Below are 65,669 nucleotides of genomic sequence, written 5' to 3' on the forward strand. Positions count from 1 at the left end.
ACAGGTGTGAGTCAAAAATGTTTGCTGGACCTGCTGAAACCTCTAATCTCTAGGCTTTTATCAATAACTGTGCCCAGGAAATTCACCCCTACGGTGCTACCTCCTCAGCCTCCACCAATATCTAGGGCGCACTCGATGCTTTCCCCTAGCGTTTTCCTTCCCCGTATTCATGCCAGGGCTGGCTCAGCGTTGGACCCACAGCTGTTTCCGGTATCTCAGCATCTAGGTGCCCTGGTCGCTCAGACACTACAGGTGGGCAGTGCGTGACCCCGCCCCCAACCTCCGGAAATGGGCGCGCTCTGGGGCCGAGTTTCTATAGCAACCACACCAGCCAATGGGCCCTCCCCCGGACAGTTTCTCCTGGGAGGACCGGGACTTGGGTTCCCGCGTTCGTCTCTATGGTTTCGACAGCCTAGAAGGACCAAAGCGGTACTTCCGGGAAGGCGGCGGCTCACCCGTCAGACCGGCACATGCTTCCGCCGGGAGGTCCCGCGGTGACGGTAAGGGGCTGCGGTCCCCCGAGGGGCGCCAGTTGGAGCCCGGGCCCTCCAGAGCAGTGTCATCCAAGTAAAACCGCGGCGGAGGCGGAGGCGGAGGGGGCTGGGATTTAGACCTCAGAGGAAGGAGGCCCAGGGGAAAGGTAGCCGGCTCTCAGATCCGCTGTAGAGAGAGGCCCAGGACCACTAATCCAGAAAACCGGGTTGGCTGGAGAGGAGACAGTGCCTGAAAGTGTGCTCACAGCCTTCCCAAGGACCGGCGCACAGCCTGCGACCTAGTCGCCTCCGTCCACAGGTGCCCATGGTAAGCCACAGCAATCCCCACCTGTGCCATTCATTCAGTTCAACAAATGGCTGAATGCGTTCTCAGGTCCTGGCGCGGCACGAAGGGCACCGAGGCTGGGGGATAAAGCCCGGCTCAGACTGCGGGGCGTTTTGTTTCGAACGACCGCGACAAGGGACCGGCAGTGGTAATGCTGCAGAAACCACAGAGAGCTGTAGGAGACTGAGGAATGTGGTCATTAACGCTGGCCCTGGAATGCCCTGGACCCTGGACCCAGTACATGCCAGTTATTTGATTTGGGCAAGTAATTAATCTTCGCAGTGCTATTTCTTCGTTTGCGGATTACAGAAATACAATGCCCTAAAAGGGTTGTTGGGAGGATTAAATGAGATAATTAATCTGTGTTAAGCAATTAGCAACAGGCTGTCATAGAGTAAATGCCTAAGTATTATTATTACTGAAATTTGGGATCTGATAGGTCATAGATAACTTCTGAGAAGAAGCAGAGTTTTGAGGTGGCCTTAAAGACTTCAGAGTTTGAATTTTACTTTGACAGTATTAAGAAGCATGATAGGGCCATTTCTTCACTCATGCTTTTCTTTTATATATATATTTTTATTTTTTTTTAAATATATTTTATTGATTTTGTACAGAGAGGAAGGGAGAGAGAGAGCTAGAAACATCGATGAGAGAGAGTCATTGATCAGCTGCCTCTTGCACATCCCCTACTGGGGATGTGCCTGCAACCAAGGTAACATGCCCTTGACCGGAATCGAACCCGGGTCCCTTCAGTCCCCAAGCCGACGCTCTATCCGTTGAGCCAAACCGGTCTCGGCTTTTTAAAATATATTTTTATTGATTTCAGAGAGGGAGAGAATCATTAATTGGTTGCCTCCTACAAGCCCCCTACTGGGGATTGAGCCTGCAATCCCGGCATGAGCCGTGACCGGAATCGAACATGAGACCCTTCTATCTGCAGGCCAACACTCTATCCAGAGCCAAACTGGCTAGAGCTTCACGCAGTGCTTTTCTGTCGGGACTGTCAAGGTATTTGCTAGGTTTACAGGTAATTGTTCTTCACAGTAGAAATGTGAACAGAAATGTGAGTCACTCTGAATCTGCTATTTTCAAACCTAACCAGACTGGTCATGATTTTTTTAAAATGTTTTTATTGATTTTATAGAGAGAAGAAGGGGGGTGGGAGATAGAATTGGCTATGCCCTGCATGCCCTCTACTGGGGATCGAGCCCACAACCCTGGGCATATGCCCTGACCTGGAATTGAACTGGTGACTTCTTGGTTCATGGACGACACTCAAACCAACTGAGCCACAGTGGCTGGGCTTGTCATCATTCTTAAGTCTAATATATAATGTTTAGGAGGGGTGACTTAATGATGTACCTCAGCACGGCTGGTGTGGCTTCCTACATGCACCCAATCAGGGCCAGGAATCAAGTCTTGACCAGACTAGAACCCGGGATCCTTTAGTCCACAGGCGGATGCTCTATCCACTGAGCCAAACTGGCTAGGGCAATAACAATTTTTTAAATAGAATATTATAATTAAAAAGTTAAATTAGTTGGGATGTGATAGAAAGAGGGCCACTTTAGAGTCAGGCAAGCTAGGCTCATATTCCAGCTCCATCTCTTACTAGCTGTGTAATCCCAGGCAAGAAACACAGGTTTTATTTTCCTCGTTTGTAAAGTCATGATAATACCTAACAGGACTGTCAGGATTAAATGAAACTAGAGGGGGGTCGAGGGTTGGCTCCCTCCTCCTTGTTCAAAATAATAATAAAAATAAAAATAAATAAATGAAACTAGAATATAGGTAATCCACCTGTTGTGCATTAAGTGCTCAGTAAGAGTGTCCTTCCTGAGCTGGACAATTTCAAGAGGAGTGCTTGAACAAGACGGAAAAGGGCAGTGGGGAAGAGGTGTGTGGCGCCCCCACTGAAAGGCAGTGTAAATGCTAGGGCACAGGTATAGGATACGGGCTCTATTAAGCACTGTTATAACTCAGGTAACGAGCGTCTCAGCGCTTGGTTCTTACATGGGAGGAGTGTTCATGTTCTGGCAGAGTGGTGACTGCACACAAGCTGCCTGGGTTTGAGTTTTACACACAATTAGCTGTGTGACCTTGAGCAAGTCATCTAACCTCTTTATTTATTTTTAAAAGGAAATTTTCAAATTTATTTATTTTTTTAAATATATTTTATTGATTTTGTACAGAGAGGAAGGGAGAGAGATAGAGAGTTAGAAACATCGATGAGAGAGTGTCATCGATCAGCCGCCTCTTGCACACCCCCCACTGGGGATATGCCCGCAACCGGGACCCTTCAGTCCCCAAGCCGACGCTCTATCCATTGAGCCAAACCGGTTTCGGCTCATCTAACCTCTTTAAACTTCAGTTTCCTCACTTTTAAAATAGAGATAATCATACTTTTCTGGAGGTAAAGTTTAGAAAATCTTCCTGGGGTGGGAAGATTAAGTGACATGATTCATGTAAGACCTTAGCACAGCCTGGCATGCGGTGAGCTCTCCCTAAGTGTAGGTATTACTTTGTGTGTGTGTGTGTGTGTATTTTTAACATGTTGGCATTGACCTCTCTGTGGTTAGACAAGGAACTCCTTGAGGACCAGGGCTCCTTCCTCTGTCTCTGCCTCAGTTTCAGGAAAGAATTCTCGTAAGAGCAATCAGGATAGATGTGATGTATGGTGGCTCTCTCCTTTCTTCTTAAAGGGATGATAAATGACCTCTTCTCTGGTGAGCACCTGAGGACAGGGACTCTTTTCTCAACATGAAGGCCACCCCGGAGGTTAGGAGTCATGGGATGAAGTTTGCTGAGCAGCAGCTGCTAAAGCATGGATGGACTCCAGGTGATCCCCATGGGTACCTTCCACATGGCCCCAATTCCCTGCCTACCCTCTGCCCAAGGGAGAGGCATCATCCTGGATTAACCCTATGCAGTCCACTCAATTGGAGGAGGAAAACTAGCTTATGGGGAAATTTGCAGAAAATTTCTGACTTTTCCCAAAAAGGGGAGAAGAGGAAGAAATTTGACAGTGGGCATGAAGAAGTGGTTGGGAGCCTGGGGCAGAGGGGAAGAAACACGACTCTCTCCTGAAAGAATTATCGAGGAAAAGCTCGGGCTCAGGTAACAGCAGGGGGCCTGAGTGGAGAGGTGTCAGAAAGAATGGAACTCGGAGGGCTTCCGAGAGGGATAGAGCTTGCCCAGTGCTACAGGTGGCATGTGTTGGGGTGCCTTGTGAGAGCCTGGGGCAGGCAGAGTAAGCTCAGTCACTCACTGTCTTCTGCAGGCAAAGGCCTGGGCCGGAAGGAGAATGGCATCACCCAGGCCCTCAGGGTGACGCTAAAGCAGGACACTCACGGGGTAAGACTGGGCAGGCTGAGGGGGGTATGGATGGGGGAGAGCGGGAACTGTTAGGACAGGGAAGCAGGTTCAGAGTTCATGCTTCTTTCTCCGGCAGGTGGGACACGACCCTGCCAAGGAGTTCACAAACCACTGGTGGAATGAGCTCTTCAACCAAACGGCAGCCAACTTGGTAGTGGAAACTAAGCAGGTATGACGTCTAACAGGTGGCATGGGAAACATGAGGGCCTGGGACATGTGGAGGTGCGGGAGCAGGAGTCCGTCACCCACTCACTGAAACTCCCCCGCAGGATGGAGTACAGATAAGGCGCCTTTCTAAGGAGACCACCCGCCATAATCACCCCAAGCCCAACATGCTATATCAGAAGTTTGTGAAGGTATTGGAGGCTGTGGGTTCATTCTTTTCTTTCCTTCCTGGGGAGGCTTCCGGGAGGGGAAGGGATAGCAGTGGTGTGTTGTAGGCCTTGTCCACCTCATGACTCCTCCTAGACTGCCACACTGACCTCAGATGGGGAGAAGCCAGACAAGGACGTGGAAAGCTGCAGTGATGACGACAACCAGGAGCCCCAGCCTCCAAAAATGTGAGACTTCCTTTCAGCGCCAGGGCAAGTGGGAGGAGATGCTGCAGATCTCAAGAGAAAGGCCCAGGTCTAATAATGCTTGAAGGGGGCTTCTTCGGCGCGAACTGTGTTGTACTAATCCTCGTATCTCCTGCACCTGGCAAAGCGCCAGGTCCTGAACAGCGTAGAAGGAATGTTTCAGAGGGGAGGAGAGGTCAAGCGTTTCCACCAGATCGGTTTGTAATCTCTCATCTCTCCGCCCCAACCCTCCACAGTCTGACTGATGAGATGCTGCTCCAAGCCTGTGAGGGTCGAACAGCGCACAAGTAAGTAGTTACTCGTTAGCTCCTGGGTCTCCGTTTTCTCCCTGTCACAAGCCTGTCCCTGAGGATGGCCTATACCACTTCTTGACGTTTTCGCCCCAGGAACGTGATTCATACTATCTGCCCCTATCTGAAGCTGCTTTAAGATAGCTCCTCCCCTACCAGTTTCCCATACCGTCTCAAGAATTGGGCTTTTTCCTGATGCCCACCCTCTGACTTTGGCCCTATTTCAGGGCTGCCCGTCACGGAATTACAATGAAGGCTAAGCTTGCTCGTTTGGAGGCCCAGGAACAGGCCTTCCTGGCTCGGCTCAAAGGCCAGGACCCTGGAACCCCTCAACTGAAGACTGAGAGCAAGGCCCTTAAAATAAAGAAAAAGAAACAGAAAGAGGAAGAAGGAGCTACAGCAACTGAAAGGAATGCAGACAAGGAGTATCCAGAATACACTGACCAGAGCATCAGGAAAAGCAAGAAGAAAAGACAACCTCAAGATAAGAAAGAGGGGACACCTGTAGAGGAGGAAGAGGTCGCAGAAACAAAAGGGCTTGGGGAACTAAAGAGCAGAGAACAAACTGACTCATCCCCCAGGAAAAGGAAGAAAAAGAAGAGGCAGCACCATGAAGAGGAGACGCGGGGGGTCTTAAGTAAGGGAGGAGGTAAGAAGGATGTAGGTGGCATCAGAACAGGGAAGGTAGAGAGCCGAGCACACACTGACTCACGTAGCAGAAGCAAGAGGCAGCAGTGCGAGGAGGAGGAAGACTTGGACATAGAGGATGAGGAAGCTGGGGAGGCTGCTGCAGATGGTGGGACCAGGGAAGCAGAGAGCAGAGCGTGCGGTGGTAAGAAAAGCAGAAGCAAGAAAAGACATCGGCATCAGGATGTCTTGGACATAAGCGATGGACATGAGGATGGTGGGACTAGGGAAGCAGAGGGCAGAGCACACCCTGGCTCAAGCAGCGGAGGTCAGAAGAGGAGGCAGCAGCAAGCAGAGGAGGAAAGAGCCACAGGCAGCACGGACCAGAGAGCAAAAAAGAAGAAGCGGAAGAAGAGAGACTGAAGGTCAGGTGCGGTGTCCTCGATCAGTTTCTCTCCAGGAGTAGTTGAGGCCTCAGAGATCTGGGTTGGTAGGTCTCCTGCACCCTCCCAGTGAGGAGTCCTTCCGGAGGAGGACCAGCTCTGGACACCAGCATGCTGAGGAGAGCGGTTCACCTGCCTTAGCTGAGGGAATGGGCTTCCTCCCCTTTGCAGCTCCTAACCCAGAGATCATGAACTCAGATGCCCATCGGAGCCAAGCAGCCCAGGGACAAGGAGTGCTAGGAGCTGTGGGAGTAGGAATGCAGGTCCCTTTGAGGGGGCATCCTTGCTGAAAGAAACTAAACATGCTGACTTATGTGATGTGTCCTGATTCTTAAATATTGTGACGCTAAGGAAAACACAAATCTTGTTCTGTGAGCTGCTTTCTAACACTCTGCCAAATGAGGCAATAAACATCAGCTTGGGCTCCTAGCCTGTCCATCAGTCCTGACCAGCATCTCCATTCCCAGCCTGGGAAGGTCCTAAATAAAAATTAAGTTTCCTTGGTCCTTTGAAGAAATTCTTTCTGTTAACCTGGGGTCTTGCTACGTAGTTGAATGGAAGGGGAAAGCTAAGAGAACCTCATCCAGTGTCCTGTGTCCCTAAGGGGTAAGAATTATGTGTGTATAAAGGACAAGCATTGCGAGACTTCCAGCATCTGAAAGTCAGTATTTAGTGCCCCAAATGCCACAGCAGCTTCTCTTGCTTGTTCTTCCCCAAAGAGGACACCATATCTCCAGTGTTGCAGGCCACCCGTTAACCTTTACTGCCAGGAGAGCTTTCAGGTTTCCACCGTTCTGAGAGAGAGAGAGAGGCACTGAGTCTTTATTGGGAAGAACAAACGTCTGCCCCCCCTCACTGCAGACGGTATACACACTCAGTGTCGGGGTACGCTGGCAGATTCAGCTGGTACTTCTTTTCCAGAGCACGTGGTACGAAACGGCCCCCCAGGTAGTGGTAGCGACCAGTGAAGTGGGTGGCAGACTTTTTAGGTGCAGTCAGGGAGATGAGCAAGTCTGGCTGGATCCCTCCAGGATTTCCCTTCTCCACATCCCATCCTGAAAAGAGGGCTGTATTCAGGAAGAGCAGAAGAGGCCAGATGTCTGTCTAGTCTTCCAAACTTACTCTACCCTAGTCCTAAAGAAACGGGGAGCCCCACGTAGGACTGCATCCTCACCTGAGGAATTGGCATCCCTGGAGCTCCACGTATCCCTAGGCTTTGGTCTCTTGGAGCCAACATGCAAAGGGTACTCCTGAACTCTGCTCCCAGCTTTATTCTGCGTCTCTACACTCATTTTAGACTTGGTTCGAGCCTTGGGTCAAGAATCAGGATTCCTAGGTACCTACCTCAAACAGGGCAGGGCCCCTATCCCAACCTCCTTGAACCCAGCACCTGAGGGAATGTCGATGCTGGCAATGGGCACAGTGAGTCCACTCAGGACACTCAGGATGCTGCGGAAAGGCTCCCGAACATCTCCCTTGAAGCTGAAGCCAAAGATGGCATCCACCACCAGCTCATAAAGCTCATCGATCACACTGGCCTGTGGGGGAGCAGGAAAAGTAAAGGATGTCAGAGCCAGCAGCTGTACAGAGTTAACAGGAGAGGGCTGTCCTCTGTACCCACAATTTTGTCTCATTCACATGATATTCTGAGAATTAAGTGCAAGTTAGTCCCTGATTCAGGTCAAGTTGAGTCCAGACACCGAGTTCTGCCTGCCTGTCATTGGGGATGCTACAGTACTGGAGAGCCTGAGACGAAGTCAGGGGGGTCAGGTTCTGGTCTCAGCTTTGCCATGATCTGGTCTGTGACTTTGGCCAAACCACTTTCATCCCTAAAATGTGTTCAAATGTTTAAAAGCCCATCGAGCTCTCAAGTTTCCCACCCCCTAAATCCATGCATCTGCAGAAAGGGTTTCGGCATTGACTTCGGCTCCTAAGATAAAGTGTTGACTGCATCCTAGGGGAAGAGGAATGACTACAGAGCAAGAGTGACCAGGGGAGATGAAGGGGAAAGGAAGCTTTATTTCTTTTTAAAATACGTTTTTATTGATTTTAGAGATAGAGTGAGGGAGAGAGAAACATCAATCGACTGCCTCCTGCATGCCCCCTACTGGTGATCAAGGCAGCAGTGCAGGCTTGTGCCCTAACCAGGAACCCAGTGATTTTGGTGCATGGGAGAGAGTTCCAACATCTGAGCCACACCGGCCAGGGCAAGGGGAAAGGAAGCTTTAGAAGTGGTGATGGGAACTCAGAGCACACCTTATGGAGGAGAAGGCTCTTACACTGCTTCTATTCAGATAACATACTTTAGGCACCTTGTGTGCCAGGCACTATTCCTACCCTCCAAGAATTCAACATCTAGAGGAAGATAACTGCAGATGAGCTCAGCCTAGAAACCTGAGGGCAGCAGAATACAATGGTTATTTTGGAGGAGAGCACTGAACTGGAGCCACCTACCTCCCGAGGCATTTCTTCAAGGAAAGGGATGTGCATTTTCTGACACTGGGTCACCAGGGCAGTGAAGAGTGGCTTGTTAGGTCTTTTGGGGTAATAGATGGTTGGCTGGTAGCCCTAGGAGGAGAGGAAAGGGGTAATTCATGCTCAGGCCCTAGAAACCTTACAGCCTCCCCACAGCCCTCCACATACTCACAAAGAGTTTGAGGTGTCGAGCACAGACCAGGCCATCTCCTCCGTTATTCCCAGGGCCACAGATGATCAGGACAGTAGGGGGGCTCCTGGACATTGACGTGGGAGGATATGCCTGAAAGGCAGAACCAGAGGGGATTCAGAGTAGGTTTGCGCCAAACAGCCCAAGCTCACCCCAACTGTCCCACTCCGTTGGGTTCAGGCCAGGGAGCCAGGGGGAAGAGTTGCACCACCGACCTTGGCAATGGCTGTAGCACAGCTCAGCCCAGCCAGCTCCATGAGTTGGTCCACGCTGAACTGGTACTCCTTAAACAGCTCCTCGTCCACGGCCTGAGCCTCCTCCTGGCTGAGCAAACCCCTCTGCTCAAGGGCCCGGTCTCGCGGGCGGCACAGCGCCCCAAGCCCCGCACCGTGGGGAGAGCCCTCCGCCCGCACGCCCGGCCGGAGCCCCGCCCGCCTACCTCAAGTACTTCACCGGCGCGCTCGCCATGACCTCCGGGTCCCCGCGGCCACGCGAGATCAGCCGCTGCGGCCCCCACCAGGGGAGTCCCGCGCGACAGGCGTTGGCCTGGGATCTGACGCGCGGCAGGCGCGACCCCGCCACCAGCAGCCCAACCCCGAACAGAGACCACAGCCGGGACATCCAGCTCGCGGGGCGCGCCCTCGGCCCTGCCCGCCGCCCCGGCGCATGCGCGGCGCTAAGTCCCGCCCCCGAGCGGCGGGGGAGGGACCACTCGCCGGAAGCGCCTGGAGGCTCCGCCCGCTTAGCTGCGCGCCCAGTTCTTCAAGTTTAGCGTGGCCGTGAGCCCGGGTTCCCGCCCTACCGCTAACTGAGTGAATTTGGACACTCCGAGTTTCAGTTTCCTGTCTGTAAAACGGAGTAAGGTACACACATTTCCTAGGGTGGCAATGCATGCAAAGCGCCGACGGGAGCGGGGACTTAGGACTCAATAAATGAAGCTAGTGCCGAAGCCGGTTTGGCTCAGTGGACAGAGCGTCCGCCTGCGGACTGAAAGGTCCCCGGTTGGATTCCGGCCAAGAGTATCCTGCCTTCCTCCCCAAGCTCCACAGAGCACTATTTTAGCCCTGGGCTACTGATATGGGACAGGAATAGAGTTCTCGATGGATAAAGGCTCTGTTATGGTGGCTTTTGTTATACAATTGGTGAAACTAAACTGCATTCTAATCAAGACACAATAATATACTCCATTTACGTAAGAAAGATTAACAGATGTGTCCCCAGCACCTACTTCTGTGCCTAGCACATACTGGTAGTAGGTCCTCTACAAATATTTATTTATTTTAAATACTTTTTTATTGATTTAGAGTAGGGGTGTCAAACTCAATCAGAGAAGGGGCCAAAATCTAAAATCCAGCCTAAATCGCGGGCCGAATGGTTTACTGAACAGTCATAAACTGTCATTGTGATGGAAACGCAGCGGAGTGCAGTGATGACAGCGCGGTGCGGGCCACATTGCAAGGCCTGGCGGGACGGATTTGGCCCGCGGGCCTTGTGTTTGACACATGTGATTTAGAGAGAGAGAGAAAGAAAGGGAGAGGGATAGTGAAACATCATTAGCTGTCTCCTGCACGTCCCCTACTGGGCATCCAGCCCCGTCGTCCCATGCACCGAGAGGATGCAGATTTGATTCCTACTCACACTCTTGGCTCAGCAATTTATATAATATTTAATTAAATTACAAATTACAGTAACACATACAACCAGCATAAGTACATTTGTTGTCAAGTAAACAATGGCTTAGCTGGGGGAGTGGAACTGCCCAGCATTGCAGGAGAAGGGACTCACTACCTAGGTTAGAATCACGGCTTTTCCGCTTACTGGTCTGACCTGGGAAGACAAACAACTTAGATTTCTTTGCTCTCTATTCCTCACTGTGAAAGGGGGATTCGCTTGTTGTGATTAAAGGAGAAAATAGTTGTGAAGCACTTAGAACCATGTGTGGCATGAGCTAAGTGATTAAAAACCCATATTTAATAGCATTGTTGTGGCTACTGGCAGCCGTTGTCCCACAGGCTACAGATCTCAGGGGCCTGCATCCAGCCTCTGCTATGTTTCATGGAGGAAGTGGAGTGCATTGGTTGGTTAAGCTGCACCTTCTATCCTATATAATAAAAGCCTGATATGCTAAGTATCCAGTCATCTGGTACTCTGTTCAACCAATCAAAGCGTAATATGCTAATGATATGCTAAGGCTGCTCAACCGCTTGCTATGACATGCACTGAACACCAGGGGGAAGATACTCCAATTGATAGGTTAGATTGCTGCTGGGGTCTGGCGATTTGGACTTAGCAAGATGGACCGGACATGCCCTGGAGCTCTCCTACGGTCCCTCCCCAACTGGCCAACCTCCTCTCGTCCCTCCCTAGCCCCAATCGTGCACGGTGGGGAGGGGGGCATCCCTCGGCCTGGCCTGCACCCTCTTGCAATCTGGTACCCATTGAGGGATGTTGGAGAGCCGGTTTCAGCCTGATCCTGCAGGCCAGGCCAAGGGTCCCCACTGGTGCATGAATTCGTGCACCGGGCCTCTAGTAGTTTTATAACCCCACTTCCCATCTGAGAAAATGGAGGTCTGGAGAGTCATTGACTTCAAAGCCTCTTGGTCAAGAAGTTACAGTTTTTAGAACTGGAAAGGGCCTAAGTGATCATGAGGTTTGGATCCAGAAGGAACACTCCATTTCCCTTTTCTTTTTTGCCTGTTGAGTCCAAAACCCCCAGCAAGGAGCGAGCAGCCTCAGTGCTGAGACTGCAAAGCCCTTGGCCAGCCTGCTCGGGAGCCCACCTGCTGTCTGTGTTGTAACCCGCGTTCATACAGCACTGAACACCTGGGAAGAGTCTTGGTCCCAGAACCCCCTCAAGTGTGTATGTTGGGGAGGTACCGCTGAGGCCAGTAGGGTGGGGTCACATGATCATGCAGAAGCCAGATGTGGTGGGTCTCCTTGGTGGGTTCCTGCTGGAGGTTTCCCTGGGCTGTTGGAATGACCTGAAGGAGAGAGGGCAGGGCTTGCCAGTGGGAGTGGCTATGGACAGAGCACAGGCAGCCCGCTCTGACTCTAGCTTCTGCGGCCCCCTCTAGCCCTTACCTCTGCCGGTGGGCTGCAGAGCAGTAGGGAGGAGATGGAAGCTGCATGCCCCCACCTTCAGCGGGACTCTTCCTTCCTCTGAGGTCTACAGTCAGGCCGTGCAGGAGGCAGGGGACACGCCAGGCCTCCTGAGCTGGGTAAAAGTCGTTCAGATTACTAAAGAGCAAAGACAGAGAGGCTCAGGGCACTGCATATTCCCAGCACCGGTCCATACCTTCCCCCAACGTTAACAGCAGTCATGTTCCATTAAAAGGGTCCAAAGTCACATCTCTCCTACTCCCTTTATCACTCTCCAGGTCTCCTCCCCTCCCCCAGGGGCCCACTCATTGGCTTGGGGGCCACTGGGTACCAGGATGCCAGAGCACTCCATTAGGAGGGGGGACTTGGTCTCCTAATGGGAGATAGGCCCTCGGTCCAGGACCTGGATGGAGAGGGACAGACACATTCACTGTAGGCCTCTCGGAACCAAGAGCCATCCTGGTGGAAAAGAGAACTCTGGGAGAACAAGGAGGGAGGTGTGAGGGAATGTGTTGGTCACACTCAGGACTATGGTTCGGGGCAGGTAAGATTGAGGAGCCGGGGCCCTCTAGTGGATAGACATGGGAATGACTTGCAGTGCCTGGAAGGAAATACACCGAAACGGTGTCAGTGAATCCAAGTCAGCAAATAGCAAGGATCTCTGCTGGCAGATTTGGAAGCCTTTGAGGGAAGAAAATAGTAAATAGCAAGGTAGGGTAAGAGAAGCTCCAGGTACCTGGCACCTAGTAGGCTTCCAGCAAACCCTGGCGCTCTACGATGCAGCTCTAGAAGGTAGGAAAGCTGTGGAAGCAAGGAGGAAGAGGTGATTCAGAAAGAGCTCGGGGAAATGGGCCAGGGTCTTGAGAGGGAGCAGAAATGGGGGTGGGGCTGGTTTGGGGTGTAGGCCAGGGGTGGGGAAGAGAGACAGTAAGAGGAAAGAAGGGAGTGTGGAGAGTGCTCCCCTCCAGCCAGGACAGCCTACCCCTGCTCCCACGCCAGTCCCTGCACAAGCCAACCCAGTCCCAGGGAACTCTCATGAAGCCTTCTTCCTCCTTCTCTTGGTGGCCCTCCTCCAACACTTTGTCTTTCCACCCACCCACAGGTCTGTAGGGTCAGGTAACGGGGTCGAGGGGCACTCAATCAGGTGCCCCCCTTCCTGGGTATCTATGAGCTCCCCCAGGCCCCACAGCACTGCTGCAACACCTCCCAACACCCCCCAGAAGCCACACCCACCCCAGAAGCTCCGCCCCACCCCACGCACCTGTGCTTTGCTTTCGCTGGGCTTCTTCCCAGTCTGGCTGGAGTCCCTGCTGGGCAGGCCCCCCCTGGAGGCTGAGGCATCCCCAAAGCTGCGATCTGGGCCTGAAGGGGAGTAAAGGGAATCCGTTTCAGAAAAAGGGCTCAGGATGTGCACATGAGTGCATGTTCCCTCCAGAGACTTGGCCCCAGAGAGACAGAGAAGGGCCAGAGCCCATGCCACAGGTCTGAGAACCTCACAATTTCAGGGTGAGGCCTGGTCTTCTGGCTGGAGTCCCCACTAGCAACTATCATGTTAGAACTCAGGCTCATGGACTGTCAGATGTGGCCAGGGCCTGGCCCCCACCCCATCCTGCTTGCTTGAGACCTCCAAAAGCGAAGTCACAGAAAGTTGGTGGCCACCTTTGGATGGAACCTTAGGTCCTCTGACTCCCAATCCAGTCCTCTTTCTGTACCAGGCTGATTTAATATGTATTTATTCCTCACCCGAGGGCATGCTTAGGGAGAGGAAGAGAGAGGGAGAGAGAAACATCAATGTGCGAAACAATCATTGATTGCCTTCTGTACCCCAGCCTGCAACCCAGGTTTGAGCCCTGGCCAGAAATGGAACTGGCAACCTTTCGGTGCGCAGGACAATGCTCAAGCAATGGAGCCACTCTGGTGGGGCAGGCTAATTCAATTTTACTTGCAGATTGTAAATAGGGTGTCCTAGTCTTTAAAACAAGAGGAGACATGCCCTGGCGGTGTGCTCAGTGGTTGGAGCGTTGGCCCACGTAAGGAAGGACTGCGGGTTCAAGTTCTGGTAAAGGAACGTGCCTGGGTTGCAGGTTCAATCTCTGCCTGGGGTGTGGTGGGAGGCAACCAATTAATGTGTCTCTCTCATATTGATCTTTCTTTTTCTTTCCTTCCCTCCCCCCTCCTTCTCTTCTGCTCTCTAAAAATTTATGGAAAAACTATCCTTGGGTGAGGATTAACAAAAAAAAGAAAGAGAGAGAAGGCATAAAACCTATGAAATAAATGTAATAAATACTAAAGTGTAATTTCAGTTCCTGGGATGGGGGTTTCCTGAGGATATCCCCGAGGGTGAGGGAGCAGGCAGTTGAAGAGGCTGAGGGGTGGAGAGCCAGAGGAGGAGCGTGGGGGAGATCCAGGAGAAATGGCCCCGGAGAATCGGCGATGGGGGAGAGAGGGACTTCCTTGGACCACTGCCCCCACCCTGTGGCCCTTCTGAGAACTGCAGCCGGAAACTTAAGACTCCACCTCCGCCTTGGTGTGGCTCAGGGTCCCTAACTGCACTGAGCTAGTTACCCTGGCACAGCCCTAGTGCTGGACACATGCCACAATCTCCCGCCCACCTCCCACCCCCGGCGGCCTCACCGGAAAGTGATACCTGTACCTGATGCTGCCGCAGGGGCGCGCGAGCACAGAAGAGCAGTCAGGCGCAGCATCCCTGAACATCAGCTCTGCTTACCTTACCTCTTCCTTCTCCGGGTAACCTCCCCCCTGCCCCCAGCTCCTGGTCTCCGTGTCATCTCACCAGGGAGGGAGTTGGGTCCAGCCCACCCTGAGCCAAGTGGGTCTTCATGGCGTCCGCCAGCTTGGCTACCAGCCGTTCTCGCACAGAATCTGGCTCCTTCTGGGGAGAGGGAGGAGAATGGAGTGATGGGGAGGGCCGGGGCTTTGTGGTTCTCTGGGAATTGGGGAAGAAAGACAGGGAAGCGAGCAAGGAGGGGGGGTTTTGTCTTCCTTCTCTTTTGCCCCATCCCCATGCCTTTGCAGGGGTCCTGCCCAGAACTGGGGACAGAGACAAGTTCTTCCTCACCGGAGTGTGCTGGGACAGCACACATGTGCCCAGTGCATGTTTGATGGGTGAATGAATGGTGCAGAGAAGACCAGACATGAGGCAGGCCTGTTAGCCAGACAAGGCTTCCTGGAGGGCTAACAGGAAGAGTGAGATTCCGGGAGGGGAGGTCTCACCCGACACTGGGCCAGCGCTTCCTTGTAGTACTTCAAGGCCTGGTCATGCTGCCCCAGCCTGGCTGCAGCAGCCCCCAGCCCCTCGCAGGCCTGCCACTGCCCCTTCACGTCCCCTGGGGGAGAGAGCCCGAGAGGTCCTTTCTGGGCTCCTACCTTCAACCCTCCCCTCCAGAGGCACTCCCCACCCCTAATTCCCGCTCTGCTTCCTCACCCGCCCCAAGAACTCTCAGCCTTTGCTCTGCCACCCACCCCACGCCACCCGAGAACCCCCTCGCACTCACCAGTGTCCTGGGCAGCCTGCAGGGCATGTAGGTAGTTGTCTCTGGCCGCCTTGTGGTCCCCCAGCTGGCTCAGTGCAAATGCCAGGCTGCCAAAGCTCCGGCCTTGCTCCCACCGCTGCCCCACAGAACCTGATGACAGAGCCCTCTCCCACCCACCCCCAATTCTAAGAGGGGCCTTGGCCGCCGGGGTATCAGGACCACACCCCCCAACAACCAGAACAGTCCTCAGCCCAAACACACCTTCAGATGCACCTCAAGGCCCAAACTTTCAGCACCCAAATTCAGCTGCTCCTCAGTCCCGAGTTTTGGCCTGAATGCCTCTCCCTGGGTTCTCTGAGCCACGCAATGGTCTTGTGAGGCAGGCAAGGCAGGGATTACTAGCTCTTGCTTCTGCCCATTGCTGCCTTCCCTTTCCTAGGCCTCAGCCTTTGGGCCCACAGCCCTCTGTCCTCTCCGGCTAGCCCGTCTCCTGCATCTCCAGCCGCCTGCTTCTGGGCTCCCTGACCCCATAACCAGTCCTACAGGCCCATTCACTCTTCAGCCTTTGGGCCCCTGTGGGGACCCCTTCCTTCGTTCTTTCGTCTCAGTCCCATTCCTCAGCCCCTGGCACTCACCGTGCAGGTCAGCAGCTTTCTGGTGAAACTCACGGGCTTCCTGATAGTGGCCAAGGGCATTGTGGGCCATCCCAAGGTTCCTCAGCACCGTGGCCTCCTCTCCTGGCCCCCGGCACAAGGGCAAGGCCTGCAAGAAGGCCTCGACCGCTAGTGGGAACAGCTGGAGCTGGGAGTAGCCCAGGCCTAGGTCGTTATAGAGCTGCCCTAGAAGGCAAGGGCAGGGTCACTGGTAGCCGGGTCAGATGGCGATACAGATGTAGCCCCTGTCCCACCCTCAAAGCGTCCCACCATCCCCTTCCCCGGCCCCCAGAAATGCCCCTGCTTCCACCCCATCAGGTCAGATCCCACACGTCTCCGACCACAGGCCTCACCGAGCAGCTGCCGCTCAGTGCTCATCTCCGCCAGCCTCCAGCTCTCCTCCAGCACCTGCACCACCTCGCCCACGCCGTGCTGCCCACTCTTCAGCATACACCCCGCCGCAGCCCCCAAGGCCAGGGCTGCAGCCCGGGGCTGCCCTGCTTGGGCATAGGCCTGGCTTGCGTCCTGCAAGCACTGAGCTGCCAGCTCAGGCTGTCCCAGAGCCTGGTAGCAGGCTCCCATCTGTGCCTGGGCCTGCCCCTGGTCCCCGAGCGGCTGGTAGTGGCCCAGGGCCCTGCGGTACCAGGCCACAGCTTGAGGCAGGTTGCCCAGGGCTTGGTAGGCCAAGGCCACATTGAAACACTGGTCACCATGACACCTGCCCTGCGCCTTCTCTTCAGGTTGGGCTCTGAGGAGCAGCTCGAGGCCTCGGGCTGGGTCCCCCGTCTCCACGTAGGCAGCCCCCAGGTTGAAGGCACAGGCCCGGAGCATAGGGGCGTCCCTTCCTCGCGAGGCCTTGGAGGCGAGGAGGAAGGCCCTCTGGAAGCTGGTCAGGGCCTCGTGGTTCTGGCCGGCCAGGAGGGCCCTGTGGCCAGCCCTGGTGAGGACTTGGATGCTGGCCTCATGCTGCTGGCACTTCCTTTTCTTCTTTTTCTCTGTGGAGCCTGGGGGCTCGGGCTCAGGCTCTTGTGGGGTCTCCTCAGGGTTTGGGGAAGACATAGCACTGACAATGGAAAGCACAGGGTTCAGTCTGTCACCCTTCGCTGCCTCCAAAGCAGGGTCCCTCCCGGGCAGCGATTTTCAACCGTTTTCATTTCATGGCACATGTAAAGTAAACATATAATCACTGAGGTTCTGCAGCACACCAAAAAAATGTAATTTTGTCATTCCGACAAAAAAATAAGTATAATTTTGATTCATTCACACTGGACGGCTGCTGGCACTGTGTATTTGACAGTCTAAGGGAAAAGAGGTCAGTGCTTTAAAAATTCTTGTGGCACACCAGTTGAAAATCACTGCTCCCGGGCAATTCAGCTCTGCCCCTGCCCTGGTGTGAACCTCAGAGTTTTAAGAATTTTTCTCTGGCCCTAACCTGTTTGACTCCGTGGATAGAGTGTCGACCTGTGGACTTAAGGGTCCCAGGTTCGATTCCAGTCAAGGGCATATACCTTGGTTGCGGACACATCCCCAGTAGGGGGTGTGCAGGAGGCAGCTGATCTGTGTTTCTCTCTCATTGATGTTTCTAGCTCTCTATCCCTCTCCCTTCCTCTGTAAAAAAAAAAAAATCAATTAAAATATATATATTTAAAAAATTTTCTCTCTGCCATCTGACTTTGTTTCACCTCTCCCATGGGCACCATATCAACTCTCTCTAATGTCCCGACAAATTCTTAGTCCTCCTTCCAGACTCAGTACGAGTAATAGCTTCCTTCAGAAAGTCCCCTTCGCTCCACCAACTGGGTCCTTCTACACCCCCATAGCACCTTATGTCTTTGGTGGCATTTATCACACGGGGCTAGAGTTGTTAATTTTCTTGTCTGTCTCTCTTATTAGATTTGGAGCAACTTGAAGGGCCTGGCATATAATAGATTCTCAGTAAATATTTATCACATGAAATAAAAAGGTTATGGAGATGAATGGTCTGATGGTTGCACAATCTGAGTATACTTAATGCCACTTATAATGGTTTAAAACTATAAATTTAAAAATATATATTTTTATTGATTTCAGAGGGGGATAGAGAGATAGAAACATCAATGATGAGAATCATTGATTGCTGCCACCTGCACGCCCCCTACTGGGGGATTGAGCCTGCAACCCCAGAATGTGCCCTTGGCTGGAATTGAACCTGGTACCTTTTAGTCCTCAGGCTGATGCTCTATCCCAAACCAGCAAGGGCTAAAACTATAAATTTTATGTTATGCATATTTTACTATAATAAAAATGTTTAGCAAATGAATACCATAAATGAATGGATGAATGAACTGAATACACACAGGACCTCTCCTTAATAATCTCTTCCATCCTGTGCCTCCACGTACACCCATCCACTCGCAATTCTAGGTGTTCCCGCTGTCTAATCTCAAATCAGTTCAGTGAATATCCAGTGACCTCCTGCTATGTGCCAGGAGCCATAAAAGGCACTGGGGTCACAAAGCTGAAGAGGCTATTGAATTGGCAAGGAGCCAACTTCCAGGAATGAGAATTCTGTCTCTATTCTCTCTTTTAAAATAAATTTCTCCTGCTCCTAAGAACACCTAGGAAATCTGCCTTTCACGGCCTTCATCCCTGAGGCATTCCTGGTTATCCTCACCTGGTTTTTGGATCCCAGCCGTAGAACTCCTTACCTCTTTTGATCTTCTCCGAAGCCTTCTGGAATGGTCCCTCTGGCTTGGGTTACATCCCCTAGCTCCTTGCTCAGAGCTCCCTCGAGTTACCAGACAACCAGGAAACGCCCTCCACTCCTAGGGAATTCTTTGATTGATAGCTTAGGTAGCCTATCTTAGAGCTGAACCCTGCTGGTGCTTGGGTTTGAATTTCATTGCCCACCTGCAGAGACACCCTCAAGTCTCTCACTTGAAGCAATGAATCAAAGCATCATGGGCTTGTTACTAGTTACAACTTCCAAGATCATCTATCTATTCCGTCCCCTCATTTCAGAGGAGGGGACCAGGCTCAGAGAGCAGGCGTGACTTGCTGGAGGTTACAAAGCAGTCATGCAGCTGGGATTAGACCTCAGGTTTCCTGACTCTGGGCTAACTAGCCAAGGGTCGTTTTCACTAACTATGACTGCAAGATTTAGTAAGGCTGGAGCTGTCCCAGAAGGAACCCTTTCCCTCATACATACACGGACACACGCACACACACACACACACACTTAACACACGACTTCTGAGTGGTCGTTTCAAACCAGAAGTGTTCGGTGGGACCGTGGTGGCGGTGAGGTGCAGTGGCGGACAGCGGGAGATTCAAACCTTTCACAGTTGGGAACAGGGTGAGAGGTTGATGGTTAGAAAAGGCCTGGAGGTGAGAGGAGCCTTCCTGTTCCCAGCTCCAATGATCGGAAACCTCCAAGTTCTGCTTACTGAGAGGACAGCAGGCCCCAGGACAATGGGAACCCACTACCCTAATTCACCGAGGTGCCTGCATCAGAAAGCACGTGTCCTCATTGTCCGGGGAAAGGCCTCTTTTCAGTAGTTAGGGCTTTGCCAGAAACAAAGTTGTAAGGCAATTGTTGGGCTCACCTGTATTTGCCTGTCAGCCTTTGCCAAGTGCCTGCTCTGCCATGCCAGGGGCAGGCTCTCCCAGCTGCCTGCGGCTTCTGCCCCAGGGCTGGGCCTTCAGAAGCATCACAGCCCGGCCAGAACCAAAGTGCAGCTCAGTCTGTGGTTGCCTCCACAGGCTTCCCTTAGGGAGAGAGGATGATCCAGGAAGGGGACAGAGAGTAAAACTGCTCTCTCCAAGGTTCTCTAGACCTCTGAATGATCTAGTGATTATTTTCTGGAATCATTTTCTTGTTTGATTTCCTGCTGTGCCTGACATAACTTTGCAGCTCTCTCCTTGCTTGGCTTCTGTGTCCCTGACTCTCTTTCTCCTGATCTGATAACTTCTCTGTCTCCTTTTCTGGGCTCTCTGTCCACCTCTTAACTGCCAGTGTTCCCCAACATTCTGCCCTTTGGTCTTTTCCACCTTTATATGCTCTTCCACAAACATTTTATTCACCCCTCTGGTTTTAACACCACTGACAAGCTAATAATTTCTAGTTGTATACCTTTCAATTTAGCTTATCCAAGCAAAATTCCTAGTTCCTCAAATCTACCCATTCTATGCTCCTGGTCCCCAAGCTGGAAACATGGTAGAAACCCACGACTCCCCCCTCTCTAGCTCTCAACCATATTGGTTCTGCTTCTGAAACCTCTCTCCAGGGTACCCTCTCCTCTGCAGTCTCATAGCCATAGCCTTGAAAATGGTATAGTATATAGTGGTTAAGAACTCAAGCTTGGAGGCTGTGGCTGGGTAGCTCAGTTGATTAAAACATCATCCCAATATGCCAAGGTTGTGAGTTTGATCCCCAGTCAGGGCACATACAAGAATCAACCAATGAATTCATAAATAAGTGGAACAACAAATCACTGTTTCTCTCTCTCTTTAAAAAATCAATAAAAAAAAAACAATCCATAACAATAAATGAATTTGAAAAAGAAAAAGAACTCAAGCTTAGTGTTGGACTGAATTTAAATCTTGGCTCTACCAGTTTTTAACTGACAATTCAAAGCCTCGGTTTCCCCATCTATACTGTGAAGATCAAATAAGATGGTCCTTATAAAATGGTGCTAAATATAGTACCAACCTATAATAAGCACTCAATGCATATTAATGTGATGGTCTATAACTCTGGTATTTGAGACCACATCTCTACTTAGTTCCTGTTTCAAGCTCCTGGTCCACTGGGGTGGTGGAAACAATGTGAGTCCGTTTGGTTTGCCTCCTCCTCTCTCCCGAGGTAGAATCAAAGTTAGGGGAAGTATGGGTGCTAAGACTTAAGAGGGGAGGCCCATCTGGTCTTTGGCCACCTATTTGCTCTCCACTGACATCTCCTTTCTTCTCATCTGCCTAGCCTTTCGGGCTCAGGGACCTCCTCATGACCAGAAGAGGGAGCAAGTTTTCTAGGTACTTTCTGGCTGGGTTGGGTAATTTCTGCACAACAGGCTAAAGCCATAGCTGCCTGGCTGGTTATGCAACTGTTCCTTCTCAGGGTCCTGTGCTCCTCCAGTCCTTCCCAGGAAGCAGGGAGTGGGATCTTTATCACCAGGAGCCACCATCATCTAGATTCTCCCTATATCTCTCCCCTACCCCCTCCAGTGCTGGGGGTGGAGGGCATTGGGGGGGGGGGTGCTTCTGGTCTCAAAGAATACTCACTCTCTTCAAATCCCCATTTCCCAAACGGTTTTGTCTCAGCCCTGAGTCTCCTCTGTTTCTCTGAAGGTTTGGATAGTGTGTTTTTTTCCCCTTCACATTTCTCCCCTGAGACTCTGAACCTAGGCTGCCTAGCTGCTTGAATACAGCATGGGGAGAAGGGCAAAAGAAGAAATACCAGATGGTAATATATATATAAAAAAACTAACAAAACATTTTTTCAGTATAGTTGTAGTTATAATTGTTTTTATTTGTTCAGACCCTTATTTTCTCTCACCTGTGCTGTTGCAATAAACTCCCAATTGGTCTCAGTCCCTAGCCTCACTTCTCTTCAAGCCTCTGCTGTAAATCTTGGTAAAACGTAAATCTGGCTCTGAGCTATGTCGACAGTGTTTTTTGGCACATGACTGCTCCCCAGACCATGGTGCCCAGGCCTGCAGGGTCTGGTTCTGTGCCTCTCTCTCCTGGCTTCCTTCCTGCATCTTCCTGGCTGAGCTCTGTTCTCCTATAAAACTGAACCGATTTTAATTTCCTGAACTCACCTCCTTGCTTTTGCACATGCTGTTTCTATTGACTGAAATTCCTCAGTCTCTTAAATCCTTGTTAACTTTTCAACCCAAATCAGCTGTCACCTCCAGGAAGTCTTCCTCTCCTTCACGGCTCTTCATTACAGCATCTCTTATCCTTTGGGTATCACTGACCTCTAATTTATTTGACTCTATGTTTGTCACTCATTCCAGAACAGCAACCTTCGTCAGGGCATTTCCTGTGCTTCCTTATCTGTGCACCCACACCACCCAAGCAGGTCATCAAGTTAGCGGGATCAAAAAATACAATAGGAAGCGGAGCGAGGTTCATGGACATACTGGGATGAAATAATAAAGGCGAGGGCAAGGGTAGGGGCTACTTAAGATGGTTTAGCAACTAAGGAGCCCTGGAGGAACAGCAACCCAGGTATCACTTGGAGGGGAGCACAAGGGCGGCGCGCCTCTAAACTACAAATCCCAGTGTTCCCTGCGCGCATACCGGAAGTGCCCGTGGGACTTGGTGACGGTGAGGTGCTGTGGCGGCGCGGCGGGAGATTCAAACCTGGAGAAGGAAAAACATGGAAGGGAGAGGCGCGGGCCCTGGCCGGGCGGTCTGTGAGTGTCAGCAGTGGCCGAGGAGGGCCCCGCGGCGGTGTGCCCCCTCGGGGACGCCGTGGCTCTGGGAGAGGTTGGGGCGGGGCTGGGCGCGGGGTCTCCCAGTCTAAGGCCGGCGGGGCTGAGTTCAGTGGGGAGGAAGCCCTGAGTCCGGACTCCCGCGGGCAGGAATGAAGCCCTGAGCAGCAAAACTTCCCGATTTCTGTGCTTACAGAGGGTTTTCTCCCTTATTCCCAAGTTCTAGGGCTCCTACATCTTGAGGAAATGTAGGTAGGTGGTCTGGATGACACCTTACAATTCAGCAGTTACTGATTGCTGCGCTGTTTGTGAGGCGCTGCTAAGGGACTGGACGCTGGAGGGGTGGGGGTGAAGGGGGAGAGGTGAGGGAGACTAGTTTTGCCACCCTAAAATATGCCTTTTGGGATATTGGTTTTAAGCTAGTTATTAAGAAACACAAGACTCAGAAAGAACCTATGACCCTCTCTCCTTACCCACTTGAAGAATTCCGAAAAACTTGGTTAATATATAAGCTAATGGTGATAGAGAAATCCAGTTAAGCCTATTTGTTGAATTCCCTGTGTGTACCCTTGTTTCTGTGTGGCCCAGCAAGAATTTGTTTACCACATGTTTGCTCTTTTTCATCTACCCGTGACTTACCTAATTTCTGTTTGCAATCCCAGACATATAAGCCACTACTGCCCCATGCCTTCTTAGGCCTCATATTCTTATGGCATGTACATCCATAAGAAACCTCTCCTGTTAATCTGTCTCGTGTTAATTTGATTATTAGCCCAGCCAGAAGGACTTAGAAAGTGGGAGGAAAGTTGTTGTTTTTTTTCCCTATAGGGGCTCCTTGATTTTTTGAAGCCTTTTCCAGACAATGCCTCTCAAACTTCAGGGTGTCAGAACTATCTGGGAAGCTTGTTTAAAACGCAAACTCATGAGCCCTATCCCAGAGCTTTAGCACCAGTACATCTGGACAGTTAGTCCATGAACCACACTTTCAAAAACACTGTTTTAGAAAGAGACTGGGATGAGAAGGATGGGGCAGCAGAAAGGTTTCCAGCAGACCTGAATAAAAGGCAGCAGTTCCTTCTTCCTCTCCATTGGGATTAAAAAACCAAAGCCCATGTCCACCGATCTGTTGAAGGAAAGCTAGCTCCAGACATGAGTAGGGCAGGAAGACTGATACATATTTATTTAGACTGTGTATACAAAGCCCTGCCCATGTCTCATAGTCCTCGATTCATAACTCTGAGATGATATCATTCACTTACTGGTTTATTTTCCATGCTTAGCAACCAACACTTATTCCTTATACACCCCATTGAAGGAACTGATGGATTTCCTGCAGTTGGCTGGTGCTTTCAAATTCGAACATGTGTGTGTGTTTTAACTTGCTTAACTGCCAATTCAAATAAGCCCTGCCCCTCTCCCGAATAATTGCAGGATATACAATATAGAGAAGAAATATGGTAAAGAGTGGGAATGACATTAGGTGCTGAATCAAAGACAGATTGAGTCCAGCAGGTGTGGCTCGGTGGTTGAGCTTTGACCTGTGAAGCAGGAAGTCACTGTTTGACAGTTTGATTCCTGGTCAGGGAAAATGCCTGGTGGTTTCTGTCTTGGTCCAAGTGGGGGGTGGGGGGCGGGGAGGAGGCAACCAATCAATGATTCTCATTGTTGATGTATCTGTTTCCCTCTCCCTCTCTGGAATCAGTAAAAAAAAAAAAAAATATATATATATATATATATGTATATATGTATATATATATATATGTGTGTGTGTGTGTGTGTGTGTGTGTGTGTGTGTGTGTGTATATATATATATATTGACGAGGAATGGGAACAACACTGATACAGGTCAGATCCCCCTCATACAGGGTTCAATATATATATTTATTTATTTTTTACTAGAGGCCTAGTGCATGAAATTCATGCACTTGGGGGGGGCCCTCAGCCTAGATTGTGAGAGGGTACAGGCCAGGCTGAGGGATTTCACTGGTGCATGATGGGGGCCAAGGAAGAACACGGGAGGTTAGTTAGTTGGGGAGGAACTACGGGAGGACTCTAGGACGAGTCTGGCCCCTCTTGACCAGACCCCAGCTAACCTACCGGTCAGAGTGTCTGCCCTCTGGTGGTCAGTACATGTCATAGCGAGCAGTTGAATGGCCTTAGCATATCATTAGTATATTATGCTTTGATTGGTTGAGTGGCCGACCAGATTACTGGACACTTAGCATATTAAGCTTTTATTATGTAGGATATAATGAAAAGACATATCTAATTTTGTATGGTCTTCTCTAAGGAGACCAGAGGGATGGGGGAGAGAAGGAAGGAGAAGGATAAAGGCAGACTATGAATGCTGTCTCTTTTAAGGGAGCCCCTATTCTTGAGTTTAGGGGTCAGAGTATTGTCTGCATTTTATTTAGCTTGGAGATTATTTCCTCCTCAAGTGACCTGTACCAAAAAGGAGAATAAAGATACCTTTGGGATCTTTTAAAATTCTTTGTCCTTCCACTTAATCCCAAGTGAATGGCCTTTTTCACGTGTTTCTCTCCATTGAAATGCCTCTTTGCCCTTTTCACCTGTTCATTAAGATTCTACTCAAAGGTAGAATCCTTTGCTTCTTCTGCTGCCTGTATAAACTATACATGGACTATAATCACATATTAGGCTGAAGTTTTTTTACTTACATGTGTTCTGTTCTAATAATTATATTTGTATTCTTGAGAGTAGTGGTCCCCTAGCCTAGTGACTGACGTCTAGGAGGCATTGACTGAATGAGTGAATGAATGGCCGTTGCATGATGAGCCCAGTGGGTTCTGTTAACCTAGCCTCAGGAAGAGTACTTAAGGAGGTTGACACAAGACAGTTCTTGGAGAACTGAGAATTAATTAGGGGAAAAATAAGAGGCTAATTTGCCAGCCAAGGAGAGATCTGGATATCCCAGCTGGGAGGTCCTGAGAGAAGGTCCATGTAGACCCAGGAAGGAGGAGGTTAGAAAGATTGACGAGGAATGGGAACAACACTGATACAGGTCAGATCCCCCTCATACAGGGTTCAAAGGCCACCCTTCCGCAGGGTGCTGACTAGAAGAGCTTTCCTGGATGGGAGCAGAAGATTGGAGTTGGGTTGTCCTGGGAGATGGGAAACATGTTTGGGAGATGCTTCTGGTCTCTGAGCAGAGCTGCCATGGCCTCTGTGTGATGCTCCCTTCGTTGGCCTTCCCTGCCCTCCTCAGATGAGCGCCTCACCGCTGAGGAGATGGACGAGCAGAGGCGGCAGAACGTTGCCTATCAGTACCTGTGCCGGCTGGAGGAAGCCAAGCGGTGAGCAGAGGGACTGCCTCTTCCTGGTCTCCCTTTCCTACCCTGCCCACCCCAGGTACCTGCCCCCAAAGCAAACGCAAAAAGACAAGAGTCCATTCTGTGGGAAAGGGAGAGTTGAAAAAGCATCTTTAAAAAAAAGTCTTTATTATTTTTGACTTTATAGTTTTCAGTTCACAGTAAAACTGAGAGGAAGATACAGAGATTTCCCATATACCTCTGCCTCCACACATGCCCCATTGTCAACATCCCCCACAAGAGTGGTGCATTTGTTACAATTGATGATTGATGCAGCTAAACTGACACATCGTTATCACCCAGAAGACCCATTAGGACTTACTGTTGGTGTTCTGTGTTCTGTGGGTTTGGACAAATGTTTAATGGCAGTGTATCCACCGTTACTACCAGGTATCATACAGAATTCTTTCACTGCCTTAAAAGTCCTCTGTGTTCCACCTATTTGCCTCTCCCTCCTCTTTAACCCCTAGTAACCACTGATCATTTTATTGTTTCCATAGTTTTGCCTTTTCCAGAATGTCATGTTCTCGTAATCATATAGTATGAAGCCTTTTCAGATTGGCATCTTTTATTTAGTAACTAGGGGCCTGGTGCATGACATTTGTGCATGGGTATGGTCCCTAGGCCTGACCTGCGATCGGGCCATCTTCCCCAGCTGCCTGCTGCTGGCCCTGCCCTACGCCACCACCCACTCCCAGTTCCCCATTCGGGCAATTGGGCAATAGGAGCCTGACAGGCAGGGGGAAGGGACCAAGAGGTTGGCCGTTCCTGCCCACTCGCCAGCTCCACCCCTGCCATGGGTTCCCCTGTGTTGGGGTGACTGGTGGGGCGGGGGCCATGGCCTGGCACTGCCCGCATTCCCCGCCACCCGCCCCTGGTTCCCTGTTCGCCATTGGGCGATCAGGGCCTGCCGGCCAGAGGGACAGACCGAGAGGTCTCATAGTAACTGGTCGAGCAGTCGTTCTGGTGGTTCCACCGCCAATTTTCATATCACCCTTTTGTTATATAGGATGTGCATTTAAGATTCCTCCGTGTCTTTTCATGACTTGATATCTCATTTCTTATTATCAGTGAGTAATGCTCCATTGTCTGGATGTACCAGTTTATTGATCCATTCCCCTATTGGTTGCTTTCAAGTTTGGACACTTATGATTAAAACTGTTATAAACATCCGTGCGCAGGCTTTTATGTGGACATAAGTTTCAACTGCTTTGGGCAAATATCAAGGAGCATGACTGCTGGGCCATATGGAAAGAGTATGAATGGGGTGGCTGCCAGGGCGGGTGAGAAGGTGCTCCCGCGCTCTTGTGCTCTCAGCTGGATGGAGGCCTGCCTGAAGGAGGAGCTGCCTCCCCCGGTGGAGCTGGAGGAGAACCTCCGGAACGGAGTGCTGCTGGCCAAGCTGGGCCACCGTTTTGCACCCTCCGTGGTTCCCTTGAAGAAGATCTACGATATGGAGCAGCTGCGGTACCAGGTGAGGAACAGAGGTCTCTACCTTTATCTTCTTCCCCTCAAGTTGCTCCTCCTCAAAGCTGTGAGAGTAGAGTGACCATATAACTTATTGTCCAAACCTGGATACTTTTGAGTATGAAAAGAGTGCTCCTAATGGGACAACAGGTATCAGTTGACGTTTCCCAGTCAGGCAGTGTATGGTATCTTTAGCAAGGGACACTTGATAGGCGGGCTTTGAGATACCCCCTAGCATGAGAATTTCCAAAAAGACTTTTCTACCTACAGTTTGTGTACAGTCCGAGGTTGGTGGACTTTGCCACCTGAAGGTACTTCCTGGGCACAGTGCTCCTTCCCATGCCCTGGCCAGCCCAACCTGCCTCCTTCCCATCCCAGTTCTGCACTCGCCTTTTCTAGGAAGCCTTACAAGATTGTTAATCCCATCTGTGTGCCATCCTTCTCAAATATCCCTCTGGGTCACCCATTGCTGGTGATTCCTGTTGCTGTGTGTTTCTCTGTGTGGGAAGATGGGGCAGGACCTCTGGCTCCTCCAGCCACTTGAATTTCCAGGCTGTGGTCTGAGCTCTGCTCATAGGGGACTCTGACAACGGTGGAAATGGATTCTCTTCTCTTTTGTTCCCTTTCAGGCAACTGGCTTGCATTTCCGTCACACAGACAACATCAATTTTTGGCTCTCTGCAATAGCCCACATCGGTCTGCCTTCGGTAACACTGGGCCTCAAGATTGGGGTTCATCTTTACTATTCACCAGTGCACGCGCGCGCGCCCCCCCCCCCCCCCCCAACACCATGCATATCCATTTTATCTCCCTGGGGCCCTTTAGCCTTCATTTCCATGTGTTTTCTATTTAAAATATATTTTTATTGATTTCAGAGAGGAAGGGAGAAGAGAGATAGAAACATTAATGATGAGAGAATCACTGATGGGCTGCCTCCTTTGCACCCCCTTTTGGGGATCGAGCCCACAACCTGGGCATGCACCCTGATCAGGAATCCAACTGTGGTCTCCTGGTTCATAGGTTGATGCTCAACCACTGAGTCATGTTGGCCAGTCTCCATGTGTTTTCTAAGCTAACTTAATCTAAGACTTTAAGTTCTTGGGGCTGTGTGTCTGTGACTGGGTCTTGGCGTAGTATGTGTCACTGTAGCCTTTTACACTGGGCTGGCTGTTGGTGGTTGGGGGAACTGACCTAGAAGGCCCAGGCAACAAGGAGCACACGCCCAGGTTGGAGAGGAAGAGCCATTCGTCAGCCCCCTCTCTCCATATCTGGTGGTGCTCAAAGGTGCCCTGTGTCAGTAACTGCTAGTTTCCCCTCCAGACATTCTTCCCAGAGACCACAGACATCTATGACAAGAAGAACATGCCCCGAGTGGTCTACTGCATCCATGCACTCAGGTGAGAGACCCCAGACTTCTATCAACCTGGTTGCTCTAGGTGGATGCAGCCAACAACTGACAGCAGCAAATGCTGTAGCAGGAAGGATGGAGGGTAGACCATGGGGAGCACATCCCAGGAGAGGAAGGTTTTAGATCTGTGTGTTTGTGTTTAGATGTGTGTGCATGTTTGTGGGACACTTATGCATGACCTGTCTGGGTAAAGGAAAAGAGCATCCAGGGAGAGGCCTTCAGCTGGTGACACGTGACCCATCAAGAGCAATTTGGTGTGAATGGTGAAGGCTGTTTGGTTCTGTATACAGCTGCCATCAGCAGCCAGTTGGCTAAATCATAGAACGTGATTGACCAGTGCCTGTGTCCCGCCTGTCATCACTTCCTGGCTTAATTTCCAATGTCCTTTCAAGCCTCTGTATCTTAAATCTCTTCTTTATGCTCTTCCCCCTCTCCATCTCCAACCTGTGACCCGCTGTTGCTATCTGCCCTTACCTGTAAAGCCTTCCCAATCCCCAGATCTCCACAGCATCTTGTTACTCTTTTATAGCACTTACCTTGGGCTGACTTCCAACAATCTCTTTCTGTGGATTGGGGATGACTTGAGGGCAAGCATTGAGAGGTCTTCATCTCCAGGTCTCCTGCAAGCCCATGTGGGCAGCATGTCAAAATGAATAGGTTCCAATGCTTTCCATTCTTTCCCAGTCTATTCCTCTTCCGGCTGGGATTGGCCCCTCAGATCCATGATCTATACGGGAAAGTGAAATTCACAGGTAAGCCCAGTTTCTTCCCAACCACCACGGTTCTGGGCCGGCTCCTGGGGGTTCTGGGCCTGAAGAAGGACACCTGTGGTATCATTGCAGCTGAGGAACTCAGCAACATGGCCTCTGAACTTGCCAAATACGGCCTTCAGCTGCCTGCCTTCAGCAAAATCGGGGGCATCCTGGCCAACGAGCTCTCAGTGGATGAGGCTGCAGGTAGGGACTGGGCTGGGCTCGGCTAAGGGTAGGCTCGGTGAGAATGGGAGGACTCTGAGCCTCGTAGCTCTCGGGTGGATTTAGGATACCTCTCATCCTGGTTTGCCTGGCCTTTGTGGATGGAAAAGGGATGATGTCAGAGTAGCTTGCAGCTGGGCTGAGTGTGTTCTGACCTCCTGACCTTGATTCCGTCCCCCCTACCAGTCCATGCAGCTGTTCTTGCTATCAATGAGGCAGTGGAGCGAGGGGTGGTCGAGGACACCCTGGCTGCCTTACAGAATCCCTGTGCTCTGCTGGAGAACCTTCGAGAGCCTTTGGCAGTCATCTACCAGGAGCTGCTGGCCCAGGCCAAGATGGAGAAGGCTGCCAATGCCAGGAACTGCGTAAGGAGGAACCTTGGAATGCAGGGGCTAAGAAGCTGGGTGGCTTAGAAAACCTGAGTGAAACCAGGACTCCTGTGTGTTCTGTTTCTACGTTCCAGAGTTGCTTAGAGAAACAAATTTGTCAGTTATTTTAGAGAAATAGGAGAGGAACTCGGGAGAATAATGAGAATTCAAAAGATAAGGTAGGAAAAGAGGTTCTGGGGGAGAGAGGGGAGATGGAGCTTCAGTGAGGGCTGAGAGAGACTCTGGAATGTAGAATGGAATGAGATTGGGCTGGGGATTCCAAAGGTTGGTTTGACTTAACTGTGTCAGTGCCAGAGGGTTGGACCCCACAATTTCCCCAGATTCCTCCCTACTAGGTTGACTTTTGGCCTTGGGAAGGCCTCCAGAAGAAGAAATAGGTATAGACAGGGAGGAAGGAGAAGGGGAAATTGGAATCGGCTTTCCCAGGTTCCCCTTGCAGTGTTGTATTTGCAGAATGATGGAGAAAGCCAGGACATCTATGACTGCTACCTAACTCAGGCGGAAATCCAGGGCAACATCAACCATGTCAATGGTAAGAGAGATAGGCCGGGAGGGCCAAAGGGGAAAGCTCTCAGGGTGAGCTCCTGCATCGGGAGGTGTGGGATAGTTCTCAGGCCAGAAGGCCCCATGGCCTCACTGGGACCAACTCTCATCTCAGGGAAAGATCAGAGTCAAGGCAGTGTGTGCTCTACTTTACCGCCATCAATATCTGTCAAGGGGGCTCATGTTGGAATGAAGATTCATAGAGAGGACCATGGGGTCTTTCCAGGAGGGGATGTGGAACATGGATGGGGAGGAGATCAGGGCAGGAGGGGTGGGCTCAAGGTCTGGGGTAGGGACATGTGCAGATCAAGCTGCAGAATTTGGGCTGGATTAGTTGGGCCCAGGAACTCAAGGAGCAGGAGGGCGGGTAACTGGGCCAGGGGAAGAGGGCAGACTTCTAGGGCTGGGCTGGGGATGGTGGCAGGGGGCTTCCCCACACTGTCCATTATGGAGTCTTGTCTTTTCAGTCCACGGGGCTCTGGAAGTTGTTGATGATGCCCTGGAACGGCAGAGCCCTGAGGCCTTACTTGAGGCCCTTCAAGACCCTGTCCTGGCCCTGCGAGGGGTGAGGAGAGAGTTTGCAGACTGGTACCTGGACCAGCTGAGCTCAGACAGAGAGCAGAAAGCACAGGTCAGGCTCCGTCTGTCACCTGCTCCTTCCTCTGACTGTAGGGTGGGGAGGGCCTCATACTTAGGTATCCCCTCTGTCAAGTCTTTGTATCCAGTAAGTGCTGACGACATGTTTAAGTCACCCCAAAGCTTAATGGACTAGCCCCGTGGTCGGCAAACTGCAGCTCGTGAGCCACATGCGACTCTGGCCCCTTGAGTGTGGCTCTTCCACAAAATATCATGACCTGGGCAAGTCTGTTTTGAAGAAGTAGCATTAGAAGAAGTTTAAGTTTAAAAAATTTTGCTCTCAAAAGAAATTTCAGCCAAAACCGATTTGGCTCAATGGATAGAGCGTCGGTCTGTGGACTGAAAGATCCCGGGTTCGATTCCGGTCAAGGGCATGTACCTTGGTTGCGGGCACATCCCCAGTAGGGGTGTGCAGGAGGCAGCTGATCGATGTCTCTCTCTCATCGATGTTTATAACTCTCTATCCCTCTCTCTTCCTCTCTGCAAAAAATCAATAAAATATATATTTTTAAAAAAAGTAGAAGAAGAAGAAATGATATATATAGTATACTTCTCTTAAAAAAAAAAGAAATTTCATTTGTTGTACTGTTGATATTTGGCTCTGTTGACTAATGAGTTTGCCGACCACTGGATTAGCCTGATCAGGTTCTGTTCTCTGATAATCTCCAAGTGACTGGGGGACCTAGCAGCAGTTCAATAGGTAATGTTAGGCTCCCCGACTGCTGAATTGGGACCTTAGTTTAGTACTCTCATTGTCAATGCTGTTGACTTTTCTCCCTGGCACTATTTATATTTGTGCTGCCTGTGTTGTTATTTCGGATGTTTGCTGGGTAATAGGTTGCCAGGGGTTAGAGATGGGTTAATACGGACAGGCGGTGGCATGGACGGTGGCTGACTGGGTGGGTCTAGGAGCTCATGCTGACAGCTCCTAAAGCGTGCTCATTGCTCCTGGAGGGCTCTTTCTACTGCTTCTCTTCCTCTTCCAGGAGCTGGGCCTGGTGGAGCTTCTGGAAAAGGAGGAGATTCAAGCTGGTGTGGCTGCTGCCAACATGAAGGGCGATCAAGAACAAGCCAGTGAGTCCTCTCCAGGCTGAGGTCTGGCCCGGATGTATCACAGGCTCTTGGAAGAGAATCTCACCCTCTGCCAGTTTCTGTAGCGCGGGGCAGACTGCTGCCTGGTGTTCCATCCTGGCAAGGCACTTCTCTCTTCTCCCACATAGTGTGCCCTATTTCTGGTGCTGGGAGGGACACTAAGATACGTTCAGTAAGGCCTTTGACCTAGTGGCAGTACTGCACCAGGCTGTCCTCCCAGGGGAGGCAACCTTCCAGGCATGTCCCCTTCATTTTGATGGTTTCAACTTGCTATCGTTCCTTTGCCTCCTGACATGTAGTGATCTCCCTGATGCAGTGACAGCAATGCACTGTGCTTGTTTTTGTATCCTTCTTTCTCCCCAGTGGCTTGTGTGCTCCTTGATGCCAGCGCCCATAAGTCCCGGTGTTTCAAAGCTAAAACTACACTGATGCACCATGCCTCCTTTTCTGCTTACTCCTGCCCTTTACTGCCCAGATGGCTCCACCTTGGAGCTGGTTTTTTATTCCTCTGTTTTGTCATACAGATTTGACCCACCCTGAACCCTTTGACTGACTCATTTTCGTCATGCTCGTAGCCTCCTTAGTGTTATGCTCACCACCTAAAGCACTCACCCCTGCATGGCAACCACTCCGTGTTACCTGCTGAGCCACTCAGCTTCTAGTCCTCACACATTGCTTCTTCCAGAGCCTCTTCTTAAAGTGACCCACCCCCATTCCTCCTGAACCTTTGGAAACACATTTTGAACCGAGCAGAATAGGTCTCAAGAGTAGCTACAAAGCCATTACCGCTCGGAGGTCCCCAACAGACCCTAATTGGCCAGGAGAGGTGACACGGCTCCGAATGGCCAGCCCGTGCAGCTCTCTTGTTCCTCCCTGCAGTGCTCCGGGCTGTGCGGAGGATCAACAAAGCCATCCAGAAGGGGGTGGCAGCTGACACCGTGAAGGAGCTGATGTGCCCTGAAGCCCAGCTTCCTCCCGTGTATGCCTTTGCCTCGGCAATGTACCAGCAGGAGCTGGCCGTGCTCCAGCGGCAGCAGCAGGGGGTAAGCCCCAGAAATGTGGGGATCAGGCAGTCAGCCCAGAGCACCCTCTGAGGGTCCCTCAGGGGCTAGTAGAGATTAGGGGAGGAAGGAGGGTGACCAGGCTTGCCCCCTGAGTATAGTAAAATAGTTATACCGAGCAAAAACTGTTTTACACACTCGTATATTCCTTCAAAGAAACCTATAAGGTAAGTATTATTTCCATTTAGAGATGAGGAAACTGAGGTGCAGAGGTTAAGTACCTTGCCCAACATAGATGTGACTGGCGATGCAGAACGAATGCTAAGCTGAATGTGCTGGCAGCCGGTGCTTTGAACAGTTCTGCTGCCCCACTTCACCCCCGTCCATACCGCTGCTCTGACAGTGGGGTGACGGGGCCCTTCCTCAGGGTGACGGGCTCTTCGCAGTGTGTTAGCGGGTCTAGGCACAGACACAGGGAGGGAAGAGTAGGTGATGTAAGTGGAATAGGACTTCAGACCAGGGAAATGGAGAGAGCAGAGCTAGTAAGTCTGGGAAGGCTTCCTGGCCGAGAGGAAGAGAATCACACGTGCGCGCGCTCGCCCCCTACCCCCCCAGGCTTTTATAGAGCATCGCCTCCAGGCTTGACTCAGGAAGGGCACAGCCTCAGCACAGGAGATTACAGTGATGCAAACATAGTGACTAAGGTTGCGGACTTTCAAGCCAGGCTGACTGACTTCCATGTAGCTCTGCTACTTCCATCCTCGTGACCATATAGTAAATGGGACAGTGATATATTTCATGAGTTAATATGTGCTTAGGAATGAACATGGCATGTAAGCATTAGCTGCTATTATTATTATTATTATTATTATTCACGATATTCTGTCTGTAGAGGACAGGAGGGGTGTTCCAGACAGAGGGAAGAGCATAAGCAGATGTTTAAAAAGGAGGCGGACTGGGCAGGGAAGTGGGCCGGGGCCTTTGGGGGGTGGGGTACAGGGTGGCGGTGCCCACCATGTCGTCCTGTCTGAGTGCCCGGGTCTCAGTGCAGTTCTCCGTGTGTAGGAGGGACCCGAACGGAGCTGGTAGAGCTCATGGGTTGAGTGTGGGCTCTGGAATCGGGCAGATGGGTTAACTCACATTGCTAGATTATGGGCTCATCTGTGAAGTGGGGATATTAATGATACCTACCTCATGGCTTGTTATGAAAATTAAATGATAATATGTGTGAAATACTTACACATTGAGCACACAGTCAGCATTCTCGGCTATTAAGTAGGAGTGTTAGTGAATGGGGTGTGGGATAGAGACTGGGAGATGGCAGAGTCTTGGGGGCAGGATGGCAGGTGGGCCCTGGCATCCACCCCTCCCCTCCCCCGCCTCCCCGTTGTAGGAGCTGGGCCAGGAGGAGCTCTTCGTGGCTGTGGAGATGCTCTCCGCCGTGGTCCTGATTAACCAGGCCCTGGGGGCCAGGGACGCCAGCGGCGTCTGGAGCAGCCTGGTGAGCCCTGCCATGGGCCTGGCCGAGGTGGAAGGCGAGAATGCTCGGCGGTGAGAGGGGGTCAGCCCCGTGTTGAGAGGGAGGGGAGGCAGGGGATGTGGGACTAGCCTTCGGCGTGATGGCCTGTTCTCCCAGGAGTGGTGGGGCACAGTCATCCCCCTCCTCCACTTAGTCACTCTTGCGTCGCAAAGATTTGAGTTCCTGCTGGTGTGCCAGGCTGGGAAGCCACAGTGAACGAAACGAAGTTTGCTCTCCTCAGATTTACATGTTAGTAGGGGAGACAGATAAAAAACAAACCCATCAGATGATTGCAAGAGAGAGCTGTGGTGAGAATGAAACAGGACACGGGGGGTAAGGGGGGGATGTGGGAGGGCAGTTTGTCTGCTTCACAGTGTGGTTATGGGAGGCCCCTTTGGTAAGGGGGTCATCCCCCCTGAGAGGGACCCACAGGGCATAAGTGAGGCTATGGGGCACAGGCCCTAGAAGTGTGCTTGGTGTATCCGGAGCACAGCAGGAAGCCACCTGGCAGAGCAGAGCGAGCACAGGGGAATGGTGGGAGATGGAGCCGCAGAGGCCCACTCAGCAGAAGTGGCTCAGGGGTTGAGCATCAACCTATGAACCAGGAGGTCACAGTTCAATTCCCAGCTCGATCCCCAGTGCGGGGTGTGCAGGAGGCAGCCGATCAATGATCATCTCTCATCATTGATGTTTCTATCACTCTCTCCCTCTCCCCTCCTCTCTGAAATCAATAAAAATATATTAAAAATAAATAAAAAAAAATATCAAATAAAAAATAGCAGAGGCCAGACAACTAGCTGTGGCTTTCACTTCAGTGAGGAAGGAAGGCAGAGGAGGGTTTGAACGAGGAGGGAGGCGATTTGGATCCTCTGGCTGCTGTGCTGAGAATGGACTGCAGGTTGGAAGGGGAGAAGCCGGGAGACCTGTTAGACATCTGTTGGAGTGATCCAGGCAGAGGCGATGGAGGCTTGGCCTAGGCCAGTAGCAGGGGAAGTGGTGAAAAGGAATCAGATTTGATATATACATTGACAGTTGAACTGCATATGTAGTGGGTATGGGATGTGAGAGAGAGTGGATCCATATGACTCCCAGATTTTTGGCCTGTGCGGCTGAAGTGGATAATTTCTGAGAGGGAAGGACTGTGGGAAGCACAGGTTGAGCAGGGGGATCAGGAGGTCAGGTGTGAGCTGGGGGATTTGAGGTGCTCATCAGGCATTCACATGGACATGCCAAGGGGGCAGCTAGGGCTTATGGGGAGTGAGGAGAATCTGGTGCTTCAAGCCATGAGATGAGATGAGGTCACCAAGGGAGAAAGGAGAGCTCGAGGCTGAGGATACTCCAGTGTTGAGAGGTCACGGAGGGACCAGCAGAGGAGGCTGAGAGTAGCCAGTGAAGAGAGAAGAGAACCAGGAGGCTGATATCCTGGAGGCCAGGAGGGAAGTCGGTCGGGAGTCCCCCTGATTCTGGCTGATGGTGCCCTTGTTGCTCGCCTGCTGCCAGTTACTTTGATGCGCTGGTGAAGCTGCGGCAGGAGCGTGGGGCGAACGGGGCCTTCTTGAGCTGGAATGACTTGCAGGCCACTGTGAGCCAGGTCAACGCCCAGGTCCAGGAAGAGACCGATCGTAAGTGGAGCCTGGGGCAGGGGGAGGATGGCCGCTGCAGGGAGCCCTGTCTCTTAGCCATAGGTCTGGGCCCTGTGCCCACCTCGTTCTCTTTCCCAGAGGTCCTCGCGGTCAGTCTCATCAATGAGGCTCTGAACCAGGACAACCCTGAGAAGACCTTATCCGCCCTGCTGCTTCCCTCAGCCGGTTTGGAAAATGTCAGCCTCCCTGTCGCCCCTCGGTACCATCTCCTTCTCGTGGCAGCCAAAAGGCGGAAGGCCCAGGTGAGGTTTGGGCTGTCTGGGTTGGTCATCAGAGCAGGAAGGACATCCCTTGTGGATAGGACTGTAGCCAGTATGCATCATTGGACAGTCCCTTCTGGGGTGGGGGTAGGAAGGGGGTGACCTGGCCATGGAGGAGATGGTTGCCAGCACAGAGCCGTGAGGCCTTGTGCGGGGATAAGAACAGGCCTGGGAGCCAGAGAACTGGGTTAGACATGTTCTGCTCTGACATTAGCGACCATGTGACCTCTAGCAAATCTCTAATGACTCTGAGCTCCACTTATCCTTCTATATAATAAGAGCTAATATGCTAATTAGACCAAACAGCAGAACGACTTACCGGACGAAGCTGGGGCTCCGAGAGCTGGCCATGGCTGTGAGGGCCAAGCACCTTGCACACATTTTGTGTTTCAGGCTTCTAGTTCATCTATGAAATACTACATGCCCTGGTCCTACATACCTCCTGGAATGGGGATAAAAATAAAATGAATTAAAGAATGTGGCACTTTGTGTGGTAGAGAAGGTTGGGAAGGAAAAGGTAAAGCTCAGGATCGGATGGGCCTAAGAAGGCATGAAGCAGGGTAATGGGAGCAGGGCAGGCTGGTGAGTCTCCAGTGTTGGCTCTCTCTGGACATGGCTCAGGCATTGGGCAGGGAAGTGAGCTGTTGACAGGGTGGTGGGTACTGAGGTAAGTGTGAGAGTTCTGGGGATGCTGTGGCCCAGCTGAGATGATGTTGGGGGGAGAGGGGGAGCAAACCTGAAAACAGGTGGAAAGAAACCTGAGGGCAGCAGTCCCAGGGGGCACTGGCCATCCCTAAGCAGAGCGGGAGGAGAGCAGGGGAGACTGCTGTCCCCGTGGCTCCCAATGTCAGCCTGCAGTGGGGTCCCCTGGGCGGCTGGACCTGGGAACCAGGGAGACGACCTGGGCTCTTCTATCTCTCAATTTCCCAGGGGACAAGGGATCCGGGAGCTGTGCTGTGGCTGGAAGAGATCCGCCAGGAAGTGGCCAGAGCCAACCAGGACACACACACAGCTCAGAGGAGTAAATGGCCGGGCAGGGGGCAGCAGGGTGGAGGGGAGGGGAGGAGCTGTGGGCTCGGCAGGAGCCCAGATAACCAGGGCCTCCCTAGCCACCTCCACCTCCTCTTCGGGGAAGTGGGCTGGAATCAGAACAGAAGGGTTGCTGCTTAGACCATAGCTTGGATTTCCCAGCAGTCACTGGGCAGGACAACCTCAGGGGTGGAGAATGCCTCCTATGCGGCACTTCCCCCCACAATGTGAGCATGTGAAATCAGCTGGGGGCCAAAGATGTGTACTATTCGCTATTGTACCCATCAGCCCTGGCTATAGAGCGTTTAGTCTTGAGTGTAGAGAAGTCCTGGTTTTGAGGAAACATAGTCAGGATCAGTGCCAATAGACACAAACATGTGAGCTCTCAGTGTCTGGAGTCCCTTTGTCCATCTGTCTGTGAGTGACTGGAAGGCAGGTGCTGCATCAACCACCTCCACTTTTTGGACTTTATTTTCTTCCTAAGAAACTGTCCTGGGGTTCTGTGCCCATATCCTGGCCTGACCTCCTTTACCAGCTGACTTCCTTTTACCCAGCTCACCCCACACTGCCTCTCCGGGAAGCCTTCCTTGACTGTGGTCTTTTCTTCAAGCACAGCTGTGTCTGCATCCATCCTGGGATAGTCCCTGTCTTCTCCATTACACGGGGTGTTTCTGTGTCCCCTCCGAGTCCCTTACCGGTGGGCAGGACAGGGCCCATGGGGAGGACTTGGGGAAGAATTGACCAGGCCTTTCTGATGCCCTTGCCAGTGGCTCTTGGTGTGGCCGCCATCAATCAGGCCATCAAGGAGGGCAAAGCAGACCAGACAGAGCGGGTGTTGAGGAACCCCAATGTGGCCCTCCGAGGGGTGGTTCCTGACTGTGCCAACGGCTACCAGCGAGTCCTGGAAGGCGCCATGGCAAAGAAGAGGCGCCCAGGTAATGGCCCTAGCCTGCCCCCCCATTCTCAGCCTGCCTTAGCCACCTCTTGTCTCCACCGACCTTTCTCTGCTTACTTGGCTCCTGCTTAGGGGACACAGCCTTCTGGGTTCAACATGACATGAAGGATGGCACCGCCTACTACTTCCACCTCCAGACCTTTCAGGGGACCTGGGAGCGCCCCCGGGGCTGCTGCCTCAACACCTCCCACCTGACGCGGGAGGAGATCCAGGTTGGCGAGCCCCTGCTAGGGAGGAGGCCATGGGTGAGGGATCCCCTGCGAGAGAAGCTCCCACCCACCGGCTCTCTTCCGCCTCCACAGTCAGCCGTCACCAAGGTCACTGCTGCCCACGACCGCCAACAGCTCTGGAAGGCCAACGTCCGCTTTGTCATCCAGCTCCAGGCCCGCCTCCGCGGCTTCCTGGTTCGGCAGAAGTTTGCTGAGCGCTCGCACTTTCTGAGGACCCGGCTCCCAGCCGTCATCAAGATCCAGGTGCCGGGTTCTAGCTTTCTCCGTCTTCAGGGCCTGAACTTATCTGAGCTTCGTGGTTCCCTCTGACATCCCTTTTAAAAAAAAAAAAAATTATAAATATATATATATATATATATATATATATATATATATATATATATATGTATTATTGATTTCAGAGAGGGAAGGAGAGAGAAATAGATAGATAAATGATCAGAGGGAATCATTGATCAGCTGCCTCCTGCACACCCCCTACTGGGGATTGAGCCCACAACCCAGGCGTGTGCCCTGACCGGGAATCGAACCTCTACCTTCTGGTTCACAGGGCGACACTCAACCATTGAGCCACACCAGCCTGGCCCTTGCTACTTCCTTTTTGCTGAGTGGGTTTGGGATGGTCTTTTGGCCTCTGAACATACTGGTGAGGAGCGTGGATTGGGCCCTAGACCACCTGGGTTTGCATTCCAGCTCTCTCCCTTGTGACAGGTTACTCCTGCTGTTTCTTCGTCTGAAGAATAGAACCTGAAATGGTAGCACCCACCTCAGCGGGTGTTGTGAGGACTCAGTGAGATGATATCGAAAGCGCTTTAAATTAGTGCCTGAGTTTAGGCTACAGGAGGACTTCCTACTAGAATAGGAGGAATGAAGAAAGGGCAGTGGTTAAACAGAAAGAGGCGGAATAGCTCTTAGAGAAAGAACTTCTGCCCTTTATCTTTAGCTGGTCCTTCCCAGTCTTATTCTTGCAAGAATAAGGGGGTCTGGCCTAAGTCCTGGGGGAGAGAGGGGGAGGTGGCACAGAGCCTTGGGCCCCCTGCCTTCCAGCTTTGGAGAAAAGAGATTCAGAAACGAGCCTGCTTGGGTGTGAGGCTGTAACCTCAGGCTGGGCACTTTACAAGCCAGGAATGATGGGAGCTGAGCAAAGAGAGACCTCCCCAGGTAGATGTGACCTGGAGGGCCTCATGGAGGTGTTGGCAGTGTAAAGACACTTTATTTAACGAGCATCTCCGAACGCCTGGCATCTGCAGAGGCTGCCACTGGGCACTGGACACTGGGCAGGGGTGTGAGAAGGGCGTGAGACAGCTCATTGGTCACTGGAATACAGCTGACTTTAGACGTTGTGATAGTAGAGGCAAAAAGACATCCTCAGAGCATCCCAGATGCACAGGCTGAGACTGGGAAATGGCCTTCGATTATGGATTACGATGTAGGGCATGTGGGCGGTAATTGAGAGCTCAGGCTTTGGAGTCAGAGGCTGGAGTTTGCCTCCTGGTCCTCTTATTTCTGGGTCCTGTGACCTCGAGCACCCTAGCTCAGCCCTCACCAGCATTCAGTTTCCTCGTTCATTATGATGGCACTCATCTAATGTGAGGATTAGGTAGGAAAATTACATGTAGCACACCGTTCAGAAGGCACTCCATCGGTGGTAGCCATTATGAGCTGCTATATTTCAGGGCATCAGTCCCAGAACTCGATACAGAACCTTAGTCATCAACATTTAGTGAGGTCTGAATCACAGGGATTCCTCCTATGAGCCTGGGCTGGAATTTCACACCAACTCCCCAAGGAGCCAAAAAAAACCACACCGACAGTGAGAGGAGGACAGTCATTTGCTACCGGTGCTGGTGCCATCAAGGTCTGGCCTAAGCCCTGGGAGACAGAGAGGGGGAGGAGGCACAGAGCGATGGAGAAAAGAGATTCAGAAACGAGCCTGCTTGGGTGTGAGACTGTAATCTCTCCTGAACGCTCTGGCCTTGGTCAGGACCCAGTCCAAGTCCTAAATTTCAACAGTCCAGGTTGCGAGGCCCCCGGTTAAGGAGGAGCCACTTGTGTCCTTTACTCGGCAGCTGTCCAGAGGGTATGCCAGGCAGTACCTGGGGTGGGAGAGGAAGGAGTGATGAGGAAAGACATGAAAATGGGGCCTCCCGTCGAAACCGGTTTGGCTCAATGGATAGAGCGTCAGCTTGAGGACTGAAAGATCCCCGGTTCGATTCCGGTCAAGGGCATGTACCTTGGTTGCGGGCACATCCCGAGTAGGGGGTGTGCAAGAGTCAGCTGATCGATGACTCTCTCATCGATGTTTCTAATTCTCTATCTCTCTCCCTTCCTCTCGGTACAAAATCAATAAAATATATTTAAAAAAAGATAAAAGAAGATGGGGCCTCCAGGGTCACTCCAGCCAAGCTGGCTCTTACATCCTGTCCCAGCAGAGGGGCAGTGCAATCCTTAGGCTGGGGAAGGCCTGGCCAGGAGAGATGGCCTAGAGAAGGGCTGGGACAGGGGTCCTCAAACTTTTTAAAGTGGGGGCCAGATCACGGTCCCTCAGAGAGCTGGAGGGCCGGACTATATGAACTATTAATTCCTACTGTAACACCTCGGCTGCGCTCACTGCCCAAAAAACCTGGCGGGCCGGATCGCTGGGAGGACATTGGCTGAAGGGGATGCTCATAACCCACCAGACGACAGCGTTATCAGTGGTAGAGTGTACTCCAGGGCTGGAGCACCCGGGAGGAATTTGATTGGGTCCTAAAGGAGGAGGAATTTCAGAGGGTAGAGGTAAGGCTGGGGTGGGGGGTGGAGGGAGTGGTGGTGGTGAGGAGGAGCATAAGCAAAGATTCACGGACAGAAAATCATAAAGCATGATTAGAAGAAAGTGAAGTATCTGGTGCGGCTAGAATCCTTAAGAAGGTAGAGACCAATGAAAAATTCAGATGGGAGTGTGGGGTCAGATGGACGAGAACTTCTGAGGGCTTCGGGGCTGAGAGAGACATAGTCCAAGTGATTCTTTAGGAAAATGAACGTCAGACAAGCTTGGGGTGAAAGGGAAGAGGCCCCTGGGAAGTAGACCGAAACAGAAGGGAGCCGTGAGATTTGTGTCTTAGAGACCAAAGTGGGTGTGGTTTATGGAGGAGGAGGTCACTTGAACCCTTTGTAGCAGACCAGTCATGGGGAGAGGCCATTAGACTAACAGCTGAATTACTGGGGACCCTGGAGGGAAGATTTACTTAGAGCTGCATGGTATAGTTGTAAAGAGAAGTGTGAGCTGAGAGTGTCAGTGACCTGTACCCACTGGTAGAGGTGGACGGCACGCAGCTCTGTGCCCGTGCACACTCCACACCCATGCCGCCGTGTGCCTCCAGACTGTGCACGTGAGGGATGACGGGGAGTGTGATGTCTGTGGGTGGGCTCAGTGCGTGGGTGAGTGTATCTGGGGAGGACGTGGTGCATGGTTTGCTTAAGTTGGTGAGTAGGTGTGTGCTTTATTAATTTCTTCTAAGCTTGAACCTTAGCTACGTTTCTGCGAGGAGGTGTTGGTGAGCATGGGTACGTGTGCTTGGTTGTATAATGCGAGCTGGTACCAGGGAACGTGGCAGCGGGCATGCTGGCTTTGTGCCAGTGGTTGGCCTCCCCCGTGAAATTCGGAGTTTTTGGGGAACAGGGCCAGTCTCCCCGTCTCCCTCCACTCTCCCTGGAGAGCCCAGGACAAGCTTTCTACAAGCCTCTCGGGCCAACAGGGAGCAGGCAGGGTTAATTCTTTTCTCTCCTAACGTGCAGGCTCACTGGCGGGGTTACAGACAGAGGAAGGCGTACTTGGAACGGTTGCAGTATTTAAAAGCAAACGTCGATGCCGTCATCAAGGTAGCGGGCATGCTTCGGCCAGGTCCCTGTCCCTCTGGCAGTCTTTCAGTCCTCTCCCTGACTTGTGATCTCGGGAGGTGGCTGAAGTGTCCTGGGTCTGAGGGCAGTGTGTCTCCTTCCCCAGATCCAGGCTTGGGCCCGGATGTGGGCAGCTCGGAGGCAATACAGGAGGCGTCTGGGCTACTTCCAGAAGAATGTGAGTGTCACCCCCCTCTCCCTGTCCCTATTCCCAACCGTTACCCCGGAAACCAGGGCGAGGGCGGTCAATGATCCCTTTTCTGTCTGTGTTCACGGCAGGTTAACGCTGTGGTGAAGATCCAGGCCTTTTTCCGAGCAAGGAAGGCCCGGGACGACTATAGGATGCTGGGTGAGCTGCCCGGCCGCGCTCTGCACCGTGAGGGAGCTGCCTGGTTTCCCTCCTCTGTGTCTGGTGTCTCAGCTGCGCGAGTCCGGTGGTTTTCAGGGAAAATGTCACCCCACCCCACCACTTGCAAAGTGGGGTCCTGGCGAAGTTATCTGGCCCTCTGAGCCCTTTCCTCTCATTGGCTGCTGCTGTCCCAAACCTCCAGCCTGCCTTAGGGCCTGGAGTGGGCAGGACAGTGAGCAGATGCCCCTGCCTTGGAGGATCCTCCAGTTTGATGGGAGAGACGGGGATCCCCCCAGAGTCAGGCAGGTCTAGATATTGCTCCTGGGGCTGCACAGCAGGTAAGGGGGAGTTAAGGTTGTCTGCAGGAATGTCGAATGGGTGTGGTGACAGAAGCCGCCCTGCCCACCCCAGTAACAGAAAGCCTGCTCACGGGACAGCTCCTCTAATCAGGTGCATTAGATTCCGGGCTCTCGTTATCTTCCTGTTGCTACCGCCAAAGCCACCCAGAAAGAAAAGGACCTTCCTCCTCTCCCTAGAGGTCCAGAGGCTGATAGTGAAAATGAACTTGGGATGAAGGATGAGAGCAAGTTAGCTCAGCAGAAGTGGGTAGTCAATCGGAATAGGTGGGCCCAGAGGTATCATCCGAGGGAGCTGGGGCTCTGACTTTGGTGTGGCCATCACTAGGATAGGCCCCTATTGGGGGTGAGTCCACCAGCATGGGAGGACAGCTCGTCCTCATCATGCCTGGTTAAGGAGGAGGTCAGGGACAGGACCGATTGGGAGGCTGTCCATTGTCCTCCAGCTACAGGCAGAATCACAGGGGGTCTCGGGCCTGTTGGCTGTAACCAGAAGGGGGACTGAGGGTAGCATGACTAGGGTAGGGGGTGGGTGGTGAGTGCATTCTGATCCTGATGCCTCTTTTCTTCCTGCCAGTCCACACGCCCCACCCCCCGCTCAGCGTGGTGCGCAGATTTGTCCACCTCTTGAATCAAAGCCAGCAGGACTTCTTGGCTGAGGCAGAGCTGCTAAAGCTCCAGGAAGAGGTGGTCAGGACAATCCGGTCCAACCAGCAGCTAGAGCAGGACCTCAACCTCATGGACATCAAGATTGGCCTGCTGGTGAAGAACCGGATCACCCTGCAGGTGAGGGGCCTGCCCCGAATCCGGCTGCTTCTGGAGCCGTGAGAGTGACACTCTGTGGTTGCCAATCCGCTATTGTTAAGTGTCTGGATTTCATCTCCTTGCTCAGGTCCCTGGTCCAGGGGTCCTCTGCCCTCGTAATTTGTTGGACACGTGATATAGTAGAAAGAGCATTGGACATACAATTGGAATGCCTGGCTCTGCCGATGCCAGGCACTGTGGGCTGGTGATTAACTTCTGAGTCTGTTTCCTCGTTAGTAAAGTGGAAATAACGAGAGGGCCCACCTCACCCGGCCAAATGTAGAGATAGATAGCTCCTTAAACTCTAAATTACCATACAATTACGCAGGGGTGGGATAGAAATGATATTTCCACTTAAATTTGTATAACAGTCCAATAAGAACTAACAGGGGAGCATTTTAGGTCTTGCTTCCTGGTAATTATTATCAGTTTTGGTTCAAATAAATTCAAAAAAGAAGAAGAACTAACAGCAAAACCAGTGAACATGCCAAAGTCAGTTTGGCTCAATGGATAGAGTGTTGGCCTGCGGACTCAATGGTCCCAGGTTCGATTCCGGTAAAGGGCATGTACCTTGGTTGCGGGCACATCCCCAGTAGGAGGTGTGCAGGAGGCAGCTGATTGACTTTTCTCTCTCATCGATGTTTCTGACTCTCTATCCCTCTCCTTTCCTCTGTAAAATATCAATAATATATATTTAAAAAAAAAACAAAAAACTAAAAAAACACACCAGTAGACATGATGCCTCGGCCTGGCAACCCAGTCCTCTCTGGGGACTCACCCTGTGAGAGCAGGGGTGCCAGGTGGAGTTTTGGGGCAGAAGGAGGGGCCCCTCCTCACCCTAGAACTGCTTAGCTCCCTTGGCTCACGCCCTGAAGACCTTGAACAGCAGAAAGCCCTGGCTCTTCCAGCCGCTGATTCTAGACCATATGTTCTGTGCTCCGGGCTGGCCCGGGCTGGTTGTGTCATCCGCTCTCCTCCCCACCTCCTCCCTTTCCTCTCCCTCTCCCCTCCGCAGGAGGTGGTCCTCCACTGCAAGAAGCTGACCAAGAAGAACAAGGAACAGCTGTCGGACATGATGGTTCTGGACAAGCAGAAGGGACTAAAGGCGCTGAGTAAAGAGAAACGGCAGAAGCTAGAAGCTTACCAGCACCTCTTTTACCTGCTCCAGGTGAGCAGAGGACTTTGGAAGGAGATGTCTCCACCATCTCCTGAGGCTCTGGGACCTTGAGGCCTGCCAGTGCTTTTGCCTCCATGTGAGGTGTCCTTTCCCATAGTCCTAATGCCCCCCTTCCCCCCCGGCAAAGGGACTGTTCCTCCCATTTGTCTGCAATGCTTCTGCACCCCTGAGAAAACGTGACAGCGCTTTCTCCATTCCAAGTTCTCATCAGGAAAACCGTCCTTTCTCCGATCCTGGTCCTTGAGGTGCGTGAGCAGTCATGCCCATCTCCCCCATTGCTTGCAGACTCAGCCCATCTACCTGGCCAAGCTGATCTTCCAGATGCCGCAGAATAAAACCACCAAGTTCATGGAGTCCGTGATTTTCAGTCTGTACAACTATGCCTCCAACCGCCGCGAGGCCTATCTCCTGCTCCAGCTGTTCAGGACGGCGCTCCAGGAGGAAATCAAGTAGGTTCCAGATGCAAAGGAAGGGGAAGAGCACAGGTCAGGAGATGCCGCTGTTGTTTCCTTCACAAGGCAGCCATTTGTTGAGGGTTGAGGCTAGAAATGGAATCAGAAGACCTCGTTTCTCTGCCTCCCGTGTAGTGACTGTCAGACATCTCCTACGACAGCACAGCAGGACAGGGGCTGGAGATAACAGGTCATTTCTAGGAGGAGGGACACCAGAGCAAGCTTCAAAGAGCCAAAAATCTCAAGAAGGAAAAGCAACTGTTTGTCCTACACAGGCAGGAGGCCAGCTTCAATGACCTCTTGAACTTCCTCCCATAGGTCAAAGGTAGAACAGCCCCAGGACATGGTGACAGGCAACCCAACTGTGGTGAGGCTGGTGGTGAGATTCTACCGCAACGGGCGTGGACAGAGCGCCCTAAGGGAGATCCTAAGCAAGGTAATCCAGGACGTGCTGGAGGACAAGATGCTGAGCATCCACACGGACCCTGTGCACATCTACAAGAGCTGGGTCAACCAGACCGAGGCCCAGACAGGGCAGCGCAGGTGAGCAGGTGGGCAGAGGACAGGGGGAGAGCTCTCTTTGATCAGCTCTGTCTTGGGCCCCACAGGGGGAAGCTTAGGTGTGCTTTGAAGGTGGCATGTAAATGAGCATGCTGATTATTCAAATGCGACACCAGCCCTATAGGTTGAAATAAGGTAGCCTTTCAGACCTCCTCTGGTAATTACTGTGGGACTGACACAAATGACACTGGACCTGGTGTGCTTAACATAGAAAGAGCAGCACAGATGAGTATGCAGATTTGTCTAATTGCTGTGTCAGTGCCGGTAAATGATATGTCAGATTTGTTAGGAGTTGGGTTATGGACTCCTTATTGATAGGGATATAGATGAATATCCAGATTTATGATGAATAGGCAAATGAGATAGTGGAGAAATAGGTTGGCCTTACAGATTGGAGGCATTACTCAGATGCGTAGGTACTAGAGAAGGGAGCCACTGAGGAGGGCAGGCAGTGCTGGTGGCTTCTCGCGGAGGCGCACAGGCCCTGGCCCAGCTTTCCCTGTTGCTCTGACTGTCAAAGCCTAAGTGCCCACAGCCCTGGTGTCCTCAGTTCCCCTCGGGAGACTTCCCACAGGCTCCAGGTTCTCCGTTCTCTTCTGCACTTTTCCACCTCCCGTGGCTTATTCCAGCCCTTCCTTTACTTTCCACTCACACAGACCCAGTCCCTTCTGAGTCCTTTTCCTTATTTTGGCCTGTTCCCCTGAAGCATGCTGGACGGCCCTTAGCACGTGCGTGCATGCAGTCCTGTTGTTAGATGAAGAGCTTAAGGGAGAAGACCTTAGGAGGAGAGGCCCTGGGAGGGGGACTCTGGCTGATACCTTGTCTCTCTCTGCCCACAGCCACCTCCCCTACAGCGTCACCCCAGAGCAGGCCTTGAGCCACCCTGAGGTCCAGAGACGACTGGACATCTCCCTTCGCAGCCTCCTCGCCGTGACCGACAAATTCCTCGTAGCCATCATCTCGTCTGTGGACCAAATTCCGTACGTGCAACAGCCCCGCCCCGCCCCGGCCAGGCCGTGATGGGAAGAGCAGAGCAGTCCTGAGGGCTGGGCAGGACGAAGGGATGTGGCTGGGGGTGCCCTAGGGCTTCTAGGAGGTGCAGGGAGAGAGTGCACAGACACCCTGCCAGAGGCTGAGCTGGAATCCAGATGCAGGTCTGCATGTGGCCTGTCAGGACTCACTGGAGCCACAGAGGAAACATCAAGTGATTATGGGGACATATTATTGTATGTATGTTCTTCACAGGCCCGGTGGGAAACTGAGAGCCTAGTGGGTGAGGGCCCTGGTCTGGGGTTACGGACACAGGGCATGAGGGAGGGACAAGACCCAGAGATGTTTCGGGGAGGGCATCGGGGAGCTGGCTGTGGAGGGTCAGTGCTGGTGCTGAACTCCGGTGTGGCTGAGCCCGGGGGGTGGGGGGGAGCACTCCTGACCCGCTGCTCTGAACTCCGGTGGAAAGGGGCAGGAACACAGCCCACCAATTGTCTTGTCCCCAGCTACGGGATGCGCTATGTGGCCAAGGTCCTGAAGACGACTCTGGCAGAGAAGTTCCCTGACGCCACGGAAAACGAAATCTATAAGGCAAGTGTCTCTCCTCCCCAGCCCCAGTGGTGCCTGTGAACTAGACTGAGACAAGAGGACAAGAAAACCCTGTCCTCTAAAAATGTAGGAAGTGAAATGGACCCTGGCTTACCAGCAGGGCTTCAGGTAGAAGACAGACAGGCAATTGGGACATGAACTGACGACCCTAGACTTGTCGGGAGATCTGGGTTCTAGTCCTACCTCTCCCTCAAGTTTGCTGTGTGACCTTGATCAAGTTGCTGGCCTGCTCTAGGTTCTGGTGGGTCTTTCTAGCCCAGTGAGCTGGGCAGGCGGGGCTGGGCTGCCAGGGCAGAGCCTGGGGCGCTGCTGAGATGTCTCCTCTGCCCTCAGGTGGTGGGGAACCTGCTGTACTACCGATTCCTGAACCCCGCGGTAGTGGCCCCCGACGCCTTTGACATTGTGGCCATGGCAGCGGGCGGTGCCCTGGCCGCCCCCCAGCGCCACACCCTGGGGGCCGTGGCTCAGCTCCTGCAGCACGCCGCAGCGGGCAAGACCTTCTCGGGGGAGAGCCGGCACCTGCAAGTCTTGAACGACTATCTGGAGGAGACGCACTCCAAGTTCAGGTCCAGAGTCCTGGCACCCTGCTCCTCTCCGAGCCCTTTTTCTCCTCCTCTGAACTCCTGCCCCACTGCCCGTCTCGGGAATCCACGAGGAAGAGAGGCACGGGATGAAGAGAATAGTTGTGGGCTGGAGGGGAGGTTGTTGGAAGCACACCCCAGCGGAGGGAAAGAGGACTATTGAGGAAGTGGTTTGGGGGGAACTGGGAGAGAGGGAGGCAGGACAGAGGGTGGAGCTGAGACTGGAGGTCAGAGCTGGCTTGGCCGGTCACTGGAGGGGGCTGACCCGCCCCCCTCACTTGCTCCCCACCCCCCTCCCCGCCCTGTGGAGATAGGAGGTTCGTCTGCCGAGCCTGCCAGGTGCCCGAGCCAGAAGAGCGCTTCGCGATGGACGAGTACTCGGACATGGTGGCCGTGTCTAAACCCACCGTGTACATCACCGTGGGGGAGCTGGTCAACACCCACAGGGTGAGGGGCTGCACCTGGGGGTCTGGGCAGGCGGGCAGGGCTGTGGAAGTCCACGATGGGTGGGGGCATGACCCTTGCAGGAAGGCCTGGCTCAGACCCTGCCTCCATGCCGCAGCTGTTGCTGGAGCACCAGGACTGGATCGCTCCTGATCACCGTGACCCCCTCCATGAGCTCCTAGAGGACCTTGGGGAGCTGCCCACTGTCCCTGACCTCGTCGGTGCGTGCTGGGGCCAGCTGGGGGCCTGCAGGGAGGGATGGGCAGGCAGGTGAGCAGGGCATGCTCACCTGCCCTCTAGAGTTTTTGTGCAGCCAACGATGTGTGTCAGGAAGCTGGTTACCCACTCCTTCTCCCTCTCCCTCTCATTGGGAGGTGGACACGTAGTCACAGACAGATACAGAGAGAGTGGGAAGACAGTAGAGACACATGCCATCATATAAGTGGCCAATTAAGTCACATGAGCTAGCCCTGTCCGGTGTGGCTCAGTTGGTTGGGCATTGTCTCGTGCACTGAGAGGTTGCCAGTTCAATTCCCAATCAAGGCACCTGCCCAGGTTTCAGACTCAATCCCTGGTTGGGGTCATGCAGGAGGCAGCCAGTCGATGTTTTGCTCAGGATTTCAGGAGTTATGGATTGGGGTAGACAGAATGGAGGTGCTGACAGATAGGAGAGAGCTAGGAGCTCTAGGCTCAGGGAGGTACAGCTGGGGAGACAAGTCTCCAGTGACACAAGGGTGAGCTCTGTGGGTAACAGCCCTCCCCTTGGTGCTCAGGGTTGAGGTGCCGGGATCAGTGTGGGAAAGCTTCCTGGAAGAGGGGTGCGTGGAGCAGTGTCTACTGTGACCCTGTCTCTGCGTGTGGATGTGTATGCTTATCTCTCCCTTTTCTCACCCCACCTCAGGGGAAAACGTAGCCGCCGACGGGAGCGTGGATCTGAGCAAGCTGGAGGTGTCCCTGACGCTTACCAACAAGTTTGAAGGGCTAGAGACGGACGCCGAGGATACCAGTGCCCGGAGCCTTCTCCGGAGGTGAGTGGGCGTGGCCACGGCCCCTGCCCCGGAGCTTTCCCGCTCAGGCCAGTAAAACGGCCTGCACAGAAGTGGCCAGCCCCCCTCCCTCCTGGGCTCTCCTGTCCTCTTCTCCCTGAGCCTAACGCATTCCCCTTACTGCCGCTCAGCTGCCTCCGCCGGCAGCCAGCTTCTGCTGAAGGCAGAGGAGGGGTTAGGACATTGGCAACAGCAGACCTTTGTGTGGTTGTGCTGTCGATCCGATGCTTTTTCATGTTATCATTTAACCTGAGCAACGGGCTGCTTCCCAGTTGCGGAAAGAAACTCGAGGTTAAGCAATTGGCCCAGAGCCGCACAGCCAGTTGGTTGTGGAGCTCACGGTTCTAATTCCTGTTGTTGACAAGTGATGGTCCGACATGGGCCTGGAGCTTGCTTCCCCCAGTTCTGCAAAAGTGAGGGAGGCCCTGCCAGTGTGACTCAGTGGTTAAGCGTTGACCCATGAACCAAGAGGTCACCGGTTCGATTCCTGGTCAGGCACATGCCAGGTTTCAGGTTTGGTCCCTAGTAGGGAGGGTGCAGGAAGCAGCCAATTGGTATTTCTGTCTCTCTCCCCCTCTCTCTCTGAAATCAATACAAATATATATATATATATATATATATATATATATATATATATATATATATATATTTATTTATTTATTTATTTATTTATTTTATTTTATTTTTTTTTAAGTGAGAGAGGGCTGGAACCAGTTTGGCTCAGTGGATAGAGCATCGGCCTGCAGACTGAAAGGTCTCAGGTTCGATTCCGGTCAAGGGCATGTACCTTGGTTGCGGGCACATCCCTGATGGGGGTTGTGCAGAAGGCAGCTGGTTGATGTTTCTCTCTCATCAATGTTTCTGGCTCTCTATCCCTTTCCCTTCCTCTCTGTAAAAAATCAATAAAATATATTTAAAAATAAATCAAAATAAAAAGTGAGAGAGGCTCACAAAGGGTTGGGCTGGTCTTCGGGCAGAAGAGGAGCCGAGTCACCACCTCGATCTCCCCACCAGCAAGGCGGCTCCTCATTCATTCACCTGGAAACCAGGGAGCTGGGTGCTTGGCTCTGTCTTGCCATCCACGCCTTGCAGCGGGGTCAGGCCAGGGGTGGACACCCAGCCAGAGCCACCAAGAGGGAGGTGGTGTCCGGTGCATTGAGGGCTGAGGAGAAGGACACCTGGGTTGGGAAAGGTCTCACAGAGGAGCAAGTGCGAACTTCAGCCAAAAAACTCAAAGGCAGACACTTTGTGGGAGGGCCCCGCAGGCAGAGGACACAGAGGTGGAAGAGCACAGAATGTTCCCACGGTGGTAGCGCTTCCTGCACCACAGGGTCTCCCACCTCGTTGCCTTCTCCTCGCACACTCCCCCTCGCTCTCCTCCCTCCCTAGTGTCCCTGGCAGCCATGGTGCTAGGCGGGGCCCACTTACTGTCAGCTCTCTAGCTACCCCACAACCAGACCCTTCCCCTGCCCCTCACCTTTCCCCTTCACCCCTCTCCTCCTGCAGCACCAAGCAGTTACTGGCCGACATCATGCAGTTCCACCCTGGGGACTCCGTCAAGGAGATGTTGTCCCTGTCAGTGTCCAGCTCACAGGTACTGTATTGTTCGTCTCCACCTCACGCCACCGACACTGCCGATTCCTCCCCCGGGACCCCACCCATAACCTACCACAAGCAGACACCGCTGCTCGCCAGTAAGGAGAACTCTGGTGGGCCAAGGCCTTTGCCCCTGACCCCAGAGACCCACAGGCTGAGAAGAGCAGCCCTCGCTGTGGGGAGCCTCTGGCTGCAGAGTCCGGGGACTCCACCTTCCTCCCCGCTCCCCGCTGAAGCAAGGGTGAGCTCTGCAGGACACCAGCCCCTGACCCCAGGCCGGTGCTGGAGGTGCCAGGAGGCGGTCTGGGCAGGCGACCTGAATGCGCGCCAGAGGCTGGTGCTGGGCCGAGGGGGTGGGCGCTTGGAGGCCTGGAGACCGGAGAAAGTGGTAAGAGGGTGGGGGGCCAGGGCCGGAGTGAAGGCTCAGCTAGGGCTCTCCAGAGAGCAGTGGGATGGCGGTAGAGGCACGACCCGGCACCCAGGACAGGAGGGAGATGCCCCAGACACCCTGGCGCATCACAGCGCCCGTGTTGGGAAGTCGCAGCCAGTGTCTGTCCGGAGTCCTTTCTGCTGTTCTTCCCTGGGGTCTCCCGTGAGCCTCTGCTCCTCCCAGTGACCCATGAGGCTTCCATGTCTATGATGTTACACCTCATGTTCTTCACAGGCCACCCAGGAGCTGGGCTCTAGGGGCCGCTCCTGACAATGTCCCGAAGCGCCTCTCTGCTGCTGGGCCCTCTGGGCCTGCCCTGGCTGGGGGACGGACTGGGGGGGCCAGGCAGACCTTAAGGCAGCATCTGTGCCCCCAGGAAGCAGCGCACAAGCGGCTGATGTGCTGGCGCCAGGCCTGTGAGGCCCAGAACGCGGAGCCCCTCCGGCACCGCCGCTCCCTGAAGGCGGACGCCCTCCTGCCGCTGGCGGAGAAGCAGCGGCGCGCCCTGCGGAACCTGCGCCGGCTGGAGGGCCTGGGGCTGGTCAGCGCCAGCGATGGCTACCAGGGGCTGGTGGACGAACTGGCCAAGGTAATGGCCTGGGCCTGGGACAGTGTGTGTGTGTGTGCGCGCGCGTGCATGTGTGTGTGTGTGTGTGTACACGTGTGCTTGTGTGTGTGCATGCACACATGTGCATAGTATTGGCACCTCAAGGGCAGGCCTCTCCCTGGGAAGTGCCCACCCTAAATCGTCACCACCCAGGGGAAGGCCCTGGGCCTCCAAAGGCTCCTGTTGGAGAGAAAGGGCTTAGACTTGGTCAGGGAAGGAGGTTTGCGCGCAGCTCTCTATTCCTGAGAATCAGGAAGCCTTGAGACAGTCACTCCTCAGCGGGGAAGGCCATCCTCTGAAGGTTTGGGATGGCATCCTTGAGATTGTCCCCCTCTCAGGAAAAGTAGCCTTGGAATCTCCCTCTTCCTGCTCTTCCTGGAGGTGCAGGAGTTGTTCTTGGGCCTGGGTCAGGCCTTGAGGCTCTCCTGCCAGGAAGGGCCAACACCCCCTCCCTTGGCCCCCGCCCCCCCCAGGATATCCGTAACCAGCGCCGGCACCGGCAGCGACGGCAGGCAGAGCTGGTGAAGCTCCGGGCCACGCTCCAGGGCCTGCATGCCAAGACCAGCTTCTACGAGGAGCAGGGCGACTACTACAGCCAGTACATCCGGGCCTGCCTGGACCACCTGGGCCCCGGGTCCAAGTAGGTGCCTCCTTCTTCACGTGTGACCTCTCACCCTGCCCAGACTGACCTTTGCCCCGCTCTCTGCCAGCTGGCAGAGGGGCATTCACTCCGGCACAGCACGGCCCCTCCTCTCTCGGGCCTTTGGTCTCCCCTGCAGAGTCTTGGGCTCAGGTGCAGCCCCTCCTGTGTCTCCCACCAGTGAGAAGTGTCCCTCAGGGTCTAATTTCCTCCCTACCAGCCACAGAAAGTACACTGTCTTTAGTGCCGAGGAGTTTATTGGATTAATTCTCTGGGGCCTCTGTTTAATCAGGAGTTCTGGGAAAGGGAAGAAGCAGCTGTCTCTTCATTACACTGCGGCCCAGCTCCTGGAGAAGGGTGTCTTGGTGGAAATTGAGGATCTCCCCACCTCTCAGTATGTTTCTTCGGAGGGCAGGAGGTCCTGTCCCGTTATCTGGGGGTGGAGCCCGGGCTGGGCTCCAGGTAGGAGGGGAGGAGACGCATGGTCCTTGCCTTGAAGGAGCTGTTGGAATGGTGGGGAGGTCGGCCATGTCCACACAGAAAGTTGAAGGCAGTGGGCGTGGTCAGGCACAGTTGTAGACACCCCACGGCCGGCCGAGGACCCTGGGAAAGGTTCCCAGAGGAGAGAACATGTGATTGGGGCCGGGCAGATAGAGGCGGGATGGTGACCAGAAGTAAGATTGGGAAAGACAGAGCTGGGCCCTGGGATGGCAGAGGGGAGGGCTGGGCTCCGGGTGGCACGGCACTGCCCGGGGTGAGGAGCCGTGGGTGGGAGAGTGGGACTGTGACCCTGGAAAGAGGCAAGAGCCCCCATCTTGAATCCTGTTCCTGATAGCTTCAGAAATGTGATCTTCGACATCAGTCCTGGAGATGAGGCGGGAAAGTTCGAAGTGAATGCCAAGTTCCTGGGCGTGGACATGGAACGGTTCCAGCTGCACTATCAGGTGAGGGGGTGCCCTCACGAGCCTCAAGACACCGGCCAGGCTGTAGGTGCGAGCCTCATGACGTGGGCTGGCCCCAGGTGGCATCCGCTCTGTTCCCCACCCGATCGGCATCGCGGGTTCCCGAAGAAAAGGGAGAGGGTCTTTGCAGACCCCCTGCCATGCATCAGGACAATGACCGGGCTGGCAACGTCAGAAGTAGGATTAATACTTGAAGCCCTATGGCAAGTCAGGGACTTGGCACGTTAGCTCGTTTAATCCTCTCCACAGCTCTGAAGCATTATGCCTGTTTTACAGGCTCTGAGGATAAAAGGTTAAGAAACCAGCCTAAATCAGAGACCATTCAGGAAAGCAGTGGTTTTAAATCCAAATCTTTTTGCTGCCCTGGCCAGTTTTGGTCAGTGGTAAGAGTGTCAGCTGCTAACTGAAGGGTCGCAGGCTTGATCCCCGGCATAGTTGGAGTGCGTGAGGGTGGCGACCAGTGGATGTGTCTCTCACATAGATGTTTCTCTGTCTCCCTCCCTTCCACTCTCTCTAGAAGTCAATGGAAAAAATATCCTTAGGTGAGGATTAACAAAACAAAACTGTTTTGGCTTTTATTTTACTTTTTTTTTTTTTTTGATTGATTTCAGAGTGGAAGGGAGAGGGAGTGAGATATAGAAACATCCATGATGAGAGAGAACCACTGATCAGCTTCCTCCTGCACATCCCTTACTGGGGATCAAGCCTGCAACCTGGGCATGTGCCCTGACCAGGAATCGAACCTCGACCTCCTGGTTCTTAGGTCGACACCCAACCACAGAGCCACACTCGCTGGGCTGTTTTGCCTTTTGAATGAGAAAACTGGTTTCAGACCCCGACTCTGCTGGAATTGACATTGGTCATGTCGCGGGCCTTGGTTTCCTCATCTGTGAAGTGAGGTGCGGTGGCCAGTGCCCCTGGATGACTGTAAGGCTCTGAGACGTTTCATAGACTGGCGGGGCCGCAGTAAAGAACCTTTAACCTCTCCTCCCTGCCCCTTCCCTTTCTCCCAGGACCTCCTGCAGCTCCAGTACGAGGGTGTGGCTGTCATGAAACTCTTCAGCAAGGCCAAGGTCAACGTCAACCTCCTCATCTTCCTCCTCAACAAGAAATTCATGCGGAAGTGACAGAGGCAGCGGGTGCTACCCAAGCCCTTATTTCGCTGGATGCTTTTTTTTTTTTTAACACTAACTCACTACTCGGCTTCCCTGCAGACACCCAGAGCTCAGGACTGGACAAGGTTCAAGGAGCCTGCACCCCTTCCCTGGCTGGAAGGATTTGTCTATCTGGCCACAAGTGGGGTCTCTATTGACTAAAGTCAGCCTTGCCCCAGAGTCTGGCTGTGCGACTTTTAAGTCCCAGGACCCCACAGTTTTTTAGATGGTGGGGCGTGAACCTAGATGGGACAGACCCTGCCCTTTGGCCCGGGAAGACAGCTGCACTGTGTCCGCTGCTGCCCTCCTGTGGTCACCCCAATATCACACGCACTGCACTTGCATCCTTATTTCCTCTCCCTTCTCTGCAGTCCCTAAGGCCAGGGCTGGGCTTCCTATCCCTACTGCTTCATCAGCAGGGGGTATCCCTACCCTGCTGGAGCCCAGGCCAGTCTGCTGCTATGACGCCCCACACCCTCCAGCCTCCCCCTCCCACCCCGGAGGGAGTGGACAATGCTTGGTAATGCCCACGGGGAGCTGTGGCTGTTATCCTCCAGGGTGGCATCGGCAAGATGACCCTCCATTAACCTTAAACCCCACTCTTTGTGTATGGGCTGTTTTACATGTGGGTCACTAGGGTATTTATCTTCTCTCCCAGGCTTACACTTTGGATGGGGGTTTTAATTCTTTCATCTGTTTGAGCTCAGAAAAAATAGTCCTCATTTCCCTTATTCATGCCAATATTTATGCCAGTCTTTTATGCCTTGGGTTTTAAGCCACCTGAGGTCAGAGGCAATCAGATTCCCACTCATGTCGCAGACCTCAGTATTTCAGCTTCATGCGGTACAAAGAGCAGTCTTTCCCTGAGAGCCGATTCTTCCACAGCAACTTTAATGGGCTGCCGTCTTGTCTCTGCCACTCTCTCTTGTCCCCGCATCTACCAACTTCCTGTCCCTGTCGCCCTTCTGATATCATTTTAATAAAAGCAGCTATTACCTCACATCCTTTGTTCCCCCTTATTTCATTTGCTGCAGAGCAGGCCTGCATGGCCTTGGACAGATCTTTCCTGCAGCCTCCTCACGTCCCCCCGCCTGCCTCCCATGTGGGACCACTCTGCCCGTCTGAGCTTGGAAAAGCTTAATGAGATGTGGCATTTATGCCACTCTTCCCTCCCCAGGGGACAGAGAGGAGGAGGAAGAAATTCTTAGGTTTCGATTCTGCCATTCTGTTTTTATCAGCCACTCTGGAGACGAAAGCCAAGAGGAGGAGAAAGCAGTCCGGGTTCTACCCCGCCCGCTTCGCACCCATTTCCAGCGGGTTCTTTTCCGGAGCCGCGGGTGACAACACCGAAGGTACTTGAGCGGCAGCTCCGTAGAGATACCGCACAAAACCCCCCTCCCAGCCCCCTGAGAGAGGGGACAGGGCACCCCTGGTGGGCCCCCACGTTTGCCTGCTGAGCCTGCCTCCCTGCACTCATCCCATCATGTCACTCGGGATTTGTCTCGCTGTCACATTCAGTCTGTCACATCCTCTCCCCCTCTTAACATGTCACGGCAAATGCTTCAAGTGCCGCCCTGCTCTGGGTGACAATGACACATCCCAGTGGAGCCAAGTTTCTACACATGATCAGTCATTAGAACTCTCACCAAATGACTCCAACACCATCCCACTGGGACGCCCCCCCCTCCACCGTCACATGACCCGGGCCCCCTACATACAGCACATACGGGAATGTCACCATCGCCGCCCTCGTGTCGGGCCTGTCATAGACATTTGCCTAGACGGCACCTCTACAAAGGTGCGCGGTCACTATCTTTGCTTAATGGAATGCAAATGAGGCAAGTAGGGTTGGTATCTGTCCAAGGTGACACAGCTGGTAAGGGGCAGGGCAGGGCTTTAAATTCAGGCCCAGCCACTCAGAATTTACATTCCCCCGCATTTTCCTCTGAAAGAAACATTTCCTCTTTCTTCAGCCCACTCTCTTCCAAGCCTCCCCCGACTCCTCCCCTGCGAGTGAGTGTCCCCGGGGAGCGTCCGTTTATCAGTGTCCTTTCCTGACCTCCAGCGCGCCGTCTGAGAGGCAGGCGCTGGGCTCCTGGGGTGGGAGTATCTACTAGAGCAGCCTCTTTGGAGGACAGTTTGGCGAGATAAAAGCTGTAAGTGCAGGGCGCCGGGACAGTTCAGTGGGGAAGACTAGACTTCCTGCCACATGGTGCTGCGACAACAGGGTGTCCAACTGTGAGAGAAAGAAGTTGGACCCCTACCTCACCGTTGACAGACATCCCCATAGATCATGATGAGTTCATCAAAACGGATCACAGACCTTAAGTAAGAGCTAAAACTGTAAGACTCGGAAGAAAACATAGATACAAATTTTCGTGACTTTGGATTAGGCAATGATTTCCTAGAACACTAAAAAGCAAAGTGGCCAAAATAATAGTATTTTTTAATAAATTGGACTGTGTCAAAGTTAAGAATGTGTGCTTCAGCTTGGCTGGTGTGGCTCAGTGATTGAGCATCGACTTATACGACCTATGAGTCAGGAGGTCACAGTTTGATTCCTGGTCAGGGCACATGTCTAAGCCTCCTGCACGCACCCTACCAGGGCTGGGGATTGAGCCAGCAACCAAGGTACGTGCCCTTGACTGGAATCGAACCCAGGACCCTTCATTCCACATGCTGGCTCTCTACCCACTGAGCCAAACCAGCTAAGCTCACTTTTTAAGGAACAAAAGCTTCTAACACCCTTCACTGAATTTTCTTGGGGGTACATCTTTTTCTCCTGCATTTTCCCTTTCTCTTGCCTCTTCTTCAGCTTTGTGTTCCTGTTCTGGCACTAACTCCGCCCTGGTCCATTCCTCAGGAACCACTTCAGGTGCTCCTCAGCCACACCAGGTTCAAGCTGTTTGCTGTCTCAGTCCCAGCCTTGCTGATTTTTGCAACCTTTGTGCTACAACGTTGCGATGGCTGATATACATTTTTTGGCTCTGTTACAATCTTACACAACTACCATCATATATGCAGTCTATCCTGGATCAAAAATTGTTATGTGGCGCCTGACTGCATATTACAATGTTTGATATTTGCATATATTTCACCACAATAAGTCTAGTGAACAACATCTAGTGATTACTACACAGTGTTACTATTTTTTTCTTGCGATGAGATGTGCTTCTCAGTCTTGAAGGCATGCATTCAAATCACCCATGAATCCTGTTCAAATGCACACTGTGATTAGCAGTTCGGAGTCGGTTGAGATTCTCGGCAGTTGTCTCCCAGGCGATGTCCACACTGAGGGGTCAGTGGCTTGCGACCCCCAGAGACGGCAGATGACCCCTGCTTGCTTCTCTAACTTTCCCAAATGTGGTGGAAGCTCAGGTCTAGAGTTTTGAAAATCTATCTTTCCCTCTCAAAGATTGGAGCCTTCTATTTTTACCTCCCATCTTTTGACACCTTCTATTCTCCAAAATTCTGCACAGACCGGGGGCAAGGCCCCAGCACCATCTGTGCACACGCTCTCCGTGCTGCCGCTGAGCTTCACCGGCTGGAGAGAGGAAGTCCTCGAACAAATGGGCTGTAGATTCAATTCTCCCCCTTCCAGAACTTCAAAATCTCTTCTTCCCACTTTAAATATCCACCTTAGGAGAGAAATAGCAAGAAAATGCAAGTTGGGAATTGTATTCCTTTTGTCTTCTGTCACCAGGACTCTCCTTGCCTCAGCGGAGGACTCTTTTTGATACTCTTTCTTGTTCCAAATATGACCAGCCTCCCCCTGGCCCTGGCCATGAGAAAGAAAACTCAGATGTCCCATAAACCTCTGCTTTCTGTACTATACCAACAGGTTGGCAACCCCTTGCATTTGCTCTTGGTTACGTGCGGTCCTCTTGTTCTGTAGGGGATGGATGGAGAGGGGCTTTGTTGCAAGGCACCATACATACATACATACATTATGTACATTATCTACTGTAATCTTTGCAGCGCTTTTATTTTTTATGTTTTTATCCTCACCCTAGGGCATGCCTTCACTGATTTCAGAGAGAGAGAGAGGGAGAGAGAGAAAAACATCAACATGAGAGGGAAACATCGATTGGCTGCCTCCCACACGCACCCAGACTGAGTATCAAGCCTGCAACCTGGGTACGATATATGCTCAACCAACTGAGCCACACAGGCTAGGGCTTTGCAGCACTTGATCAGCATTGCCCTCACATTGTCACTGAGGACACTGAGGCTCAGAGAGGATCAATGACATGCCTCAGGCCCCAAAGCTAGAAATGACTGAGCTTTTGTATGTGCCACTTCCACATCCCACGGGAAGGTCTTCAGAGCCCCTGACAGGCCTGGCGCTGTCATCGCCTGTGGTAACAGTGCCTCTTCTGGAACAGCTCCTGGTGACCCGCCTGGGGCCCTTCTTGAGGAGCTCTCACTCTTTTCAGAAATACATCTGGGGGGTTTACTTGGTTTGTTGTTATTGTTTCATCATAGACGTGCTTGTGAGTAGATAATGCACCATGAACGTTCCTATTAATGGAAACCTTTCAGTGTTGGGATCCATGCTTTTAAACTTTTTATAAAAAGGTCAGAAGCAATGAATCCATAGCTAAATGGAACAACAGATATCCCTCCCTTCCTCTCTCTCTAACATCAATAAATGAAAATGATGGAATTCAGTGGAGGAGTACTTCCGCTTTGAGAACACAGACATCAGGCGGGTGTGGGCCCCCCTGCCAGGCCGCCTCTCCTTTGTGGAGACTCGGTCTGACTAGGAGGCTGGTGCAAGTTGCAACCACTTTTCCTCTCTTTCTGGCCTCACCAAGATGCCACCCTCAGGCCTTTGCCTCTCCACAGAGGCTCCTGCCTTTTAGCAGATGGGGCAGGCCCTGGACCCCCCTGTCACTCTGTGACAGATGCTTAACCTGGTCTTTGGTTCCCTGACGTCTGTCCCTGCCAGTCCTCAGAGACAGTCTGAGGAGTGCCGCAGGCGCGGGCACACACGGCACTCTGAGAAAGGACCGCACACTTCCTCATTCTGTGCCTACTGAGCGATGGAGACGGCCTCCTCTGGGACTGTCTGGAGGAAGGTGGGAGAGGGAGCCTTGAGCTTGGTCCACCTGCTCCTTTGTACCTCTCTGCCTCTGAGTGTTAGATGCCAGGTCCCCTCCAGTGCCCTCCAGGTACGCAGACTTTGGTTGCTTAGCAATGGTGTGCCTCTTCCCAGACCTCAGCAACTTCCCTGGCAGCTCTAGTAGCAGCCAAAACGGAGAGCCAGGCTAGAGCTGTGCCACTGCTGCCAGGGAAGGTGTGGGAACAAGCCCCCAAAGAGGCCCAAATGTGGAACCCCAGGTTCCTTATTTATTTTAAAAAATATGTATTTCATTGAGTTTTTACAAAGAGGAAGGGAGAGAGATAGTCAGAAACAACTATTAGAGAGAAAAACACTGATCAGCTGCCTCCTGCACACCCTCCACTGGGGATGTGCCCGCAACCAGGTACATGCCCTTGACCGGAATCGAACCTGGGACCCTTCAGTTCGAAGGCCTACACTCTTTTCACTGAGCCAAACCAGTTAGGGCCCAGGTCCCTTTAGAACTCTCAAGGCCCACACTGACTCTGGGAAAGTCCTGCCATGCTGCCCTATCCCCAGCTCCTGCCAGATTGCTGGCTCCCCCTCCCTCATTGCGCTTCTCAGTCCCAGGTGTCTGCCCTGGGCTCTGGATCTGCCCCTGAGGTCTCTCCTCTTGCCCCTGTCCCTTTGCCCCTGTCCTTTTGCCCAGATTATAACTCCAGCTTCTCTTTGGTCCCTCCTGCTCAGACTGTAACTTCCAGCCTCCTCTTCACTAACACAACCCCCTCACACACCACCACCTCCAGGGGTCATGATCCTATGTTGCCATAGCAACCATGATACACCCCTTGTTACCATCTTTCCAGGAAAAGCCTGTGGTGGGAGGGGGTCCTGAAGAGGCCCCTAGGGGAACCCTGCTTTCCTCGCTGAGCCTGCCCCGGACTTTAGCTTCAATGGAAACTGACCTTAGGCTTCTGGCAAACGAGAGGCCCAGGTCCAGCAAAGGAAGCAGGTCCTTCCTGCTGCCCTCTCTCCTTCCTCTCGGCTGCAGGATCAGAGTCTTCAGGAGAAGCCTCTGATGAGGCTCACATCTGACGCCAGGAACCTGGCAGCCCCCAGCTGACAGAGTGCTCTCCGTCTCCCTCTCTGTGGCCCCTGACCTGACCTCTTTACCTGTACCCCCTGCTACCCCCCTGCCTTAGCCCCTGATGCTTGGGTCTGACGATTGTCTCTGGGTTAAGAACCAGGACAGCCCGGCAGCGGGCCTCAGTGGTTGAGTGTTGACCTATGAACCAGGAGGTCATGATTCAAATCTGGTCAGGGCAATGCCTGGGCTGCAGGCTCCATCCCCAGTGTGGGGCATGAAGCAGCCGATCAGTGATTCTCTCTCACCATTGATGTTTTTAGCTCTCTTTTTCTACCCCTTCCTCTCTGAAATCAATAAAAACATTAAAAAAAAAAAAAAATAACCAGGAGGAGAAAGCAGTCAGCAAAGAGACAGCTGAGAGGAGATACAGAGGAAAGAGAGATGAGTGGAGCTCAGCTCCCAGGTAGGATGGGTTCGGAGAGATGCTGAAATGAGGGCAGGAGAGAAGCGGGGGACGGGTGGTCTAGATTCTGCCTCCCAGCAGAGGAAGCAGGCAAACAGCAGATGCAACGGAGGAGGCAGGAGGCCGGACCAGATGACCTCACCCAAACCCTGTTGTCTGCTGCTATTGCAGCCTGGCGAGACTCCCGGCTCTCCCGGGTCCCCAAGTAGGAGAGCTTTTTATAGTTCACTCCCCAACTTGGGTTTGAATAATTAAACAAGATGGACAGAAATAGCAACTGGTCGGCAAAAGCTGTTATTTTGGGGTTTTCTGGAACACAGAATGCTCCTGGGTGGCACCCCACCCCTGCAGGGGTGGAGCCGGCATCAAGGCCTACGGGAGGTTTCTGTGGGGGAAACCCACCTGCGTTTCTCCCTCAGCCCCATCCCTACCCTGGCCCCCCAGGAGTGTCTCATGCTTCTTTCAGGTCTTCAAGGGAGGAGAGGACTCTTACCACCTCTTGCTCCTAGCTCCTCCCTCGGCAGGAAGGCCCTGCTGTTGTCTGTCAGCCCTGGTACTTCAGAGATGGGGACAGATACTGACAATGAGATCAACCAGCAGCTGCAAGACAGGCTGAACCAGGATGAGGTGGCTACTGATCCTCTGGCCGAGAAGCTGGAATCAGGTTTAAGAGGTGCTGTGCCTCCTGCCCCCACTATAACATTGGGAAGCTATGGAGGGACTGAATGAAGGTTGGGGTGGGTGGGGGGAGGCAGAGTTGGAGAAAGGAATTGATGGGGGACAGACGAGGCTCCAGAAAAGAAAAGGCCAGAGATGGATTCCTGTCTGACTGAGAAATTTAAAAAGGGCAAGAAGCTCCCCTCTGCCTGCTCCCTCTCAGTGTCTTGTGTCCCTGGCAGGAGCCCAGCCTGGGTTTCCTGGGACAGGGTTTCAGCAGCTGAGCTGGGGGATGGGGAGAGGTGGGGAGGCCCCCTCAAGTCTCCACTGCGGGCCAATCATTTGCAGCTTATTTGAATAATACTTTTTGTTCAACCACAGAGATTAGGGCCTCACCCCAACTCCACCGGAGGCTCTGCTACAGAGTTTAAAACCCGGGCACAGCGGGGACATTTCTAACGTTCTCCTTTTGGTTAACAACTTCAGGGGTCAGATTTCAGGGAACACTGATATCATTCATTCATTCATTCATTCCTGTTTATTCATTCAGCAAACATTTAAATATATATATAAAATTGATTTTTTTACAGAGAAGAAGGGAGAGGTTTAGAGAGCTAGAAACATTGATGAGAGAGAAACATCGATCAGCTACCTCCTGCACACCCCCTACTGGGGATGTGCCCGCAACCAAGGTACATGCCCTTGACTGGAATCGAACCCAGGACCCCTCAGTTTGCAGGCCGACACTATCCACTGAGCCAAACTGGCCAGGGTTCAGCAAACATTTTATTTTTATTTTTTAGAAATATATTTTATTGATTTTTAACAGAGAGGAAGGGGGAGAGAGAGAAACATGAGAGAGAAATTGAGAAACATCGATCTGCCTCCTGCACACCACCTGCTGGGGATATGCCTGCAACCAAGGTATATGCCCTTGACTGGAATTGAACCTGGGACCTTTCAGTTCGCAGGCGTCTATCCTGAGCCAAACCAGTTAGGGCTCAGCAAATATTTAAAAAGCACCAGGTGGTATAAGCCTCCCACTGTATTGATGCTGAGAATAAATTAGTATAGCAAGGTCCTTGACTCAAAAAGCTCACAGTTCAGTGCGGGAGATGGCCATCTTAAAACCTACTCCCCACCAGTATTGAGTGCTTGCTATGCAATAGATATCACATAAGAGCTTCACAGAAATTGTCCCATTTAGTCCTCACAGCAAGTCTATGGTCTAAACAGCATTGGCCCCATTTGACAGTTATTAGAACTAAGAGAAAGAGACTTGTCCAAAGTCACTCAGCTATATAAATGGAATTGGAACACAGGTGTGCTTGATTCCAAGGTCGGTACTTTTAACCTCTGTCCTGTGGTCTCTAATGCATGGAAGTAAGATGCAGGTTCATTAACTGCTATGCGTGAGTGTTCAAAGAGAGTAAGATTGTCTTTGGCTGTGGGTGTGTGCAATGCATGCTCAGTGGGGCAATCCGGGAGAGCTTCCTAAAGGAGGTGGCTTTGTACTGGGCTCCATTCGTATCTCCTACGCGAGTTGTTCTTAGTGCTGGGAATTGCAAATGAGCAAAGTCCTTAGACGTTCGGGAGGAGAGGCTGGAATTGTAACGGGGCTAGTCTTCAATGTTGGGTCTTTTTCACCCTCAGAGTTGTCCTGCTCCTTCTGGGTCTCTCTCCTAGGCGCAGCCTTCTGGGGAACACAGATGGACGTCGTTCCTAATGTCTACCCTGCATTTCTTCCTGTTCCAAAAGGTTTTCCCACCTCCCTTTACATTCCCCTTTTTCAAATCCCACAGCAGTAACCGGGCAGACCCAAAGCCTCTGGCCCTTTAAGGCCACCTTCTTCCCCCCACGTGCCGTCTGGTTGGGTTGGCGACGCTGACGCACGCGTGACGTCAATGGCAGCTGGCGCGGTCTCGGCACGAGGAGCGAAGTTGGGATGGGGGTTGGGGGGCGAGAGCCAGAAGGCGGTCATTTGCATTTAAAGGGGCCGTTCCTGGGTTAGTGACCAGGACTTGAAAAGAAATGTGTACCGGGCAAACTTTACGTCCTGGACCTACGGGCAAGGAAAAGGCGCGACACAGCCGAAGTCGCTGTTGACTGCAGTTTGCGCTGTCAATTATGTCCTTCCGCGTAAAGGGGAAATAGTCCTTCGGTGCCCCGGCTGGAAGCACGTGACCTGGAGGGGGCGGATGGGGAGGGGAGAGGGAAGGAGGGAGGAGTTGGGGAGACGACTGTCAGGCTGCGTTTCAGCTGCCCCCACCCCCACATCCTGCCCACCCTCCTGCAGCTGCCACCACATCCTGCCCAGGCAACTGAGGGGTGAGGGGGGGCGGTGAGCGGGAGACGGGCACTGACCTAGGACGTGGCTGTGGAACCCCTTCCCTGCCCCTTTCAATTCCAGGGTTGCGCCTCTGCCCTTTGCCCTGGCTGGCCTACCCTCTGGCGCTTTGGGGCACAGCTTTCTGCCTGGCCCTTACTCCTTCCCGCGCCCTCTCCCCCCACTCCCTTACTCCCGCCCACCTCTGGACTTGTCCCAAACCCAAAACCAGAGCCCCATTCCTGGGCTAGCGCAGCTATCAATGGACAAATGCAGGTGTTCAATACAGTTTTTATAATTTTAACCTAGATGCAGTTACACAAACACACGCAGATTCATATAGAGGATATTTGTTGAGCACGGTCCATGCCAGCCCCTGCAAAGCCCCAAATTTGAGTTCAACTGCTGCCCTCAAGATGCTCAAGATCTGGTGAAGAAGAATAAATAAATAATCAAAAACAGCACAATAGAGTGTGTGCTGACGGAGGAGATACACAGAGTAG

The 65,669-nt window shown here is 52.7% G+C and overlaps 4 protein-coding genes across 13 annotated transcripts in view; 2 read left to right on the top strand and 2 right to left on the bottom strand.

Annotated features, from left to right (window-relative positions):
- Window positions 1–6,573, top strand: part of GPATCH4 (G-patch domain containing 4) — a 6,999-nt gene extending 426 nt beyond the window's left edge. The window contains exons 1-8 of one of the 5 annotated variants that reach the window (XM_036441987.2): window positions 1–500; window positions 3,522–3,658; window positions 4,100–4,173; window positions 4,271–4,363; window positions 4,464–4,550; window positions 4,663–4,754; window positions 5,009–5,059; window positions 5,290–6,573. The exon at window positions 1–500 is cut by the window's left edge and continues 426 nt beyond it. In XM_036441987.2, the coding sequence (XP_036297880.2) occupies window positions 3,580–3,658; window positions 4,100–4,173; window positions 4,271–4,363; window positions 4,464–4,550; window positions 4,663–4,754; window positions 5,009–5,059; window positions 5,290–6,112 (1,299 nt within the window). In that variant the 5' untranslated portion in view covers window positions 1–500; window positions 3,522–3,579 and the 3' untranslated portion in view covers window positions 6,113–6,573. Of the gene's footprint in view, window positions 501–521; window positions 802–963; window positions 1,081–1,823; window positions 1,847–3,521; window positions 3,659–4,099; window positions 4,174–4,270; window positions 4,364–4,463; window positions 4,551–4,662; window positions 4,755–5,008; window positions 5,060–5,289 lie in introns of those variants that run through there. The other 4 variants (XM_045583269.1, XM_045583271.1, XM_045583270.1 and 1 more) reach the window with 4 other exon arrangements.
- NAXE (NAD(P)HX epimerase) lies at window positions 6,147–9,477 on the bottom strand. 5 transcript variants are annotated; one of them, XM_036441989.2, is made up of 6 exons: window positions 9,237–9,473; window positions 9,013–9,121; window positions 8,780–8,890; window positions 8,596–8,700; window positions 7,523–7,679; window positions 6,872–7,187 (listed from the first exon to the last, which is right to left on the bottom strand). In XM_036441989.2, exons 1-6 carry the CDS (start codon window positions 9,416–9,418, stop codon window positions 6,985–6,987), a joined length of 867 nt encoding a protein of 288 aa, XP_036297882.1. In that variant the 5' UTR covers window positions 9,419–9,473; the 3' UTR covers window positions 6,872–6,984. The 5 variants fall into 5 exon arrangements, with proteins under 5 accessions (XP_036297885.1, XP_036297882.1, XP_045439232.1 ...); XM_045583276.1 differs by having other exon boundaries at window positions 7,523–7,670; window positions 8,587–8,700; XM_036441992.2 differs by lacking the exons at window positions 6,872–7,187; window positions 7,523–7,679 and adding an exon at window positions 6,147–6,555 and having other exon boundaries at window positions 8,587–8,700; window positions 9,237–9,477.
- A 3,204-nt stretch (window positions 9,478–12,681) lies between these two features.
- TTC24 (tetratricopeptide repeat domain 24) lies at window positions 12,682–17,102 on the bottom strand. Its single transcript, XM_045583420.1, has 7 exons — window positions 16,397–17,102; window positions 16,026–16,229; window positions 15,412–15,540; window positions 15,131–15,243; window positions 14,691–14,789; window positions 13,158–13,252; window positions 12,682–13,000 (listed from the first exon to the last, which is right to left on the bottom strand). Exons 1-7 carry the CDS (start codon window positions 17,100–17,102, stop codon window positions 12,682–12,684), a joined length of 1,665 nt encoding a protein of 554 aa, XP_045439376.1.
- Window positions 17,103–22,332: 5,230 nt separating this feature from the next.
- IQGAP3 (IQ motif containing GTPase activating protein 3) lies at window positions 22,333–56,568 on the top strand. 2 transcript variants are annotated; one of them, XM_036441979.2, is made up of 38 exons: window positions 22,333–22,441; window positions 25,686–25,773; window positions 27,106–27,262; window positions 27,885–27,962; window positions 28,576–28,652; window positions 29,348–29,415; window positions 29,506–29,619; window positions 29,824–30,002; window positions 30,480–30,558; window positions 31,037–31,200; window positions 32,192–32,279; window positions 33,177–33,340; window positions 34,692–34,849; window positions 36,318–36,439; window positions 36,539–36,702; window positions 37,651–37,741; window positions 38,517–38,684; window positions 38,777–38,916; window positions 39,007–39,177; window positions 42,709–42,792; window positions 42,917–42,988; window positions 43,090–43,159; window positions 44,093–44,301; window positions 45,335–45,487; window positions 45,782–45,945; window positions 46,267–46,491; window positions 47,349–47,489; window positions 48,006–48,090; window positions 48,442–48,674; window positions 49,004–49,136; window positions 49,252–49,354; window positions 50,035–50,161; window positions 51,686–51,773; window positions 52,582–52,794; window positions 53,286–53,452; window positions 53,745–53,846; window positions 54,288–54,396; window positions 55,428–56,568. In XM_036441979.2, the coding sequence occupies exons 1-38, from the start codon at window positions 22,405–22,407 to the stop codon at window positions 55,539–55,541; spliced, it is 4,899 nt and encodes a 1,632-aa protein (XP_036297872.1). In that variant the 5' UTR covers window positions 22,333–22,404; the 3' UTR covers window positions 55,542–56,568. The 2 variants fall into 2 exon arrangements, with proteins under 2 accessions (XP_036297872.1, XP_045439224.1); XM_045583268.1 differs by having other exon boundaries at window positions 22,352–22,441; window positions 25,630–25,773.
- Window positions 56,569–65,669: the final 9,101 nt, after the last annotated feature.

Source organism: Pipistrellus kuhlii, unplaced genomic scaffold (assembly GCF_014108245.1).
Source record: "Pipistrellus kuhlii isolate mPipKuh1 unplaced genomic scaffold, mPipKuh1.p scaffold_m20_p_18, whole genome shotgun sequence".
Taxonomy (NCBI): Eukaryota; Metazoa; Chordata; class Mammalia; order Chiroptera; family Vespertilionidae; genus Pipistrellus; species Pipistrellus kuhlii.

Coding starts and splice junctions, on each gene's coding strand:
- NAXE (XM_036441989.2), bottom strand. CDS start 9,418: ATGTCCCGGCTGTGGTCTCTGTTCGGGGTTGGGCTGCTGGTGGCGGGG. Junction 8,891..9,012: donor GTGCTACAGCCATTGCCAAG/GTCGGTGGTGCA, acceptor TCTGCCTTTCAG/GCATATCCTCCCACGTCAAT. Junction 7,188..7,522: donor CAGCATCGACATTCCCTCAG/GTGCTGGGTTCA, acceptor CCCTCTTTTCAG/GATGGGATGTGGAGAAGGGA.
- TTC24 (XM_045583420.1), bottom strand. CDS start 17,102: ATGTCTTCCCCAAACCCTGAGGAGACCCCACAAGAGCCTGAGCCCGAG. Junction 16,230..16,396: donor CACTGAGCGGCAGCTGCTCG/GTGAGGCCTGTG, acceptor CTTGCCTTCTAG/GGCAGCTCTATAACGACCTA. Junction 13,001..13,157: donor CCAGCGAAAGCAAAGCACAG/GTGCGTGGGGTG, acceptor CTGACCCTACAG/ACCTGTGGGTGGGTGGAAAG.
- IQGAP3 (XM_036441979.2), top strand. CDS start 22,405: ATGGAAGGGAGAGGCGCGGGCCCTGGCCGGGCGGTCT. Junction 27,263..27,884: donor TGGAGCAGCTGCGGTACCAG/GTGAGGAACAGA, acceptor GTTCCCTTTCAG/GCAACTGGCTTGCATTTCCG. Junction 42,793..42,916: donor ACGTCGATGCCGTCATCAAG/GTAGCGGGCATG, acceptor CTCCTTCCCCAG/ATCCAGGCTTGGGCCCGGAT.